The sequence below is a fragment of the Poecilia reticulata genome, chromosome 6, assembly GCF_904066995.2.
Source record: "Poecilia reticulata chromosome 6, P_reticulata-male-v2, whole genome shotgun sequence".
Taxonomy (NCBI): Eukaryota; Metazoa; Chordata; class Actinopteri; order Cyprinodontiformes; family Poeciliidae; genus Poecilia; species Poecilia reticulata.
Window position 1 is genome coordinate 12,167,678 of NC_088835.1, and position 59,335 is coordinate 12,227,012.

Consider the following 59,335-nt stretch of genomic DNA (forward strand, 5'->3'; position numbering starts at 1 on the left):
CACACACACACACACACACACACACACACACACATTTTACTATACAATATTGGCAGTCGTTTTTTTCAGTGTCATCAAGTTTCATTTTGTCGCTATCACATTATTCAACAAATCAATCTTTAACTAACGTAGATTTTCATGTAGAATTCAACCTTAATTTTTGGAAGTGATGTGCTGAATATTCACTCTTGGCCAATGGTGTCTAGCCACGATTTTCGGTCATCGACTTATGTTGAGGGATCTGATTGGACCGCATATGCCATATGCTTGGCAGTGATTGGTCCAATGTTGTGCGTGGTGCGCAGCCATTGGTCGATGGTGGTGGGTTTAACGGACTGGGCACGCTCACTCAGTCGAAGAAGTAGCCGCACGGCAACTGCTGTAAAGACAGAGCTTCCTACGCTGTTTCCCCTGCCTTTTGTCTCAGGAGCTGAGCACTCACAGCATCAGTAGAGCTTTATTTCAAAATGAAACGAGTTTGGGTGGTAGGGCTGCTTTTCGCACTTCTAGCCTTCGGTGAGTAGCTGGAATTTTTTTTTTGTCATTGTGGCTCACTTGCTCTTCATAATTTTTTTCAGCTACTTTAGCTACAGCAAGGCTAATAGAAACTTGTCTTTGTGCTTTTCCACCTCGTGCTCATTCATAACAATTCTTATATTTTATTTATGCATAAATATGAGTATTAAACCTTCAAAACGACTTGTATTGATAGCTCGGAGCAGCTTCAATGTTCTTTATTTCTTGACGCCTTTCCAGAAGTTTCTGGTTGTGGGAATTAAAACCGCACGTTGGCTGCTATGGAGACTGAAATCCTAGGGCAGATATGCTTTAATTTTTCTTCATTTGTCACAATAAAAACTTGTGATTCGTAACGGATTTTCTATAAGTTTCTAATGAGCAACACAATTCATGTCACAGAAAGAATCCATGCTATCGCAGTCAATCGGACTTTCAAGCTAATTTTGTCTTTTAAATGATCGGTGTCAACCGTTACAACCGACGCAGATGTATGGTACGACATATGTGACAAAAATGTAACCATATCTGTTCCGTGGCAGCTGCTGTAAGGGCTGAGGATGAAGTGGATGTGGATGGCATGGTTGAGGACGACCTGGGAAAGAGCAGAGATGGCTCCAGAACAGATGATGAGGTGGTGCAGAGGTAGGTGCAGCTTTTTTGCTGGATAAATTAAAAATAAGCCTTCAGAATACGTTCAAATTTGTTTTTTTCCACTATTGATGTTTAGAACATCAGCACTGACGAGAATATTTGAAAATCAATTATGGGCAGTTTGGTGTTGCAGTCATTGATTCATGTATGCTTTGTATATCTTGTCTTAGAGTTGCAGAAAATGTCTTGCATGGCCATCAAGAAACATTACTGCCATGTTAAGAAGTTTTAACTGCCAATACAGCTCTTGTAGCTGGATGGGAAGTCTACAATAAAATTGTTTAAATGTGTGTTTAGTGTATGAGATGTTTACAATCTAAGCAGAAGTGTCCAAAAAAAATAAACGCAATATATCTTCTTTATCACAGAATATTGTGACTTTACACATTTTTCTGAATTACTGCAAATATAAAGCTGACACAAATTTATTCATTTTTGGTCACACTGACAATCACCCAAATTCAAGGTCAGCTCCACCAAGCTTATGCACACAGATCATCAGGGCAGACATGTGAGCAGTGAAAGTGTCCTCTTGCTTCGAGCTGCTGATGTCTACATAGCTGTAGATTCTCAGTCCTCGAGAACATGACCATCACAAGCAACTCTAAAACAAGGAGTCCAATTGCTTTCTGTTTATGGACATTTTAAATCTGCATGCTCTGTTTTGTTTCACTTGCGTTTCTGTATTCGTCTACTTTCAGGGAGGAGGAGGCTATCCAGCTGGACGGTTTGAATGCTTCTCAGATTAAGGAACTCAGGGAAAAGTCTGAAAAACATGCTTTTCAGGCAGAAGTCAATCGTATGATGAAGCTCATTATCAACTCTCTCTACAAGAACAAGGAGGTTAGTAGTAGGAGGAGGGGGGAGTGGAAAAAAAACCCCTGTTTGGGTTACTGCCTGAGGGATGCTCACCTGTTCATGTCTTTCAGATCTTCCTCAGGGAGTTGATCTCTAATGCCTCGGATGCTCTGGATAAGATCCGGCTGTTGTCGCTTACTGATGAGTCGGCGTTGACGGCAAATGAAGAGCTCACCATCAAAATTAAAGTAAGCAGTGAGATAAATGGTATTCAAAGATGTTTAAAATTGCTAAAATGTTCAATTCAGTCTCCTCAAATGTGATGGCATGAAGAGTGCCGGAGTGAATTTTATACATTTCTCCCTCCTCAGATTGAAGCAGGAAAATGCTACTCTGTCCTACCTGAGTGTATTAAAATAAAATAAAAAATAGTACTTTGATATTGTCCCCTTGCTTAAAATAAAGACAAATTAGGTTAAAATAAAAAGGTGCTGTATGTTTCTGATTTCTAAAGTTTTTTTAATAAGATTTTCAAAGCCTCTGTTGGAATAATGCAAATAAAAGTAATTTGATAATTTTACACCATTTCGGTTTGAACATTATATGTAAAAACCATAAAACCTAAGCATCTTTACTTTAATATCAGAACTGTCACACTGTAAATATTTAAACCCGTAACATGTCTGTCTCCATTCTCGTTGACAGTCTGATAAGGAGAAGAACATGCTCCACATCACAGACACCGGTATCGGGATGACCAAAGACGAGTTGGTGAGAAACTTGGGCACCATCGCCAAGTCGGGCACCAGCGAGTTCCTCAACAAGATGACAGACATGCAGACTGAGGGACAGTCTACGTCCGAGCTGATTGGCCAGTTCGGAGTTGGTTTCTATTCTGCTTTCCTTGTCGCCGACAAGGTCATTGTGACATCCAAGCACAACAACGACACCCAGCACATCTGGGAGTCGGACTCCAACCAGTTCTCGGTCATCGAGGACCCCCGTGAGGACACACTGGGAAGGGGAACAACCATTACGTACGTTTATTGAGTATAATGACTGATGAATAACTCTGTAAACATTTTACTAGTTGCAGAGTCACTGCTTCAGTTCTCATTCTGCACTGGCCTTGAACTTGAGTGTTTTGCCTCTTAATTTTATTTTTTCCAAACTCAGGCTGGTCCTGAAGGAGGAGGCCTCAGACTTCCTTGAACTAGAAACCATCAAGAATCTTGTGAAGAAATACTCCCAGTTCATCAACTTCCCCATCTACGTTTGGGCTAGCAAGGTGATTATTTAATTTCAACACTCATACCTGCTATTATAAAGTTGATGGAGAATATGGAGGAGAGTAAGTGGTTTTTGTTGTGAACATGTAAGACTGAGACGGTTGAAGAGCCCATCGACGACGACGCTGAAGCAGAGGAAGCAGAGAAGGAGACTTCTGAAGATGAGGCTGAAGTAGAGGAAGAGGAAGAGGCTAAAGACAAGCCAAAGACCAAGAAGGTAAGGGCTTAAAGTGTATAATGGTTAAGCTGTACTTCTTCTAGTGTTTTTTTTTATTGTCTCTCCTAAAACACCCCAAAAGTTAGAGAAGTTTACTCCTTTAATAGAACTGCTGTAACTTTGCTCACCTGAAACTCTAATAATCAACTTATTAAAATATTTTTTTCTCTACAAAGCCCATTTAAAATAAAACTTAAAACTTAATTGGTAAAAGGCTCCAATTGAGTGTTCCCTGCTAACATAAACAAGTGTTCTCCTATCATTTGTATTTTTTTTTTTTGTTCAGTCTCCTCTGCAGTTTAACAAGATTTCACAATCTTTCATTATGGACTTGATTAGAGTCCATAATGGACTGTGGTAATAACTGCCACAGTTATTAACTAGCTGTACATGCCTGAAGTTCAGGTAGACCATTGGTTTTACAAGAGGTCTCCAACCTTTTGGGCTTCCTTAAAAAAATGTTTTCACATCCCAACAATGTCAACACTAAAGAGAACTGTACATACAGACTGCTGGCACTTAATTGGATATTTAGTTTCTAACCAAACAGTTCTCTTTTTTCTTTTTTTTTCTCGCCTGTTGATCTAGTCTTTTTTGCTGTCATAGTGGATTAAATGGTACCAAAAGTCAGTATTGCACCATTTCTTAAACTATCATTCACATCGTAGGTTGAGAAGACGGTTTGGGACTGGGAACTGATGAATGACATCAAGCCAATCTGGCAGAGACCGGCCAAGGAGGTAGAGGAGGACGAATACAAGGCCTTCTACAAGACCTTCTCGAAGGTATGAACGGTTTATATTAGTCAGGCAAGTGGGAAGCCTTTTCTATCTAAAGACCCGGTTAAATTCCAGTCACGTTTTTCTCTCCCACCAGGACAGTGACGACCCCCTGGCTCACATCCACTTCACTGCTGAAGGTGAAGTTACCTTCAAGTCCATCCTGTTCATCCCCACGTCGGCTCCACGTGGCCTCTTTGACGAGTACGGCTCAAAGAAGAACGACTACATCAAGGTTTGCAAGCAAAGCAGTTTAGTTTCAATAAAAGAGGGAGAGAAAACGTATGCAGGAGTTTGAGATTCATGTCGAAACTTTGTGTCGCACAGCTGTTTGTCAGGAGAGTTTTCATAACGGACGACTTCAACGACATGATGCCCAAATATCTGAACTTCATCAAGGGAGTGGTGAGTTGCTGATGGCTGGTTGGTTTATATGATTTGTATAACCGTCACTTCGTCTGAGACTAAATGTGGTCTCCTTTGCCAGGTTGACTCTGATGACCTTCCTCTGAATGTGTCCAGAGAAACTCTGCAGCAGCACAAACTGCTCAAGGTAATCTCTAAGTCCTTTGCAGTCTCTTTGGCCTTGAAATGAAAGGGTGAAAGAAGTTTGATTAAAAACCAATTTCTCCTGACCCTATAGGTCATCCGCAAGAAGCTGGTCCGCAAGACTTTGGATATGATCAAGAAGATTGCAGATGATCAGTACAATGAAAAGTTCTGGAAGGAGTTTGGAACCAATGTCAAACTGGGCGTCATCGAGGACCACTCCAACAGAACCCGTCTGGCCAAACTGCTCCGCTTCCAGACGTCCAACAGCGACACCGTCCTGTCCAGCCTGGAGCAGTACGTGGAGCGCATGAAGGAGAAGCAGGACAAGATTTACTTCATGGCAGGGACCACCAGGAATGAGGTGAGTAACAATGATGCAGAGTGGTGGTTTGGAGGGTGTTGAAGTGTTAGAAAACTCACTGAAGTAATCTGTCTTGACAGGCGGAGTCTTCTCCCTTCGTTGAGAGGCTGCTGAAGAAGGGCTACGAGGTCATTTACCTGACGGAGCCTGTGGACGAGTACTGCATCCAGGCACTGCCAGAGTTTGACGGAAAACGCTTCCAGAATGTGGCCAAAGAGGGGGTCAAGTTTGAGGAAAGTGAGAAGGTCAAGGAGAAGAGGGAGGCCCTGGAGAAGGAGTTTGAGCCTCTCACTACTTGGCTCAAGGACAAGGCCCTGAAGGACAAGGTTGGGGAATTTGCTGTGTTGTCGTTATTTCACAGACCAACAGAAATCATGGATTTGGCTCGTTTTTAATGTCGTATAGTCAAAATATTTGCCTCTTTTCTCGACAGATCGAAAAGGCCGTTCTCTCTCAGAGGTTGACCAACTCACCCTGCGCTCTGGTTGCCAGTCAGTACGGCTGGTCAGGAAACATGGAGAGGATCATGAAGGCTCAGGCTTACCAGACAGGAAAAGACATTTCAACAAAGTGAGTGTCAACACAGCTGCATGTCAGAAAATACAAGGATGTCAAACGCTTTTCAGTAATTCGACTGAAATCTCATGGATTCGTGGAAAGTGGAAGGATACTTAAAGTATGTATTTGATAAGTTAGGTGAAAAGTCTAAAATGTGTCTTAAAAAACTGACGAGACTTAAATTGTAGAAGGGATATTTAATGTGAAAATATGAAGTGGCCCAACCAATCACAGGGTAAGACCCCTAATATGATCGATGTACAACAGTCAGACTGATGCACTCAACATGGAGTTTAAATCTGTTTTTTTTTTTCATTGAAGTGTGCTGCATCCAAAAATGTTAATGGAAAGTTGAATGGAAGGACAAACTTTAGTAGGAAAAATGACATGGGTTACTGGGGATTCTAAAGCCCCATGAGCATTACCAACTCTCTTTGGGGAAAATTGAGATGGTATGGACTTCAGCTGGAGTTGGTTCCTAAAGGTCCAACACCATCTTGTCCATGACATGTCATACAACAATCTAATTCCCTGACAAAACATTAGAATCTATTCGTTGTTTAATTCCTACTTAAACTTTTCAGTTATTTTATTATGCATAAGTGCCTGTAAACCTGTTTTTTTTTTTTTGTCTTATTGCCACTTGAAGCTCACATGCATTGTCGTCTGTTCCTCAGTTATTATGCCAGCCAGAAGAAAACACTAGAAATCAACCCCAAACATCCCCTTGTCAAGCAGATGCTCAACAGAGTCAACGTAAGCTTCTACATACCCTTCTTACTGATGCGTTGTTGAATGTGGTAAACCGTTTTTAAGAAGGTTTTGACAAATATATCTGACTACTTTTGTTTGTTTCGCATTTGTAGGCTGACGCTGAGGACCAGACCGCATCAGATCTGGCAGTGGTTCTGTTTGAGACGGCAACTCTGCGCTCAGGATACCAGCTGGCCGACACAAAAGCTTACGGAGACAGAATAGAGCGCATGCTCCGGCTCAGCATGAATGTTCCTCTGGAGGAACAGGCACGTTCACTGGATTTTAATTTAATTTTGACTCCCATGCTTTAATAATTTAATGACTTGACTGTTAAAGTGCCCATTAAAAATGGCGTCTTCTCCGTAGGTTGAAGAAGAACCTGAGGAAGAGCCAGAGGAGCCAGCAGAGGAAGAGCCTGAAGATAAAGATGAAGAAGTTATAGATGACGACGACGACGATGACGAATCGGTGAGGCTTCTTTACGTCCTTTCACATCCTTTATATGCTCTCATGACTGAATGCCAAAGATTTCACATTTCTTTGTTTTACCTTGCAGGCAGAGCCAAAGGATGAACTGTGAAGCACTGTAAAGGACGATGTGACAATGGAACTGGAAATTGGAGTTCTTGTTCCATTGCCGCTGTGTTTAATGTTATCTTGAGTGGGGTCCTGGGGATGGGTTTTTTTTAAGACCATTGTTTGGGTTTTTGTGTCTTTTTTTTTTTCTTTTTTTTTTTTTTTTTTTTTTTACATTCCTCATGACTGTAAATTTGTTAATATTTAACTGAACTGTTTATGGAAAGATGCAATTCCGTCTATTGATCAAATAAATGTTACCACAAAAATCTAATGGTCTGCTTCGTTTTGGAAAATATGATTTAAAAATGTGTTTTCAATGCAGAAGTGAAACCTTGTGGTAAAGTACTACCAAACCATTTTGCGTAAAAGATGTCAAAATGTGACACAATATGGCATTTTCATGAAAATGCTTCCAGAATTTTTAGATTTGTCAAAACTGACTGTTGAACTATAGAGAAACTCGTGTTTATGAAATTGGAGGATCGTTTGTGTAGTTTTAAGGCATGCTGCAAATATTTGGTGCAGAGGTGGGTAGAACTGCTAAAGTGTTAAAAGTATTACTTTTACTGAAGTTAAAACGATAGGTATTGAGTTCTGCGTACTTTTGTTACATCTGGCTTAATCTGTGAAAATGATGATTTGTATGCAAATTCTAGTATTTTTACTGATTGACCATTTTAAAATCTTTCCGCTGTTTCACAGCATTACAGTTTGTGAAATTTTACCAGAGTACAGAACTTCATATTAATCAAATGGAAGAAAATATGGTGCAGTCATCTACCCACCTCTGGTTTGGAGGTGCTATATACGTTTTGTGATGTAACCATTGTTCTGGAGAAATGGATTTTGATCTGTCCATCCATTTCAGGACAGACAAACTGGAGGAGGAACGTTGTGGGGAAACGGGTTTTGGTACAAAATTTAGTTTAATTTTTGTAGAACGAACAGTCTGCCTATGGATGATGGAGCAGGACTTAAAGAGACGGGCCCAATTTCAAGGCATTAAATTACACAGTCAAGTTTCTTTAAAATCATATTTGATATACTGCATTTTTACAACAAATGGAGGCAACATGCATAGTTACTTAACTTGGTAATGCCATTTTATAGCACAACGTGGCTGGAAATCAGATACTGCTCCTTTAATACAGTGACAAGCTTTTGACCCCATAGCATTCACCTTCTGTATGCCTTAAAGCAATTTGATTAAAATTGGCAACAACTTAGTCATATTTTTATTATTTTGGAAAATATTAACTTTCTCTCACACTGTAGACGTTATCGCACTCTGTGAAGGGAAAACACGTTGTAGTATAATATTACGTCCTGCAGATGGCGCTATAAGACGGATGGGATTATGTCAGAAACTCGTTGACTCAAATTACTGTAACTCAGCAGGGTTGTACATTACACAGGATCTGGTACACTTTCCCACTGAAATATTTGTTGTTAAATATGGTATAGTTTACGATCTACATTTTAATACTTTAGATATTGTCTTTTAAAAAAATGATTTCACTTATGTAAATGCACATTTATTTAGCCAGCCCTAATGCTGTAATTATGTCTAGTCCTGATCAGCTTCAACATATATCGAAAATTCCTACATTTGTTCTGCTTTTTCACAGCAAATTTAATAGATGATAAATATCCTACTAGAAAAGAGACACGCAGAGCAGCTTTTATAAAAGATCAGAAAGTTAACAGGCAGACGAGCAGAAATAATTGAAAATCTTCGCCAGAGTGAGAAAATATCTTGCCTTCTAAATAAAAGGTGACAGATATAGGGCAAAGAAGGGGAGGGGCATCCCGTAAAGCCTGGGGGTGTAGAGGAAAACCTACACTTATAAAGCAAACTGATACTTGTAATATCAGCTGCACTGTCACAGCTTCACCTTATATTACTAAAAGCTTTTTGGTAGTATATTTATTATTATTATTATTTTTTTACTTCATTAAGCTCTTTGTAATGGAATACACGCCTCATCACCCTGTGAATTAGAAAGACAGGACATTTGTGCTACTTTTGATCACCGAGAATTAAGTGCCATCTTCAAGTCAGAATTTGTGTTTTGTGTGTGTGATTTGTGCACACCTCAGATTTTAATTTGCTGTATCAAAGCTCTAAAATCAGTGGATTCTTAAAATGCTTTTACTAGATAGTTTCAGCAAAGTTTACTCAGGCTTTTTGCTCTATAATAAAAGTCGTCGTTGGAATATAGTGTCTGCCACAAAGTCACAATGTTCTAAACGCTCCTGCAGTAGTTATTGCTTTTCCGCCCCTGTGATTCCAGAGACGGTCCCCAAACTCTCTGGCACTATGGCTTCATAACGAGATTTGCCTCTGTACTTATTTTTTTTCCCCTACATAATTAGCATCTAGGGGCAACATGCTAATTTAAAATTTTGTGTTAATCCTCCTGCACATTAGTTGCTTTTATTGTTTACTTGTTTGCTCTTAAACTCCAAATATAGATCATGTACCACTGCTGTAATAGCCCACAGAATTTTTGGATTTGACTGATTTCTTTGAATTTTTCTCAACGCAGAATACAAAAGGCAGGCTTTGTGTATTAACATAAAAGGGAAAAGAAATGCATACAAGCTTAAGTACATGTAATATTTTGGATACATATTTTTTAGTAGGTTCTACCAACCCTGACCACAGCCCTTATGTGGTCATCTGTGGACAGCATAGGTCCTCTCATCGAAACCAACCAGGTTAAATCCATGTCCAGTCCACCCATTTCTGATAAGAACAGTTCTCATATCCATCATAAGGCTCATAGTTAAGAAGCACTTTTCAGATGTGGGTGGAGTGGACAAGTATGTATAATTTCACTCTGCACGGATTAGACAAAACCCACAACTACTGCAAACTTCAGTCCGAATGACTTTTATTTTCCTCACATTCTTTGAGGGTGTGGTTTCATAATCTCACCTAACAAGAGTTAGCAGGCATAAAAAGTAAAACAAAACAGAAAAACAATAGATTTGAGCACCGATGCATTTGATCAACTCCCATATTATCAATTACACAATATTTAAAATCAGCATAACAGCTTAATTACCGATGTAAAGAGACACACACACACACACACAAAAAAAAATAAGAACATAAGCATGATGTGATGTCTAGTTCTGCCGGTAGGATCTGACCTCCAGTGAAAATCCATGTCTGACAGCACGTCGGCTTCTCTTTCCCATAATTTGTATTTTGCGACTGACTGCAGTTTCTGCGCCGCTGCTGCTCATGTACGCAATCCCTGGATAGGTGGTTACCATGGATTCCTGGGTCACATGCGTGGGTTTCCTATTGCCAGAAGCAGCAGAAGATGCTTGGACCAAAAATCCACAGCCATTTTCATTCAAGAAAAAGAGAGGATCCGCTGTGGACGGCTCGCTGACTGACTGACTGACTGACTTGTGGGGTGGCCAGACTATACACCCGGTTATCCTTAATTCCATTTGGAGGAGAGGAGGGAGCTGTGTTTTTGTCTCTTTTTCGTGTGTGTGTGTGTGTATATGTGTGTGTGTGATATTTTGTAGAATTCGCAGCAAACCGGTTTTGTCCACATCCAAAGACTGAAAACAGGAATGAGTATAGAAATCCCTGAGGGACTGACGGAGCTGTTACAGAGCTTTACCGTGGAAGTGTTGAGGAATCAGCCCCGGGATCTGCTCGAGTTTGCGTTACAGTACTTCACCCGGCTGAAGGACAGCGAGACCAAAGAGGCCTCCTTTGGCAATGACCAAAATTCGGCCCCGAGATCTGGGAAAGCGGTCAATTTCATTGACGAGGCCATGCAGATCGATTCGGAGAACGGGGAGGAGGACGACGACGACGACGACGAGGAATTCATAGGTAAGCCGCTGTGTTTTGTTTTTATTTAAATTTTTTTTATACACGAGCGCGTATGTGCATGTAGGTGATGTTGATGCATGTCGAGACATATGCATGCACGGTGGAGTGCACGACTGGGAGACGGCAGAAACAAGGCGCAGAGATGCTCGCCACCTTGCATCCACCACCGCGCTGTCATTTGCCAAATATGGTCAGAGAGGCTGAGAGACGTGCTAAACGTGCCCAGCGCTGCATCTCTGAATCAGGGTTTTATTTGGGTTAAGAATGCATTTCGATAGCAACAGCTGCAGAATGAAGAGATCTTTCCAGTGTTTTTTTTTTTTTTTTGTCGCCTCGGAAGGTGTCTCTTTAGTATTTTCAGGCCACGATACACCAGGCCTAGTTAACCTCATTAGCCAATGAGAGGGGAAAAATAGATGGAAAAACACGAGATCTAAGCAATGCGCAAAGGTGTGTGTCCTGAAGTGTGATTGTATTTCAAACATCTGGCTATGCAGAGATGCAAGCAGCAGCAACAGACATCAGAGACAGCATCAAAATGAGTGGTGGGGCTGAAAAGGTTCGGTTGCAGGGCCGGTCCCACCATAAATAGGGCCCTAAGCTGAATTTATTGTGGGCCTTGCATTTGCAAATAAAACCACCGACCAACAAGCACAATTTTTCTCCCTCCTTGGGTTTGGTTGTAGAAAAGTTTGGTTAAAGGTGCTAAATGAAGATGATTATTAATTATTACCGTTTGTCTCAGAAGTGAGAGATGAAAACTAAATGAGTTGAGTGCATTCTAGTTGCAAGTTGGAAAACAAGAGGAATTTGTTTCTTGGTTTGGTGCTGACTTAGTCATAAAAGTCCATCACAGTGTTCTGCTCTTAATGTGATCCAATTCACAAACTCAAGGAAAATGTTCTTAGATGGAGATTGTAGAGGGCTTGTTTTTTTTTAGGGACACAAAGTCATTAACAAATGTTTTACCTGAAGCTTTAATTATATTTTACACTACCTGGGGGTCTGAGTTATGACTGATATCGCCTGCTTTTCCAAACAACTATCCCAGGACATTCTCGTTGCATTTTCAACTGGGAATTCTGAAAACAATTCAACATCCAACAAAATGCGACTTAAACCAAAACCAAACCCCATGGTAGAATTTCAAAACTTTTACGTGTGCTGCAATGTTAAAACTTCTAAACTAAAACAAAACACCTGCTTTGATTCCTTTTTTCAGGTCTTTTATTTTTTTCTTTCTTAAAATATGGGATTCTCGTATTTGAAGGTAGTGCCAAGAGTAGATGATGGTTATTCAAAAAGGGGCACAATCAATAAAAAGCAAACAAACAAAAAAACATGCAGTTTGCAAAAAATTTGTCTTTAGGCTCAAGCAACAAAAACATATTTAACTACACTCGTTGCAAAAAATGCACAACTCCACTAACACTGTGTTAGTTGCTTAAAATCTTCAATGCTAAACAAAAAAAAATAATTCTAATCAACATTCGTAATTTTAAACATTTGCTATTTTGGGGAGCAACAGCTCAATTTAGTTGCAGCTTTAATCGACTGACCGGCTGTAGCGCCTACATGTGGGCAGGTGCGCCACGTTCATTTGTTAAATCGACGAGTTTTTGGGTCACGCTTGATGATCGTTCAGCCAGCTTTCCCTGGCCACTGCACGACTGGGAGGCTATCAATAGATGAGACTTCCTAATATACATTTCATGCTGATCTATTTTCCAGGAGCTTGGCACTTTTACACTGTTACATTTGAATGCTCTTTTTCTTTTTCACCCTCTCATTGAAATGATTCAAAGACCTAAATCCACTTCAAAGCAGCTGTCCTCATTCAGGTTTCACCGGGATGAATATGGATCCCTTAATGAGTTAGGCTCCACCGGGGGGGTATTAGCTGTGAAATCACAGCCACCTAAACCTCTTTTCAATAACAGCTTTCAGAGCAATTCAGCTTATGTTGGAACTGAACATGTGGCTTTTCATTGTTTACAGCGCCAGTGATAAACAGATTCATCAGAAGAGCATCGGGTGAGTTACAGTTTGCCGCTTGCTTAAGTTGGTTATTAACATCCTGTGGCTCTGGTCTGTGTCATTTCTCGGAGAATGGGCAGCTTCTCCGACAAATGAAAATCTTTTTTTTTTTTTGCCATCTGTCTTTTGTCATCGCCTCCCTCTTATTACAATAAGGTTGATTTGTAAGAGGCTGCGAAGCTGCTCTGTCTTGAACCTGGTTTATTATGTCAGTGAGTGACGTGGGTGAGGAAATCAGGACAAGTGATGCTTATAATTATCTCTCACTCGCAATAGTGGGGAAAGGTTGTGGCTCTGGTGGAAAGATGGCTGCAGTTTTGCTGATACGAAGCGTTCCAGTTGTACTTTGTTAAGCCATGAGCATTTCGGGTCGGCTAACGTTGAATATAGAAATGAAAACCATGAGCAAATGGACCTAAAAAAAACGATTTAATTAATTCCTTATCCTGAAAGTTGAAAGTTTTATCACAGGACTGTAAAAGAGCGTTTTAAACAAAATGTTGCTGTTTAATTCTGTTTGAAACATAGCACAAACACAATCCTCAATGTAAATAATGGCTTTCAAACATCCATTTGTAATTAAGTTACATAATGTGTTTCAATTAGTTGTAAAGTTTCATAAATAAATGGGCTCTTTGGGAACATTCAGTTTTTTTTTTTTGTCGTTTATTTTTATGGGTTTGCATTAATGTGTTGAAACGGCCCAGCCAAAGTCCAGACCTAAATCCAACAAGACTAGCCCACAAATGCTCTCTATCTAATCTGATTCAATGTGAGATGTTTTGCGTAAAAAGAGTAAGTCTTTAGATTTGCAAAGTGGGTTGAGACATCTGCAAAGGTGACGCGACTAAATTTGACTCATTTGGCTTATGACAGATGTATGCATTGCTTTCTGTTTGTAGAAAGGGATGAAAATCATACATAATTTCCTTTACACTTCATTATTATACACTCCTTTGTATTGGTCTGCAAAACAAAAAACAAAAAAAAAAACTGTGATGCTTATGGGTGTAATGGGACACAATCTGAAAACACTGAAGGGCTGTGAATACCTCTAGAAGCTACTGTATTGCATTCAGAGGCCTGACAACAAGACAAGGAACAAAGCTGTTTGTCTTTACTGTCTGCAGGGTTCTGTGCAAATATGATTAAATGCAGCTTGTAATATAGTAATATGTGCTTTGAGGTCGACAAAGCACAGCATAGATGTGACAATATTTTCTTTGTTGATACAGTGTGTGCAGAGGCGTTCAACCCTGACGAAGATGAAGACGATAAAGAGCCAAGGGTAAACTCCAGTCCACACAACAATCATACAGATGTAGCATTTCTCTTAGAATCGGAAGACATTTTGGTGAAGAATGTGATTTCTTTATGTAACCATCGTCCACTGTAAGGCAGTCCCACATGAAACGCGTTTCGCCTCGCAGGTTACCCATCCCAAAACCGACGAGCAGAGGCAGAGACTACAGGAAGCTTGCAGAGACATTCTTCTGTTCAAGAACTTAGATCCAGTGAGTACATGACCTGGTCCAGCAGGTTTACGATGCTTGTTTTTCCTCCCTGCATCAATTCAACCGGTGGTCAGCTGTTTAAATTGAAATATATAAAAAAAAAAAAAATGTTCAAACACAAAGAAATTGAAACAGCTTTATGTTTCTCTCCTTCTCAGGAGCAGATGTCTCAGGTTTTGGACGCCATGTTTGAAAAGTTCTGCACGGTGGGAGAGCACATCATTGATCAAGACGATGACGGGGACAACTTCTACGTCATCGAAAGGTGCTACACGCACTTACTTTTAAACGACTAATTGTGTCTGTCTCTCTCTCTATATATATTTTTAATCGTTTATTCCGTGGTTTTGCTTTCGGTCAGTGGGACGTTCAACATTTTCGTGAAGATTGAGGGCGCGGAGAAGCTGGTGGGCTCCTACGACAACAAGGGCAGCTTCGGAGAACTGGCGCTGATGTACAACACCCCCAGGGCGGCCACCATAATTGCAACCTCGCCTGGAGCCCTTTGGTGCCTGGTGAGTAAAACATTACGCACCCGTGCAGGAGCACAGCTGGCTGCTGCTTGCTCAGGTTTTAATGACACACGCTGTGAGGTCAGCTGGCACAGTTTAAATAAACACCCAGGCTGTTTGTGGTTGCGCTGCAGCGTGGTGCTACAGATGGAAATGGCACAGTCAAGATTGGGTAACACAACGTACAGTTGAAGCGTTAACTGACGCAGTCGCTGTTTCTTTCACACTGTTTGAAATGAAATCAGAAACTTTTTTTTTTTTTGACGTAGGTTATAGTTAGCATTAGCCAAACTGTTCCTGTTTGCTAAATCCTGTTCCTGTTTGTTGCAAGGGAAACATCCCACTTATTCATGACTCAGCAAGGTCTGTGTCCGTAAAGAGCAGCTAGCGGCTCTGTTATGTCATCTACGGGAGACGAGGGACGTTGGTGCTGAACCCTCTGCTGACCCAAGAGTCTTAGAGTGTGCAGCTTAAAGCTGTGGACGAGCAGGAGCTGCTTTCTTCACGACGCAGCCAGCTTTGTCTGGGGATGAGCAAGTGGTGCCAGAGAGTCTCTGAGCTAACGGAACATTACAGTGGACATGTTATTTGGCGTCTGACGTTCACTAGTAATTACCTCTTTATTAAGGCGTGTGGATCTCGAGCCTGTCACGGCGAGTCTCGGCTAGAGGAGGGCGCCCTCTGCAGCTGATGATGCTTCCTACATTGTAGTTCAATCGACACCTTATTCTTTGAGCAATATTTGACACGTTTAACCACTGGGACTGTATTGCGGACAGATGGCACAAGCAGGAGGAACGTTTGTGTGCCTTGTTTCTTTTTACTATTTGAATAAATGCTTTTATTGCAAAAAAAAAAAAAGAAATAAAAAAATAACAAGCTCATTTTCACACCTAATGCATATTGTGGTTTCATAAGAGTTGGTGTCTGAAAAATCAGCAGAAAAGTCTGGAGTTGTAATAATAAGAAGTGTAATGATACATTTATCTCATGAAATGACAGGCTGTTCTGGGCCCTTGGCACAATTTGATTTGGAGACTTGCCAGTCAAGCTGATTGTCCACCAGCCACAAACAATGTGTTTAAGTGTTTCTGCAATTCTACTTTTACAATTTTGTTTTCAAGCTAACCAATGGGTCAACAGTTGATGTGTATTTTACAAGTTATTTAAATCCTTTTATTGTCATAGTTTCATTTTCACATATTCCATCCTTCTGTCTGTTGTTTATACTCACTTATACGTGAAGGTGCACACCCTGCAGGTTCCTCCCTCCACAGCAAACCGTGCTGAGGACTCAAGAAATTGTTAGTTTTTCTGTATCGTTGGGTTGTTTCTCCGACGCTAGCACAGTTGCAGCACGCTGGCAGTCTTCAGCTTCAACAACTGTGCAAGCTGAATGGGGGAACAGTGGGAGCAGCACATACATGAGCATGATTGACGGTGTCAAGACCTTCCTCCTAGCTCTGATTGGTTGTTTCTAACAGGGAACAGTGTATTTCAACATTTAGCAGCTGGATCTCTGGGAGGAGCCAGAGAAGTTAGTTTTTTTTTAAAAATCTGTTCTTGTCAGGTCACTGTGACAATTTTAACAAATGTAAAAAAAAAAAAATACATTTTTAAATACAAACAAACAAAAAAAGAAAACAACACCTTTGTCTGTAGACATGAATAAAAGGTTGTTTTATTTCAAACTTTGTTTCAGGATCGTCTTACATTCCGGAGGATCATAGTGAAGAACAACGCCAAGAAGAGGAAGATGTACGAAGCGTTCATTGAAACTCTCCCCCTACTCACATCTTTAGAGGTCAGCTTTGCACCACAGCGTCAAACAAAGGGCGCCGCGGACTCGCGGTGAAAGTGTTGACAGCCTGATGTCTTTTCAGGTGTCGGAGAGAATGAAGGTAGTAGACGTGCTATCCACCAGGGTGTACAATGACTCACAGCAAATCATTGCTCAGGTAATTCGTCTCCGCGTCGAGTGTTTTTAGTGACTTTGTCCTCCGTTTTTCACTTGCAAAGTCTGAGTCTGCTTACCTGCATTGCTGTGTTGCAACAGGGTGACTTAGCGGATTGCTTTTACATCGTCGAGAGCGGCCAAGTTAGGATCACCATGAAGAGAAGCCGGGTAATTTTGGACGTTTTGAAACAATTTCCGTGTCCACTTTGCTTTTCAACCTCACAACTCGGAGCGTAAGCTCAAAAAGCGTGTGCTGGAAAGCGTGTTTTTCGGTTCTGCTTTCTTATCCTTGTGCCTTTTGTTTCTCACAAGACAAAAAAAGACGAGGAGGAGGAGGAGGAGGTCGATATTGCCACGTGCACGAGGGGCCAGTATTTTGGGGAGTTGGCTCTTGTCACAAACAAGCCCAGAGCTGCATCGGCATATGCTGTGGGGAGTGTCAAATGCTTGGGTACATTTTGTACACTTCTTTGATGTGCTGTGTTAGGGGTCGAGGCAGCCATTCATACTCACTCTGCTGCTATGTCTTTTTAAAACATCGCAGAAGAGTGTTTGTGCAGAATTACTCATAAGACAGGAGCTGTTGCTAAGAACACTCAGACACCAACAACACGGATGGCTGCAGCCACAGTTACTTGTGGAAGTTCATTTTTTAAAATACATGTTCTAACATCGCAACCAAAAAGTTCTGTATCTTATTCTGGTTTTATAAGCAAAACCAACACAAATCACTCCATAATTAATAAGTAAAAGGAAAATACTTTTTGAAAATTGAATCCATAAAGTGTGGCATGAAAATGTTTTCCCCTCCTGAGTGAATGAATATTTTGTGGAACTGCCTTTCACTGCAGATCTGTTGAGATTTGTTTCCATCAGCTTGTCTGAAAAACAATTTTTCAAGTCTTTCCACAGATTATTAACTAGATTTAGGTCTGAACTTTGACTAGGCCATTCTAATTAGACTTTGATTTAAACCATTCCATTGGCTAAAGGTTTGGGGGACCTTGTCTTGTTGCACAGTGAACCTCCACCCAAAACCATCCACTAATTTTTTATTAACTGATCAGCTTTTCATGTCTCTACCAAAGACAAAATTAATGTCTTTGGTAGAGACATTAAATTTAACTTAAATAGACACGTTTTAATAGTGTATTAGTGTATAAAGTATTTCTGAATTTGAATTTAAAGTTGACTTTAGATGCTCTGATTCTAGTAAAGGGAAAGGGCTGGATTTGTATTAATAAAAAAAACATGTGTCATTATTTTTCCACTAAACAAATGCACTACCATGCATTGGTTTATCCTACAAAATTTATTGAAGTACAAATGTAAGTGGAAGGAGCATGAATTTTTGCTATGTGTTCTGTGAGTAATTAATCAAAATGAACTTTATTTTCTCATCTTCTCTAAATAGGCAGTGCTTAATTAGCATTTTGCATTTGCCTTTACAACAATAAAAAATAAAAAATCTTTGAAATTTACTCAACATAAAGACGTAATGTTTTACATGACCTTCTATAATTCCCATAAAAATCAAAGCTGTCTTTTTGTCTTTTTTTTCAAAGTCCTGGACGTGAAAGCGTTTGAGAGACTCCTCGGCCCTTGCATGGACATCATGAAGAGGAATATCGCTAATTACGAGGAGCAGCTGGTGGCCTTGTTTGGAAGTAGCGCTGAGATTGAGCAACAGAGTGCATAAAGCGACTCCAATGAACCATGAAGGAGATGGCAGAAACAAAACAAAAAAAAATCTCACTGTGGATGTTTTCCACAACACTATTCAAAACAGAAGAAGAAATGTGAATATCCACTACACCACATTTGAGTGTCTTACAATTAAGACTAAGATATGGCCCGCGTTAGTAGAGCGTACGACAGAAAGTCGCAACCTGGGAAGTTGCTTAAAGCCTGTTTTATTACGTTAATCATGACTAATGTAATGAATATGTGTGTAAAGAATATGTGTGCATTTTACTTGTCAGTGTCAAGTGCTTGACTTTTTTTGAAAACCAAAACACTTTGTTATGCCTCACCCCCATTTTTATTTTGACAACGGTATTCTCATAAAAAAATTTTTTAAAAGTGTATTATTGCTTGTAAATTTCTAAATTTTACCAGTCGTAAATTGACGCCAAAGCTGATTTGTGTTTGGATAATCATGAGCAATTTTGGCGCACTACCTTTCGCAGTAGAAGTCCACATGAACTACAATGGCACGAAAAAGTATTTGCCTCCTTATGGACTTCTGCTTATTTTGCTTCTTTTCGTCGGACGCAAATGTTTTAGATATTGAAGCAAATTTTTATATCGTGCAACGATAGCCTGAGTGAATCCAAATTGCAGTTTTCAAATGGCGATTTTATTTACTTAGAGAAAAACCTCTCCAAGCTAACTACTCAAATAAAAAAGTAACTGCTTCCCTTGTTATGCCTGCATTAGCTATAATTAACCAGGTTTTCTTTGAAAGTACCTAACTGTGACTTTACTACTACCAGAGGTTAGAAAGTCACAAGAAATCGTGTCTGATGAGACATCAGGCTTAGCACACAAACAGAGAAAACTTTGAACAATTGGGAACTTTCAACATGTCTACCAAAATTGCTCTAAAACTGCATTGAGATTTTCCTCCAGCCCTTAACTGATGCCTCTCTTCCCTCAGTTAATTTCAATGTTCATCACTCAACCATAAGAAAGAGACAGGGCAAAAATGTCATCCTTGAAGGTTTCCAAGGCCAAAGCCCCGTCTCTCATTTGCCAAAAGTATCTTAATGAAGCCTAAGACTTTCGGGAAAATGTTTTATGGACTGGTGAGAGGAGAGCAGGACAATTTGGAGGGTGTGTGTTCTGTTAGATGTGACATAAAACTGGCACAGCATTTTGGAAAGATCAAACATGGTGTCAGAAGTGTGATGCTCTGGGGTTCGCTTTGCTTCTTTAAAACCAAGATTGCATCCCTTTCTCAATGGAAACGTGAATTCTGCGAAACCTTTTAATGTGGTTAAATTAAAAGGACTCTGCAAAAGCCAACCAAAATTGTACTACAGAAATGGTGTGACAGCAGCGGTTGTCCCAAAGGGCGGAACAAGCAGTTTATTAGGGTTTATGGGGGAATTACTTTTTCCCATGAAGCCATGTCATTTTTTGACAGTTTTTTTTTTCTTTTTTCGTAAACACATCATTTGAAATCTGCCATTTGCATTTTACTCACGGTATCTCTGGCCTATTTTAAGATTTGTTAATCTGAAACATTTAGGCGTGATAAAAAAAGAAAGCAACAGAAGAAGAAATGTGTGAAGGAGGTGAATACCTTCTCACCGTGCTGCATTTCTAAATCTTTCACACTGAGTTCACATTTATACTCAAGTACATCTTTGTTTATCAGCAGATTATAACTCTTTGATCTGATAAACAGTATTCTATTCTTCATAAGTGTTAGTGGCTCTTTGCCGAAATTCTCTGCTTTTACAAGGAAGCCGATGTCAGAGGGAGAGATAGCTGATAGTTTTGTAAGAATATACAACACATTGCTGTACTATTTTGAAACTGAGTGTTATTATACGGTGTAGGCCCACTTTTCATTTCAGACATTTCTCCACTGGATCGTAGTCATTGTAGGCAGTGTCTTGAGACAGTTTCCTTTGCTGTGTTTTAATGTGAGATTTAGCCCATATTTTTTTGGTGTAGGTAAAATATACATTATTGCTGTCTACCTCTGCCAATGACAATTTTTGCATAAACCTGCCGAACAGGAATCAAAAAGGGGTCATTTTCTTCCCCAACTAATCTCTCTTGTTTTTTCTTTTGTTTTCTGTAACAATGTTCTTCTGGGTTTTTTTTTCGTCTGCAGCTGAGTTTACATTTTAAAATGTTGATCTCCAACCCTTTTAGTAGCACTTTTATTTTTTAAGGCAAGACCACAACATTAGCCAGAAAAGAAACCCAACAAAACAAAACAATTACATGTCTCACTTTTCATGTCATTAAAGAACATTTTATATTTCTGTGTGACACCAGATTATTTGTTGTTACCCATAAATTCAGGGCCTATGTCATCTCAACACTGGTGTTTCTGGGGCGTGGGTCACCCTTGTTGTTCCTGTGGTTTTAAACATAGACAAAAAATAAAACATTTCTAAATGTAAAATGCAAAAGTTTTCAGTTCAGCAAGATAAAAAAAGGTCGTATTTGTTTATTTAAATCTATCTTATCCTTAATATTAATGACTGTGTCAAGCATGAGTCATTCTGATATGACTCATCTGAGAAATTAACATACAGGAATTAGTACTTCAATATACTTGCAGTCAGGCCAATGATTTGTTAGCTTCAAATGTGCTTGAAGATTATAAAGTTGAAATTATTTTTTTAACTACTTAACACAGAGTATATTTTGTGGTAAAATAAAAATGAATAAAAGACTTAAATACAGTTTAAATAGATTAAAGCACTGGTACATCTCAGTAATAGAATATCATGAAAAATTTTATTTATTCCAGTAAATCAGTTCAGAAAGTGACACATACAGATTTATCACACTCAGAGGGAATGTATTTCATTTTTTAATTTCTTTTAGATTTGCCTGCAGTAAAAATCTGAAATTTTATTTACATAAATACCAATAGCTTTTTAATAGTGTTATGACCTACACTCATGTGGAAGATAGGCATTGGTCACTTTCATTAAAAATTCAAAGTGCAAAATGTTGTTGCTAACAACGATTGCTACGGCTAAAGATAAGAATGGAAAGTTGAGTGGAAGAAAAAAAGTGTGACAGAGTCTGAGGTGTGGATTGGGGAAAGACACAGCATCTGAATCATCCTACATAAAAAGAAGAAAAAAACCTGGACTATTGCTGTACGACATACAGCTCACTTATACTCAGTGGTCCAAATGTCCGCTATTCGGAAGAAAGTAAAGTCTGAATCTCATTTGGAAATCAAAGCACCGGAGTCGGGAGGAACAGAAAACAAGTATGAAGTTTTTACAATTAGAGAAGATTTTGGTAACCATTTCATCTGCTAGTTTTAGTTGACTGTGTTCTTTAGTGCAGTCATTTAGCAGGAGATCTTATGGAGCTTTAACCTTTCTTCTGCTGTCAAGCTTTTTTGCAGATGAAAATGTTCTTCTTCAGCAGAAGCTGCCCACTCTTCCAAAAAAAAAGCACCAATACGTACTACTAACACTGCCTTCATGACCTATAATCCATGATAATCTAAATGAACAGAAATAAACACTTAAGTCTCTGTGCATTGACTCTTGAGTTTCATGTTTTGAATTGAATTGCTAAAATAGAATGGAAAGGAAATATAATTGTACAAAAAAATGCACAAAAATTATATTCTGATGTATTGAAATTCACTTTCATTTGCTAGATCTTGCAACAACAACAAAAAAATCGCCTGTAGGAACATACCATCGCACTGTAGTGGAAAATTGTAATGCGCAGCATTGTAGTGAAAAACTACCCGTGTATTGTTCATGTTATTGCCAATCAGCTGTTACTGGGCAGTAACAAGCATATACTTTCAGCCAATCAGAAAATGATCAACAATCTCAGCTCCGCCTTCTTTGCGCTGCACAGTTGTATCAGCCAATAGAATGGCCTCTTTCATGATACTGATACTCTCAAAGGCCAATAGGAGGCGTCCTCTGGAAGCCCTCGTTCCCACCCCTCGACTGAAAGCCACAGAGTTTCTTGATGGCGATAGAAAGAAATGGTAAGTGGGAAGTTGAGTACTTATTTTCGAAGAAATAACGGTTCAAACTAAGTTTTGACCTGAGTTTTATGCCACCTACGTTTTCGCAGCCTTGATACAGTGTTTCGGTTGGGTTGTCACGGCTTTATTTGACGGTAAATGATAGCTTGAGATCGACTATTTTTTTTTTTTTTTTTTTTTTTCGTTGTGACGCTCGCTGTGTTGCTGATAAGAACCCCATCCGACAGATGCTTTGTGAAATAAAGCAAACGATTGAATTGACAAGAAGTTCGCATTAGCCGAGTAAAAGTGTGTTTTGGGTTTTAGTCGATGTTTTTGTGTCATTCATTTTGACCGCAGCAGAGGTTGCGTCATGTCTCAACTTGTTGACATTCTTTTGTTTACTGTGTTAGACCCGACAGGCTTCAGGGTCTCAGTGGATGTGCTTTATTTCTGCCTTCATGTAAAGAGGACTCCAGAGGCCTCTCGGTAACCTCGTCGTTTTCAACATTTTAATGCGCCCAAAGCGTTTATTTAGCAATCTGCTATCAATGAATCCGCGTTCATGAAAGCGAAGTCTGGGTTTTTCCTCTGCGCTCGTCCTGTGCTGCTTTTGCGAGCTGATTCATTTTTGGCGTAAGCAGCTTCCTTTGTAATAAAGACGGTTTTGCTTTTGCTGCAGCGCTAATGGAGAAGGCCTAATTATTTATTTGAATTTATAAAACAACTCGTGTTGTCGTCAGTAGCAGTTTCCTTGCTCTGCTTTCGAGTTTCAAAGTTTCGTTAAACCGTTTTTAAGACGATTTTCTGTTATTTAACTCTTCAGCTGCGTAGTCATGAATGAATGAGCTCTGATGCGCATGCGCCAACCCCCTCTAAGTTTATAAACAAGGCCTCCACGCAGCGGGTCACATGACCAATCACAGAGACAAAGGATTCCCTAAAGACTGCCCACACGTTCCTTGATTGAAATGACATTCGTGGCTTTCAGACAGTCTGGAGCAGTTTTTCAACATGTCGTTGACATCTTGATGTGTAAAATGTATAAATTCAGAAACATTTCAAACAGAGTTGGGTGTAATCATTCAGACTTTGATTGTGTTGTATTTGACCAAATTAAAACCCAGCAAGCAGGATTTTAATTGTGTTTTTATAACATATCCTGAATAGCGGCATAATTGACATTTCACACAAACATTACACTGTAATATCAGCTATGAGCATGATTAGTGTGGTTAGTCTCACTGAAGCAGCAGAGTTTAACATGCATTTCCTTGAGGATTCCTCAACGTATCATTTTTAGATGTCTCAAAGTTCGGAACATTTCCAAATCTGGTTCAAGGAGGTCGAAAGCTGTTCTATGTAAAGCTTTCCTGTTATTTGCTGATAAGTCTCGCTCTCAGTGGCTGAATGAAACACAGACATGTCTTGACATGTCATAGAAAATGTCTATACTACCTTTTTACTTCATCTTAATGCCACTTCATTGGTGTTGAAAATTAGATTTTTGAGTTTCCAAGCTAGTAGTTAATTAGCAGTTAATTTGAAAATCGTCTGATTCCAGTGACCAGCCAGTTTCAATAGACCCAGTTTAGTCCAAAGAATCCCTGTCATTTATTAGGATTCAGATCCAGTACATTCTATTTCAATCCATATTATAAATGAAATACATAGATTCAGTTGATTACTTCATGGCAATTATTAAAAAAACAAAAACATTTACCAGCAGAAATCCAGCTGATTGCATCGCTTTATCGACTTTAATTAAGTGCTTGTTATTTCTCTCTCTTTTTTAATCCCAACCAGCTGATGTTGCTAAACATGGAAGCTAAGTAAGTTCCTTCACAATCTTTGCTGGAAAACAAGAGGAAACGACTCGCACAAGAATGGACGAGTCGTTTGATCCACTCAAGTGTAACGAGGACCTGCCTTCCTCACCTGGTTGCCACATGGAATACGGTGAAATGCTGAAACAGCAAGATTACATTTATTCCTCTCCTCCTCCCCTTTCCTGCCGTATTTGGGCTGAATCTCATTGTAATCTTTTCTTCAGACGACATGCCTGAACTGCAGGAGGTGGAGGAAGACCAGAGGTCTCAGGGCTTATTTCAGGTCGGAGCCGTGTCCCACCAGGAGCTCGGCTGCTCCCCTAACACCAACTGGCTTGCCGAGTTAGCCAACATCGCCACCAGTCCCCAGAGCCCGCTGCTGAAGGATGTGCCACACAAGAGGTTCAGATAAATTTGCTCTAACTTGAAAATCAGATCCACTTAGGTGACTCAAGCCTGCTGATACACTAATAATGAATGATACTCCAGTACACCCACAGGGGAGTTTTTAGAAAGCAGGACTGGCAGGTTTGCAGAGTACTTTTGAGGAGTTTTTGTATCTGAGCACTTCTGTTCTTTTTTCAAATTAATGTTTCACTTTAAAGCTATAGTGTCACTTACACAGTCTGTGTAGTTTTGGTATTGTGTAAACAAAAACAAAACCAAAAAAAATGACACTGTATATTAAGCATGAAAAACATTTACATTTATCTCAATATCAATTCCAGATCATCTCCAGTTCACATCTTTGGCAACAGTAACAGTTTACATTCCTATGCCCGGCCTCCGTTAGCCAGCAGCGCGCCCAGCCCTTCCAGAGGCCACCTCAGGGAGCGCAGACGCGTCAGGGTAACCTCTCCGCACAAATGATTTCCTGCAAATCCCTTAATATCTACACTGTTTATTTATTCCTAATTATTTGAGAATGACCCTGCTTACCCACGACAGGCCAGCAGTGAATCAGAGTCCGGGGTTTTCTCCATGTCCTCGTCATTTTCTGATGACGAAGACATGGCGTGGTCTCATTCCTGGCCGTCCACAGCCTGGCACTGCTTCCTAAAAGGTGAATGCATTTGCACGCATGTTTGCAACGCCTTACAAAAGTACTCATACTTCCTCAACTTACGTTTTAGCATTTTATCGTTTTGCAGCAGCAAGCTGTAATGTATTTTACTGGGACTTGATGTGATAAATCAACGCAAATTATTTGGGAGAGGTAGAAAACGTATGAATGGGCGTTATGGTTGGTTTTCAAAAATAATCTAAAAAAATACAGCATTCAAATACGAATCAAGTTGGAATTTTGAATTTGTGAAATAAATCTGTGCTTTTCCTTCTAGAGAGAGTGGAAAGCAATAAACTCATATTTATTCACACAATAAAATCATATGAAACTAAAACATCAACTGAAACAAGTCATTTTATTTGAAAAAAATGCCTCGTTAGGTTTGAGTAAGACTCTTTATGGCCAAGCAGCACTGATTAGGCAAAGTTTTACTCCACACTCTGACTGGAGTATTTTTGGAAGAAGTAGATTTGTTAAGCCTCTCCAACCTCTAGTGTTCAAACATCAGTACTGCATCTATTTACATGGATTCTGTTTGCTGTGGTCTTTTCATCTGGTTACCTTGTGCTGATGATTCAGGAACCCGCCTGCGCTTCCACCGAGGTCCGAACGTGGAATGGCAAGAAGCTGATGAGCTGGGGGATTCAGATGATGACTCTGACGATGAAAACATGTCACAGTCCTCATTCTCAACCAAAGTAAGGCAGTGCACACCTCAAGGATTGAGACGTTTCTGAATTTTCTAACTTTCCCTGGACTGGCCACAAGATGGCAGACAAGTTGCCTAGGAAAAATGCAGTAGTTCAGTAAATGAAACCAAAATGATTTGCGTTGATAATCCCTTGACATTAAACAGGAACACATGATTCAGGAAACACGACGCCAAGTTGTTTCTACACCAGTTTGCTCATTCTGCTGGTAAATAACTCTCTTATTGGCTATTTCCTTCATTTTCAGAGATTTGGTACAGATGGGCTTAAACTCGTAAACCATGAAGATACAGTATCCTTCGGCCAAACTGCTCTCAAGCTAACCTTTGACCCCGGCTCCCCAGAAAAAGGTCTCCTCACAGCCGAGTGCAGATTGGATCACCCGTTTTTTGTCAAGAACAAAGGTACCGTTGAACATTTTCTACAGTATTTGATAGCCAATAATAAAAATGAATTAGCATTTCAGTCTTTTCCACATTGTGTATTAATGGGCCCTTAAACAGTTTTGCATTTTATCACACTACAAATGCAAACTTCTGTGTATTTTATTAGGATTTTATGGGATCAACATGAAGGAGCTTATTTTTTATTATTTATTTATTTATTTATTTATTTATTTATTTATTTATTTATTTTTTTTTACCAAAATCAATGCTGCCATTTCAGTATTCTACCATTTTGCATCTCTAGTTTAGATTGCAGCACATTCATCTGTTTTACTGGCCTAGTCAAGGCCTAAATTTAAATCTATTTGAAAATGAGTGGAAAGACATTTCACAGAAAATCTCTGCATCTAGTCTGATCGACCTTGAGCTGTTTTACAGAGTGATGATGCTTAGGTTATAGATTTTACAAGGAGTGATGACTCATAAGCTGTAGATTTTACAGTGATGACGCTTAGGCTGTACATTTTACAAGAAGTAATGACTCAGACTGTAGATTTTACAAAGAGTGATGACTCATAGTCTGTAGATTTTACAGTGATGACGCTTAGGCTGTACATTTTACAAGGAGTAATGACTCAGACTGTAGATTTTACAAAGAGTGATGACTCATAGTCTGTAGATTTTACAAACAGTGATGACTCAGACTGTAGATTTTACAAAGAGTGATGACTCAGTCTGTAGATTTTACAAACAGTAATGACTCATAGGCTACAGTAATGACTCGTAGGTTGTAGATTTTACAAAGAGTTATGTCTCATAGGCTGTAGATTTTACAAAGAGTGATGATGCTTAGGCTGTAGATTTTACAAAGAGTGATGACGCTTAGGCTGTAGATTTTACAAGGAGTTATGACGCTTAGGCTCTAGATTTTACGAGGAATTATGACTCGGATGTAGATTTTACAAAGAGTGAAGACTGATAGGCTGTAGATCTTACAAAGAGTTATGACTCAGGCTGTAGATTTTACAAAGAGTTATGACTCAGGCTGTAGATTTTACAAAGAGTTATGACTCATAGGCTGTAGATTTTACAGGGAGTGATGCCTCATAGGCTGTAGATTTTACAGGGAGTGATGACTCATAGTCTGTAGATTTTACAGGGAGTGATGACTCATAGGCTCTAGATTTTACAAGGAGTGATGACTCAGTCTGTAGATTTTACAAACAATGATGACTCTTAGGCTGTAGATTTTACAAAGAGTTATGACTCAGGATGTAGATTTTACAAGGAGTTATGACTCAGGATGTAGATTTTACAAGGAGTTATGACTGAGGCTGTATATTTTACAAAGAGTGATGACTCAGGATGTACATTTTACAAGGAGTTATGACTGAGGTTGTATATTTTACAAAGAGTGATGACTCATAGGCTGTAGATTTTACAAAGAGGTATGTCTCATAGGCTGTAGATTTTACAGAGTGATGACTCATAGCTGTAGATTTTACAAAGAGTGATGACTCATAGCTGTAGATTTTACAAAGAGTGATGACTCATAGCTGTAGATTTTACAAAGAGTTATGACTCAGGATGTAGATTTTACAAGGAGTTATGACTCAGGATGTAGATTTTACAAGGAGTTATGACTGAGGCTGTATATTTTACAAAGAGTGATGACTCAGGATGTACATTTTACAAGGAGTTATGACTGAGGTTGTATATTTTACAAAGAGTGATGACTCATAGGCTGTAGATTTTACAAAGAGGTATGTCTCATAGGCTGTAGATTTTACAGAGTGATGACTCATAGCTGTAGATTTTACAAAGAGTGATGACTCATAGCTGTAGATTTTACAAAGAGTGATGACTCATAGCTGTAGATTTTACAAAGAGTGATGACTCAGGTTGTAGATTGTACAAGGAGTGATGACTCATAGGATGTAGATTTTACAGAGTTATGACTCATAGGCTGTAGATTTTATAAAGAGTTATGACTCATAGGCTGTAGATTTTCTAAAGAGTTATGACTCATAGGCTGTAGATTTTATAAAGAGTTATGACTCATAGGCTGTAGATTTTACAAGGCATTATGACTCAGGATGTAGATTTTACAAGGAGTTATGACTCATAAGATATAGATTTGACAGAGTTATGACTCATAGGCTGTAGATTTTACAAACAGTGATGACTCTTAGGCTGTAGACTTTACAAGGAGTGATGAATCAGGATGTAGATTTTACAAAGAGTTATGACTCAGGGTGTATATTCTACAAAGAGTGATGACTCAGGTTGTATTTTCTACAAAGAGTGATGACTCATATGATGTAGATTTTACAGAGTGATGACTCAGGCTGTAGATTTTACAAACAGTGATGACTCATAGTTATGACTCAGGCTGTATATTTTACAAAGAGTGATGACTCATAGGCTGTAGATTTTACAAAGAGTTATGACTCAGGCTGTAGATTTTACAAGGAGTGATGACTCATATGATGTAGATTTTACAAAGAGTTATGACTCAGGCTGTAGATGTTACAAAGAGCTATTACTCATAGGCTGTAGATACTACAAGGAGTGATGACTCATAGGCTGTAGATTTTACAAAGAGTTATGACTCATAGGATATAGATTTGACAGTGATGACTCAGGCTTTATATTTTACAAAGAGTTATGACTCTTAGGTTGTAGATTTTACAAAGAGTTATGACTCATTGGCTGTAGATTTTACAAAGAGGTATGTCTCATAGGCTGTAGATTTTACAAAGAGTGATGACTCATAGGATATAGATTTGACAGAGTGATGACTCAGGCTTTATATTTTACAAAGAGTTATGACTCTTAGGTTGTAGATTTTACAAAGAGTTATGACTCATTGGCTGTAGATTTTACAAAGAGGTATGTCTCATAGGCTGTAGATTTTACAAAGAGTGATGACTCATAGCTGTAGATTTTACAAACAGTGATGACTCTTAGGCTGTAGATTTTACAAGGAGTTATGACTCAGGATGTAGATTTTACTAGGAGTTATGATTCAGGCTGTATATTTTACAAAGAGTTATGACTCATATGCTGTAGATTTTACGAGTTATGACTCAGGTTGTATTTTCTACAAAGAGTGATGACTCATATGATGTAGATTTTACAGAGTGATGACTCAGGCTGTAGATTTTACAAAGAGTTATGACTCAGGGTGTATATTCTACAAAGAGTGATGACTCAGGGTGTATATTCTACAAAGAGTGATGACTCATAGGCTGTAGATTTTACAAAGAGTTATGACTCATAGGATATAGATTTGACAGAGTTATGACTCAGGCTGTAGATTTTACAAGGAGTTATGACTCATATGCTGTAGATTTTACAAAGAGTTATGACTCAGGTTGTATATTCTACAAAGAGTGATGACTCATAGGATATAGATTTGAAAAAGAGTTATGACTCATAGGCTGTAGATTTTACAAAGAGTTATGACTCATAGGCTGTAGATTTTACAAAGAGTTATGACTCAGGGTGTATATTCTACAAAGAGTGATGACTCATAGGCTGTAGATTTTACAAAGAAGTATGTCTCAGGTTTTAGATTTTACAAAGAGTGATGACACATAGACTGTAGATTTTACAAACAGTAATGACTCATACGCTGCAGTGATGACTCATAGGTTGTAGATTGTACAAAGAGGTATATCTCATAGGCTGTAGATTTTACAAGGAGTTATAACTCATAGGCTGTAGATTTTCCAATGAGTTATGACTCTTAGTCTGTAGATTTTATGAGGAGTTATGACTCAGGATGTCGTTTTTAAAAAAAGGGTGATGACTGATAGGCTGTAGATTTTACAAAGAGTTATGACTCACGCAGTAGATTTCACAAAGAGTTATGACTCTTAGGCTGTAGATTTTACAAAGAGTGATGATTCTTAGGCTGTAGATTTTACAATGAGTTATGACTCAGGATGTAGATTTTACAGAGTGGTGACTCTTAAGATCTAGATTTTACAAGGAGTTATGACTGAGGCTGTATATTTTATCAAGAGTGATGACTCATATGCTGTAGATTTTACAAAGAGTTATGACTCAGGTTGTATATTCTACAAAGAGTGATGACTCATAGGATATAGATTTGACAAAGAGTTATGACTCATAGGCTGTAGATTTTACAAAGAGTTCTAACTCATAAGCTGTAGATTTTACGAGTTATGACTCATAGGCTGTAGGTTTTACAAGGAGTAATGACTCATATGATGTAGATTTTACAGATTGATGACTCAGGCTGTAGATTTTACAAAGAGTTATGACTCAGGGTGTATATTCTACAAAGAGTGATGACTCAGGCTGTAGATTTTACAAAGAAGTATGTCTCAGGTTGTAGATTTTACAAGGAGTGATGGCACATAGACTATAGATTTTACAAACAGTAATGACTCATACGCTACAGTGATGACTCATAGGTTGTAGATTGTACAAAGAGTTATATCTCATAGGCTGTAGATTTTACAAGGCGTTATAACTCATAGGCTGTAGATTTTACAATGAGTTATGACTCTTAGGCTCTAGATTTTACGAGGAGTTATGACTCAGGATGTAGATTTTACAAAGAGTGATGACTGATAGGCTGTAGATTTTACAAAGAGTTATGACTCACGCTGTAGATTTCACAAAGAGTTATGACTCAGGCTGTAGATTTTACAAAGAGTTACGACTCAGGCTGTAGATTTTACAAAGTTGTGACTCTTAGGCTGTAGATTTTACAAGGAGTTATGACTTAGGATGTAGATTTTACAGAGTGACGACTCAAGCTCTAGATTTTACAAGGAGTTATGACTCAGGCTGTATATTTTACAATGAGTGATGACTCATACCTGTAGATTTTACAAAGAGTGATGACTCAGGCTGTAGATTTTACAAAGATTTATGACTCATAGGCTGTAGATTTTACAAAGAGTTATGACTCATAGGCTGTAGATTTTACAAGGAGTGATAACTCATATGTAGATTTTACAGAGTGATGACTCAGGCTGTAGATTTTACAAAGAGTTATGACTCATAGGCTGTAGATTTTACAGAGTTATGACTCATAGGCTGTAGATTTTTCAAGGAGTGATGACTCATATGATGTAGATTTTACAGAGTGATGACTCAGGCTGTAGATTTTACAAAGAGTTATGACTCAGGGTGTATATTCTACAAAGAGTGATGACTCATAGGATATAGATTTGACAAAGAGTTATGACTCAGGCTGTAGTTTTTACAAAGTTATGACTCATAGGCTGTAGATTTTACAAATAATTATGACTCATAGGCTGTAAATTTTACAAGGAGTGATGACTCATGATGTAGATTTTACAGAGTGATGACTCAGGCTGTAGATTTTACAAAGAGTTATGACTCAGGGTGTATATTCTACAAAGAGTGATGACTCATAGGCTGTAGATTTTACAAAGTAGTATGTCTCAGGTTGTAGATTTTACAAAGAGTGATGAAACGTAGACTGTAGATTTTACAAAGAGTGATGACTCAGTTTGTAGATTTTACAGTGATGACTCATAGTCTGTAGATTTTACAAGGAGTGATGACTCATATGACGTAGATTTTCCAGAGTGATGACTCATACCTGTAGATTTTACAAAGAGTGATGACTCAGGCTGTAGATTTTACAAGGAGTGATGACTTATAGGATGTAGATTTTACAGTAATGACTCAGGCTGTAGATTTTACAAAGAGTTATGACTCAAAGGATGTAGATTTTACAGAGTGGTGATTCAGGCTGTAGATTTTACAAAGAGTTATGACTCATAGGCTGTAGATTTTACAGAGAGTTATCACTCAGACTGTAGATTTTACAAGGGGTGATGACTCATAGGCTGCAGATTTTACAAGGAGTGATGACTCATTGGATGTAGATTTTACAGTGTGATGACTCATAGTATGTAGATTTTACAAAGAGTTATGACTCATAGGCTGTAGATTTTACAAGGAGTGATGACTCATAGAATGCAGATTTTACAGTGTTGCCTTTTAGACACTAGATTTTACAAAGAGTGATGACTCATAGGCTGTAGATTTTACAAAGAGTGATGACTCTTAGGCCATAGATTTTACAAGCAGTTATGATGCTTAGGCTGTAGATTAGATTTTACAAGGAGCTATGACTCATAGGCTGTAGATTTTACAAAGAGTTATGACTGATAGGCTGCAGATTTTACAAAGACTGATTATTCTTAGGTTGTAGATTTGTAAAGGTTTGGAGGTCTAATTACAGTCTCTCTCTCACAATCTCTAAAAGTTACAGAACTAGTGAGGTATAATACACATGTACACCACACTTTTTGGATTGTTTTGCTAAAACAAAGCATATGATCACCTATCTTTGCCCTCCCCATTTAAATATTCCCTTCTATTCGTGTGCAATATAAAACACATTGAAATTTGTTGTTGTGATATCACTGAGTTCTGATGTCTGACAAAATACTATTTGCTGCCTGTAGACTTATTGTCAGGGTTGTTTTGTTTGAAAGAGCTTTAAATTCCTGCATCATCTGTTTCTGTCAGGGTGGTCTTCCTTTTACCCAAGCCTTACCGTGGTGCATCATGGGATTCCTTGCTACGAGATGCAGCTGGGGGATGTGTGCCTGCCACCAAACCACCCAGATGCTATCAACTGTGACGACTCAGTTGTCTTTGATACCTTTAGAAGGTATGCAGTTTACATTCTTATTTTCATTTCTATAAGTCGACACCTGCTCTGCTTTTATGGTTATACATGTGTAGCGTTTCGAGCTTGAAAAATGACCTCAATGAGGTTTATTTTGAATTACTGTTACATTTTATTTCAATATAAATGCCATTTTTTAAGACTTTAATTTAAATGTACATGCACTGGAAAAAAAAACTGTTAAAAATTAGATTCGCACAATGCTAAAATGTCTCCAATGTCTTTGTTTTTCTTTTTCTTTTTTTTTTTTGCAGCTATGACTTCACCCCACTAGATTCCTCAGCAGTCTACGTTCTCAGCAGCATGGCCCGTCAGCGCAGAGCCTCCCTGTCCAGCGGGGGTGCCGTCAGTCCAGACTGCGATAAGCTGGAGCGCTCCTGCTCCCCACAATCTTCCAGTAGCAAATCCCACCGGAGCCACCTCTCAGGGACAGCCAGCGGTGCCACGCCTACGAAATGCAAGCGGCCAATGAACGCCTTCATGCTCTTTGCCAAGAAGTACAGAGTGGAGTACACGCAGATGTATCCCGGAAAGGACAACAGGTGAACTTTGACCCATAGGGTCCAAATCTCTCTCTGTGCGTGTTTGACACCGAAGAAGTCTTCACCTTCATCCATTTCAGCAGTCCCTCATTTACCTCATTCTCCACTCCCTTAGGGTTCTGTTTCTGAATGAAATTAATTAAATAAGTGATTAAAGAATAACTTTAAATAAGTTATTACTGTCTAAAGCTACTCTGTATATTGAATCACAGCCCCTATTGCAGTATTAATGTGTGCAATTTCACGTTTCCTTAGAATGTGAAATTGCAATATTTAGTAGGTTATCATATTTCAAGTGGGATGGATCCACATTCTGTATGTCGGGATTATATAAGGTCTTTAGGGTGAACCTTAAGGCCTCGTCCTGTCCACGCCTGATAGAAAATTTACTGCGAAAGATGCTGAAGCTCATGGAGAGTGGTGATGACATAATGATGGCATGAAAAGATGAGAAAAATCTGGATTAATAACAACTATTATCGGAAATTAACCAGCAACTTTATGGTTGACCTAATTTGTGCGGCCTTATCACACTGTAGACAAATCTGGGTTTTCCCAGACATAAAATTTCTTGCTGTTTGGAATATTTCTGTTGGACGCAAGGACGCACACTAGATTTTAACCGTTAAAACGTGGCAGGAAAACGGTGGACTGGTAATGGGGACAAACCTTTTTTTGGTTTTTATACATTAAAAAAATCTCTCCTTTTAATTATAGGTCATAAAAAAATATATTGGAGTGTTTTTATATCTGCACGTTCCCAGCTTTAAAGCTGGGAAGTGCAAAGATGTTCCTTTTGGCTGTGATTGGTTGTTTCTAACCTAATGGACTTTTTCTGCAGATGGCAGTAGGACCACAGATTATCTGTCTCATATTCTGCTGTCAAAACGTATTGGGGGTTTTAACAAATATTTAAACATTTTCTAAATAAAAGTTACCTATTCAAGCTTTAAAAGTAGAGTTGGAAACCTAGAGAATCAACACTCTGAACAATACAGTAACTGATTCAGCTTATGTCAGCATTAGATTGAAATCACTTTTAAGAATCCAAAGAATAAATATACCTATCACCATTATTATTTTTACGCTTTTGAAGAATTGCACAAGTTCCCAATTTCTGTTCTCTTTGTTTTAAATTCTTAAGTTTCTAGTTCATTTAAAAGAAAAAAACAAAACTGCTACATCTTTAGTTTTAGATCCGAAATGCGCTTTTTGCATTATTTCGACATTGAGAAAAAGAGAAAACAAAAAGCAGGAAATGATGGCAAGTCCAAAACCCTTCTGCTTCTGTTTGAACCTCTGAACCCCAGAGCCATCAGTGTCATCCTGGGTGACAAATGGAAGAAGATGAAGAACGAGGAAAGGAGGATGTACACCATGGAGGCCAAGGCTTTGGCCGAGGAGCAGAAGAGACTCAATCCAGACTGCTGGAAGCGGAAACGAACCAACTCGGTAAGAAACACAGCAAAAAAAAAAAAAGAAGTAATTCAGGTCTTTTAATAATAACCTTCTTAGAAGGTTCACCTGCATCTCCTGTTGTCCTCCTGCAGGGTTCCCAGCAGACCTAGACCATCCTCCGCCCGACGCCTCTTCGCTCTCCTGCATCCTCGAGACTCAACTGTGATGCTGAATTCACTCACTTTTGTAACCTCGACACATTTATAGTGACAAAACAGAACTATGAAATGTATACAGAACATGTAATCTAGTCACTAACAGCTTATATATTTTCATATACCTTTTTAAAGATGTCTTATTCTCTTGGAGGGAAAAAACCCCCAACAAGAGTGTGAAACTTCTCACCTACTTCAGGTCATTTCTTATCCAGCTGCGAAAAACCGAAACAAAAAAAATTGCACAGAAAAAGCCGCGAGCGTTAATAAAATTGTACAAAAAAAGAAAAGGGCAATATTAGCAAACTTTTATACCTGTTTGTATTCGTTTTTGTATGCTAATGCACAGATTGGTAACTCGGTTTGTATTACAGTGTATATTCTAGCGCTGAACGATGGCCAACAGTTTATATGAATCCCTATCATGCCACCAGTCAACTTTCTGCACTTTATATAAATAATGTAATCTGAATCTATACAACTAATGTATACAGATAAAAAAAAAAAAAGTTTGTATATTGAAACTAGTATCTTAGTAGTTAGCCATTTAACACAGCCATGACCCAGCGAGTCAGGCTCTGCTTTCAGGTTGGATTTTAAGTGCTTTGTTGATAATGTACAGGTTTCACTGCACCAACGACCCCTGTTGCACAGAATATTCTTGTATCATATTATAAATAATTTTTTTTTTAAACTTCTCAACCATGTGTCGGTCTGTTATTTCATATGTGCATTTAACTCCTTAGTTTCGCACGTGTGGAAGTAAGTCGGTGAATTTGAACAATTTTACGACGTTCCGATTCGAGATTTCCAGATGACCTTCGTTTCAATATCTGCTGGCCAAAACGGCGAACATTGTGCGCAAATGGTATCGAGGAGTCAAAAACACGGGGAGGGGAGAAACCCTCCTCCCCGACATTTTCTGTTGGCTGAGTGCGGGAAAACATCAAAGGTTTTTACTGAATCGTATACACGCTGGAACCTTGGAGAGTCTCAAAGGAAATGTAAATGAGAGAAAATGTTTTAATTGCAGACGGTGGTTTCGAGGCAAACTTGTATTTTCCCTGGAGAAAGCCTCCTTTGATGTGGAACATTGTGAATTTGTGGCTAAACGCTGCTTCCAAAGACTTAAAGATGCATCGAAGACAAGCAGTTACAACAAAAAAAAAAAGAGGGAAAAAGTCAAGGAAATAAAGCTGCAGATGGGTTTGTTGGTTCCCTTTCACAAACCCCCCCCAAAGAAATCATCACATCTCATTTGGTTTGCTTCATATTTTAAATATCAGGCAAACATAGGCAGTATGTTAGGTAGGCAGTAGATAGGTACCTACTGCCTACCTAACATAGGCAGTAGGTATTGATGTTAATAAAGAGACAAGTATCTGAAGTGAAGCTCTGTTTAGTGGCACGTTTTTACATTACATTTTATTAAAAAGCTAAACTGAAATTTATAGTTACATTTGAAAAATAAGTCAAACCACAGTGCTGTGATAAACATTGTTTTCCCCTTTACAATTGTCTTGCTTTTGCTTTTTTTGTCACGCCAAAATATTCCAAATCATCAAACAAAGCAATGCCACTTCCTGACTTTCTAATGTCCAGACAGACATTTAAATAAAACGTTTAGTGTCTGCTTTGAATTTGGACTCTACAGCCACATTCATCACTGATGGGTGAAAGACTCCTGCCATTCCTGAAGTAACAAGAAACTAACTTTATTGAAAGTCTCTTTTGCAGAGGCTCATGCGACTGCCCAGACAGCTCCATTTTGTCTGATTACTCCGAAGGATTTTCTCCCAGAAACTCTGGGCGTCGTGAACACTCATTTTGGCAATGCGCAGTCTGTCTAGTATGCTTTTTTCTGTCAATAGTCGAGCCCTCCTGGGTTTTCTTCCATGGCGCCCATGATGACTCAAAATGTGGCAGATGGTGTGGTTAGAAGGTGACGTACCTTGACCTTGGAGCTCAGCTTGAATGGTTTTGGATGTTCTTCTTGGCACTTTTTCTACCATCTGCACTTTCTGCCTGACCGCCCTGGAGCTGCTTTTCCATCCACATCCTGAGAGTTTGGCTACAGCCCCGTGATTTACATACTTTTTAATAAATTTGGAAAGCGTGGTCACAGGAATATGGTGCTGCTTGCAGATGGTCTTACAGCTTTTACCTCCGATACCGACAACTATAGACGCCTTTCTGAGCTCGTCAAACAGCTCCGTCTTTCACCTTCTCTGGTTATCGTCTTGTTCGTTATGGCACACATCATTGCCTAAAATTAGCAATACAGTAGAATATTTGTTCCGCCAAACCAGATTAAGTGAGATCAAATACTAAGATTAAGAAAATACAATTCTTTTTAGGGGCATCCACACATGTTTCCATACAATTTCAGCATAACTTTGTAAAATATACAGCTTTAGAAAAAAATTAAGAGACCACTTAAAATGATCTGCTTCTCTGATTTTACTTTCTATAGGTCTATGTTCGAGTAAAATGAACTTTGTTCTTTTATTCTGTGAACTACTGACATGTTTCTGAAGTTCCAAGCAAAAATGTTGTATTTATCTGCAGAAAATGAGAAATGGTCAAAAATAACAAAAAGATGAAGAGCTTTCAAACTTCAAATAATGCAAAGAAAACAAGTTCATGTTCATTTAGAAACAATGATACTGATGTTTTAACTCGGGAAGAGTTCAGAAATATGCTGAATGGGGTTCAATGCAGAGGTCTCTAAATTTTTTTCCAGATCTGTGTATCAAATTATTTCTTACATCATTCCGTTTCAGCCTGTACATGTTGTTGTCACCAGAGGGCGCTATTAATCCACTTTCTTTCAATGAAATCTCTTTTTCTCCCTGTAAAATGTGATTTATGGAAAAAGTCTGCATATATGCCATATAGGTAGCCTACATCATTATTTCAGTAATTCAATCAAAGCTTAAAACTTATAGTTATTCAAAGGATGTTTTTGTCTGTTATATTTTGATGGTGTCCAAAAATTTAGTCTCTTCAGAAAATTGATCAGGACTCCTGAATAAGTAGAGTAAGGTGTAGAGGTATTCAGCTTGTGGTTCTGCCCAGGTTGGGTTAATATTCACTTGTCTGCATTGCTGTGTCTCTCAGCTCTCTTTTGTCACTGATCTTGTAGAGCCTCTATTGGATTTGGGTCAGGCTAGTTTGCAGTTCAGACAACTTCAGCCATCGCACGGTCATTACAGCAGGCATTGGTACTGTTAACACAGTGCACGGTGGTCAAATCCTGCTGGAAATCTCCATGAAACATGGCGGCAAAGGGAGGCGTGAGGTACCCTGAAACTTCTGAACTTGAGAAAAGCCAGCAGACCAACACCATAAGACAACACAGCTCCAAAGATCCTGACTGACTACAGAACCTTCTCTCTGGACATCAAGCCATGTGGATCCTGTGTCTCTTCACTGTTCCTCCACACTCTTGATCCCCAAATGAAACACAGAGTTTTTGTCGCCCATGCTCAGGAAACGTCTGTTTGTGATTCCAGTCACAAAACACAATTTGCGAACATCCCCTAAAACTCTTGGGTCGGTTCTGCCTTACAGTCTTGTTAAGCCTGCAGCTGTCCCTGCTGTTGTGCAATTTTTTCTACCACTCAACTTTATTTTATTATGACTGAATACAGCCGGCCTCTTTAGCAATGATATATTGTGTCAGTGACCGTATGCGAAACAACCATCTAGTCAGCAGTTCCAGTGACTGCGCATACAAGAACATGGCTTTGCATAGCATAACTGTATGTGGTATTACACAATATTCTAAAGAGAAATTGTTTTTATTAGCAGCCAGAATTACCAGAACGTCAATATTCAATATAGAACAACAGCTGACCAAAAAGTCTTTAAGAAAAGACATTTCTTAGTGAATTAATGAATTAGACAAGGAGAAATCTTGACTGTGAGTAATAAATTCAGATGCTGTTGCCTTTACTGTACTTGTTTTTTTTTTTTGTTTTATTAAAAAAGACACTGATCAAGAACCCACTTACTTTTCAGCACAGGGATCTAATTAAAACCCATCCATAACAGGCTTTTCCAACAGGAATACAAGTCTAACTCTGATGTACTTGAGTGGTACACGAGAAGCTGAGTGCGATGCGCTCCTGGCTGCACATCGCTTCAAATTTACAAGGAAGACTAAAGAATATCATTACAGTGCTTGGGAATTAAAAGCATTTTTCAAACATTGTCACACTTTTGGAAATTAAAACAATGTGTCACTGTCAGAGAGCGAAAGCCAAATTCTATTATTTATGAACCCGACCGCGTGGACACGGAAGAAATGTGGTACATCTCGCAGCAAAAAACACACTTAATGTCGTTTAACAGGCGGGCAGAAAGCTCCGTTCTACTCTAAACAACATTATTCAAATTGGTAGGAGCCGCGCGCCAGAATAGAAGCACGTATTAGGGATTCAAAAATGTGCAAGTGATACATTCATTTGAGGTCACCGGGTTGCAAATTAGTCCACAACAGGAAGCGGTGCAGCAGGAGCGAAGAGGCAAACCGACTGCGCGGATGCATGGAGTCGCGTGAAAGAGCACATAAAGAAGACGTGAACGCTGAGATGAACGGTCTGAATGGTGGAGAAATGCAGCAGGCATCATCGTTCCTGGCTTCCTCATAAATCAGAGGCTGCACCTCAATCATGGCTGTCTAATTAGGGGCAATTAGCTTAAGTAATTCACTGAGAGAGAGCAGACATCCAGTGTCTTTGTTAGAGCAAGTGCTTTTGTCTAGAAGGAATGTCTGAGAGGTATTTTAATACAGATGTATGATCTTATCTTTCTTAGGCAGCAGTTAATATAATTTATCCAATCACACACGTGGAAAAGACTGCAAAAGACACATCTCCTGCCTTCCTCTTGGCGTCTGTGCTTTATGAATCATATGTGACGCCCGACTTTGTAAGACACAGGGACAATTTCTAACGAAAAGGAGCTGGCACCGGAGAGAAGAGGCAGCAGGTAAAGGACAGGATGGATTTCTCACTTACTTTCTCAGCCATCTCGGTTTCCACAAGAGCCTAATATTTCTGCCGGCTTGTAATCTTGTCAGTGATGACAAGGGAGGAGGTATGAAACTAAAGGAGGGGACGGGGTTTGGTCTCAGACTTTTCGATCCACGTGTTTAAACTCTTTCGATGCTGGGAAAGAGAGATTCATCCTGGCATGTTGATCTGGGACCATTTCAGCCAATCATTTATCCACATCTCAAAAACATTTTTTTTTTTTTTTTGTATACGTAGACATTTCAGATAATTATTCTGTATTTTAGCAAGTTGTAAAAAAAACCCCGCAAATTCGTTTCGCAGCCATTGACAAATTCCTCCTCTGATTGAAGTTGAAGATAGTAGAGTTCAGTCGTAACTTAGAGAAAGTCCTCCATCTTCATGTGCAAGTCATTAGCTGCATTAACAAGAAGAGGCCCTCGGTATGACGCTGCCTCCACCATGCCTCACACTTGATTCTGTCTTTTTAGGCTTGGAAGCTTCACCTCGACTCTTCCAAGCATTTTTTTTTGTCTTTGAGGCTTAAAAGTTCAAGTCAAACCCAAAACTTGACTTGTTGTTCAAATGAACATGGACACTGGCGCTTTAGCATTTTTAAGATACCAATGGGTAATTCCTGAGCAATGTAATCAATTTTCTTTCATTTCAAGTTGACGGATCCAACAGGAAAATGATCCCAAATATACATCAAAACCAATATTTGAAGGCTTAGATCAGTCTTCAAATATTGGCTTAGATGGCCCTTTTTCCTGTGAGGGCCACATAACGTTTCCCTTCTCTGGTGGGGGGCCGGAGTCAGTTTGTAACAGAAAAGGTGTGACGATTGCAGGAATGCCTAAATGTAAATATGTATTGTTTTCCAGAAAGCACAATCAAATAACCCTCTCTGGGTTCTTCACAGAAAAAATCCAGGAAGGATTATAGTCCGTATCTTCCGAACTATAAGCCACAACCCCAAAGTTGTTTTTTTTTTAAACCAGTAAACATGCACATACAGAAATCTCTTCCGCTCCAGGTTTCCAACAGCGATGCAGCTGCAGCAGCAGCAGAAGGTGGCGGACACCCAAAATTTGAGTCATAACAGGTCAATTGAATATCACATTTATTAGGGTTGAAAAAGAAAAAGTTGCCACGATTAGATTTAACTGAACTGGTTACGGTAGTTTCCGAACGGTAACTGTAACAGTAAAAGTGCTGATCCTTCGTGTCTGTTACTAGCATGTGCTAAATGAAAATGGGCGCTTTCCTCCTCTGCTGCTGCTTCTTTAAATTTCAGCAGCAGCTTCCATCCATTATTGTTGCACTACTGCCATCTACTGGATCCTAATATCTATACCTCAAATTCTCATAATGATCCCAATATTATTTAAAAAAAAAACGAAAAATCTTCTTTTTCCCCTCAATTTTATTTAACTGATCAACAACATTCTCAAATTTTAATTCCCTATTAAAACCTAATTCCGTTTTAATGGGCGCTTTCTTCTTTTATTTCCAATTTTGGCTTCCAATGATTCACTTCCTGCTAAAGAGCCCCCTGGTGATTGAAGAAAAATCCACATATAAGCCATACCGGGCTACAATCCGCATGGTTCAAAGCTTAGGAAAAAAGTAGCGGCTTATAGTCCGGAAAATACGGTATATGAAAAAAAATCTGAATGCTCTCTGGTATTGTTCAGGGGGCCGGACCAAATGTGGATCCGGCCACTGGCTTAGATTGACTGTCCTGAATTACCTCTTGACCTTCAGACGGTAGAAAATATTTTAAAGCGTCTATAAACCTGACAGTATTTTGAACTTTGTGTTGCGACGTATTCGTCACTTTGACTTTTATTTTTTCCATCCATTACAACTGATGGCGGAGTTATTTATTTATTTTAGTAATTCAGCGACTCTGCCTTTGAAAAAAATAAATATCTTTGATGCTTTCTGTGTCAGAAAATAAAAAGTGCAGCCACGCTGACCTCTGACCTCATCTAAAATAGTGCTATTTGGAGTTTTATGAAAACGGTGGAAAAAATGGACAGCTAAGTACTTAAACTGAAAAACAGCCAAAGCATCAGAGGCCAATGAAATCCCAGTGACTGCTACCTTGCTGGTCTTTATTAGTCAGTGATTTAAAGCTGACTGCAGAGAGCAAAGTACAAATGATTTTTTTCCCCCTCATAGTGGAAAGGCATAAACGCATCTCACAACCTGCAAAAAGTTAATATTTGTACTCAGTTTCAGATATTGCTGTGAAGAAATGAACAGAAAAGACATACAGTATATGTGAAGAACATAAATACATGCATAAATCACCATATGTTCTGCTTAATTTGTGTCCTTTTCTCTGTGTGTGTGTCCTGTAACCTGTCACACTACTCTCGCTCTTTTGTCCTTTTATAATATCCACAGCTCTGCCTGCATGCCTCCCCTGAGCCTCCCTCTAATTGGTTGGTGTGTGAACACTGTGAAATGGGGGGAAAATCATTCCATTATCTTGGTCCGCAGGTTTCAGACGAGGGAGAAGTAGACCTGAATTTACTCGTGGTGATACAATTTGCTCTTTGTTCTGACAGTCCAACAACTGAGAGGCTGAAAGGACAGAAATCACATGAGAGTCAAACAGAGCTCTATTAAAAAAAAAAGTTGCCGCTTTCTTTCGCGTTTCGCCATCTTGCAAGTGAAATCTTCAGTTTGTTTTATTGGGATTTTATGGGATAAACGAACTCAAAGTTGGGCAAAGATGTAAAATGGACATTTATTTTAGGGTCTTTACTTTGGGGTTTTTGCAAACAAAATTCTGAAAAGTGTAGCATGCAGGTCTGTCTCAACAATCAATATCGTTACATTAGTTGAAAACGGTCTCAAAACAACAATGTTATTGTATATCGCAATAACTTTTGGGACAATTTATTGTCCAGCTAAATTTGTTACTGTGACAGGCCAACATTTATGTTCTCCCTTCTCAGTCTGACACATCATTACATTTGTATATTTCTATGCACTACCAGAATAAATCTGTAAATTCACACATAAAAAAAAAAAAAAATTAAATCAACCTATTTTTTTTTTTTTTTCATTTTTGAGTTAATTGGCTAAATGAATGACTCATTTCACCGTTTTAAAATCAACTCCATCTCTTCTTGATTCGGAAGCGATGTGCCACGAACGCACAAGCGTCTTGTTCATGCATTAGCGCGTTAGTATTTTCTCTGGAATTGGACTCAAAGCTCAGATGGTCACGTGAATTTTCCATTTACTGAAAACAGTAAACACAGCCAGCCTCACATCCTCATTTCCTGTGCTTCCTATGTCGAAGGATGCAAGTCATGCTCTGATAACGCAATTAGCGTCTCCTGGAGATCAATAGCCCCAGAGCTCACAGATAATTAGACATCGAGACATGGCAGAGAGAGAAAAACTGAGACAAATGGACTCATTTGACTTCTTTCTTAATGTGTTTCTGTGATCTGCTGCAAGTCAACGGGAGCTCACTGTATTATTACTTTTACTTTCAGGGTGTCAGAAACAAGTGAGATGTTGTTGCAGTAGGTTAAATGTTGAATGCTTTCCATTTTTATTTTACTTCATTTTAATTTGATCAAAATTCTTTATAAGTAAACTAAAATAGTTGTCCGTGACTCAACTTTGTTTTACACCTGACGCCATTTTGGGGCATTTTTAAAATTTTTTATTAAGTTTTTATAATATATTTAACAACAGTTAAATCATTTCTGACTGGTGGTGTTTTTATTTATTTATTTTTTTTAATCTCCTTTATCTGGTGAGGTTGTGCTCCACCATGCTGGAAATGTTACCAGTATGGTTGCCTTTAAAGATGTAGACACCAGTCTTTCTTCATCACAATTATCCACCACTCTGTGTTGTTCAATCAAGTTCAAATCCAATATAATTCTACAAATACTCGTGAAACCACATTAAAATTTGAGGTGATATCATGACAAAATGTGACAAAAGGTCAAGCAGGATTGATTCTGAATACACCTGTTGACAAACTTCTTCCTGACAACAGAAAATGTGATCCAGAGAGAGAGCTTGGTTAACATCTTTATGGCTTAAAATGATCTTTTCATCCCTTTCATGCATAGTGGTCACTACAGTGGACAGCTGTCTAAAAGTAATTTTCTTGTGCTTCTTGTGGATTTTTATGTCATACATGCACACAGACCACGGAAGTGGACACTAATGCATCATAAAATACACTATCAACTACTGGCCATCAGCTGCAAATGCAAGAAATTATTTTTGTTAAATCCAATATGGCTGACAGACAAAAAAGCACACGACAGACAAAAAAAGCACACCGACCGACCCAGTCCCTCCTTCTGCTGTAGACGACTCTAGCAGGTAAAAAAAAAGATATTGTGACACCAGATAACCCCTAAAGAACAATACTACTGATGTATTTTTCAAATAACAACTTTGTATTTGGAGAAAATTACAATTGATCACCTAAAAAAGAAATAATAAAAAAAAAAGTAATCATTTTCCCTACCTTTTTATATACCTTAAGAAAAAAAATGTGGAAAAATATCCTGAAACAAAGGATCATAATTCATGCATAAAAGGGTTAAGATTTGCGGTTTTATCATGACAAAATGAGACAAAAGGATTGATTTTGAATACGCCTACTCAATCCAGTTGACAAACTTCTTCCTGACAACAGAAAATATGATCCAGAGAGAGAGAGAGAGAGAGCTTAGTTAACATCTTTACGCCTTAAAATGATTGTTTTATGCTTAAGGACAAAAAAGACGGCTGCGAATGTGTTCTGTCTGCGTGTTAGCGCTCTACAACAACAACCAGTGATTCAGTAATACTGTTGCTTTGACACCTTTGCTTCCTACTCCCAAAAGTGCTGTACACACGAGAAAAAAAATCTCATTATCATCTCTGAATGTTCACCTCTTTAATTTCATTATTTTAATCCTGACCTTATCCATGCAATTTACATATGAATTAAAAAGGATAATGTCAGTGGTTATGGACTGAAAGCAGTGGCAGCTCACATTTGCATACTTTTGAAGGGAACCAGCGAACTGTTTTTAAAATATGAACAGAGTGAGCGTTGAGCAGTATTCTCTGCTAAATGTCCTGCTAAGCGTCAACATGCAGGAAATAATCGAACCCATTAAAATGTGTGTTTAACAAGCAGAAAATATGAACGGAAGACAAAAAGCTGCTAGATCAAATCCTGGAGAGGACAAGTTTACAATTCGGTCGGATGGAAATGGGGAAAAAATACATTTGCTGGCCATGTAGTTTCAGAGTTTGAGTTACTGCAGATGTTGCAATATTTTTCTGGCAGGTGAAATTCTGCCTGCAGGATTTTAGTGTGTTTACATCATGTATCAATCACTCAATCGGACCTCATCTAACCGCTGGAGGGAGGTCTGAGCTCTATTGTCTTGAGTTTGACGTTACACCTCAACCGCACGGTACTTTCAAAAACCACTGACCAGCTACACATGAAAGGAGAACAGACAGTCCTAAAATGATGCAGCTGCTTAAAAATACTTCATCTGCATAAAGAAAACCTTCTTATCGATAATTGTAGAGGAGGGATACATACACATTTCTTTTTTTTTTGGTGATGATGATCTACAAATTTTGACATAGGAGGAGTCCACAGACAAATGATAAAACAAAGCATTGCATAACCAGCCTTTGGAAAAGGATCAACCTTTCTCTCACGCTCCCAATGTGCCTCGGCAGTCGACCTGTGCTTCAGAACATAAATTTGGCAGCGCGACTCAGTCCGTTTCAAGGACAAACATGAAACGAGGCGAGTGGTGCTTTGTATTTGGTCCGTCTTATCTTTTCCTGAATCTCTAGAGACTTCTAACCTAATAAAGCCTAGTATCTGCTATCCCATCTCATGTACCACATCCAATATTGATTGGCCTTACAAGTCACTTGTCACAGGTTGTTCATAGGGAAATATATCAGAGGGCTTGAAGAAGATTGGATTGGGATTTTTTAAAAACACATTTTACCTTATAAGATGTAATGCAGAGAGCTGTTTTAATTATGTAATCTTGGTGTCCACCAGAGAGCGCAGTGGACCAAGCAGGCTGAGACCCGGAGGGTGGAGCCAGCAGGTGTTTCTATTGCACACCTGCATGTCGTCAGCCATCAGACTTGGGTTTACTTTTAACTTCACCAACAATGGAGTAAAGCTCAGCCAGAGTCCAACCTTGAGTCAAAGCAATCTGCTGCTTGAATCTAAAATAGTCTGTATTTAATTTTCACTAAAGGACAACGAAGCGCACTGCTTTCCGGAAGATTTATCTCCATTCTCAGTATAGACTGAATTCACTGACAGACCAGTCTTCTACCATCTGAGCTGGATTTAAAGACAACGTTCTGGAGACACATCGATACTTTCGAATCGTTTAAAAATGTTCAAAGATAACCAGACTGACTGAATGTTAACATGTCTGCCTACTTTCTCTCTCTGTCTCTCTGTCTCTCTCTCTTTCTCTCTCATTCTGCACTTCATCTTCACTGTATTAACGGGACAGCGGGTGATTTAGCATAGCTCAGGCATCATCACTCAAATGTCATCTCCTTAAGCAATCACCTTATTATTCTGTCATACCTCCACTCTAGAACATTAATAGCTGCTATCCTTTGTTATTAAATGTTAAATATTCCTCACGAACTGTATTTGGATTTTATTGCTGAATCTGTCACGAACAGTGACACAGAGAAAGAGGAAAGGCAGTCGTGTTCATTTTAATGTGACACAGTGTTGCAGATTGGGAAAGATGGTTCAAATAGCTTCTGCTTGCTAACGGAGACCACACATTAATGGCAAAATGGAAAAGGAAAGCGGCAGGAGTCTATTTGTCTGGACTTCAGGAAGGCTTTTAAAGTAAGTAGGACAAGCCTGAGCCTCCTTTGACATGGTTGAAAAACAAGAATTTTTGTACGTAGAAGAAGAGATGGATGGCACGGGAGACATGAGGCTGGAACGGGCGTGGTTTAGACGAGACGTGTCTTGCCTTGGCTGAATAAGCCTTGTTTCTAGATGAAAGCAGTAGAGTATGGAGGGAACAATGAATGGGCACAAAATCTCTTGTTTGAAGTCCCGGGTGATGTCTTTAGAGGGGACCAATCATGCAGATAAATAACCAACATCGAGTATTTGATGCCTGGGCTCAATTACTTGACATCAGTGCAACCTACCCAATACTACCCAATACTGTCACTTTGAACCAAAGCAGACACCGGCAACTCTAGGCTAAAATGATCCATCCTTAACCCTTGTAACCGACCCCACACACGTAAAACTTGCATCATTTGCCATAGTCCTCTACGTTTGCCTCAGCCCTCGCAGGCACAAGGGATAAAAGTTGCAATGGGTATCTTTTACAAAAAAAATATGTTCTTTGCGTATTTGCTGAAACTGTCCTCATGTTGTGATAGGACAATATTAGACAGATAATCTGTGAAAAACACATCGAGCTTTTCTGCCTCGTCCATGTCACTCCTTTCTCTCTGCTGCGCTACGGCTCCATTTTTCTTCACATATTATCTGCATTGACCAGGTGACAGTACTGCAACATGAACATTCAAAATACCACGAAGAACATTTTTCATAAAGCAAGTCACATGAACCATAAAAAAAACACTTTCACAGGCACAAAGCCAAATGGCGCAAACCACATGTTGATGAGAAAACTCTCACCTGGCCTCTGCTGTCTCATTGGGAACAGGAATGTCATGTGCAGCCACATGAGTTTGCAGCAGCCTGTTGTGGGCAGAAGCTGTCACAACAGAAACTCTGGAGATGAATGACAGCTGAGACTCTGCAGCAGCTGCTCTCACCTGCAGGCCGCAGCCCACTAAACAGCATCTGTAACCCGATCTGACCATGATGGATTAGGGTGTCCGCTCGGCAGAAACCACCTGCCTCGAGTCGTAACACACAAAAACGTTCGCATGAGAGAAAACACTCTACCGAAGGGTTGTTAATTGATCAGCCGTCTGTACGTAAGATGAGTGTCTTGTGTGTCATGCAGGGTAATGCTTAACGAGACGGGGAAGTTCAGAGCACCAGCGAAGCCAGGGGGAAGCTCAGATGTCATAACCATGCCTCTAAAAATAGTGGCATCAATAAATGAATGAGTTTGAATAGCGCCCAGCATCAAATATTAAATCAGAAATTATTGTTATAAATAGAGCACTCTCTCACACTGAGGCTGGCCCGGTGTGCTATTCTTACCTCATCAGCGGTGTTTTTCTTTCAAGGAGCCTTCTGACAGAGAAACATGAGCCAATTTTAAGAAATGTGACCAGGATAGTGAACTTCAAAACCTTTTACGCCTTTAATGTGCCATATGCCTTACCCAATTTAATGGCTATAATGCAAAAAAAAACAAAAAAACACATTTGCAAGTTTGAAATCATTAACACGCTCTCATATATTTACGTTGCAAAGTAGATTTTGAGCTTTTCCATGTTCTTTATGTTCAAAATGAATCCAATTGTTTTAGTGAGAAAATGGTTTCTCTGAAAAGTTAGACAAAGATGTTAGATAGACTGACAAAAAAAAGGAGCCTGAAGGAGCCATAACCCTCTTTTCAAAAATCAGATTTATAAGACACGGAAAACGAAAGGGGAAAAAATGTTCCACACGTTGCCAGGATGTAGGGAAACGCAGGCAGGTGGTGGCTATCGAGAAAATAAGAGTGAGAAAGTGGAGAAACATGCAGAGCTGTCATGGCAACATTCTAAAAATGGCAAAATAGCAGCTAATTACCACTTCCACCCACAGGTATGATACATACTGTACATAATGGTGAAGGTGACAGGACACCTGCTAAAAAAACCTCACCTGGTTATCAGCTGCAGGTTGAGGGCACTCAACGCGTCAAGAGACTACCTCAGATTCTCTGCCCCTCTTCAGCTGCTTTCTTCTCTGCAGGCAAAACGTGTGAAGTAAATACCTGGAGAGCTGCAGGATGTGCAAACCAGCAAAGGTTGCTGCTGGTTGTACTACCGTCACAGTCTGGGTGTTCATTTTCGGCTCGCTGATTGTACCGGTGTTCCGAGGACGATTTGAATGAGTTTATGTGGAGTTGCAAGTGCAAAAAGTGTTTCCTCCAGGGAACAGTTTTACATGGATGTTATCCACTCAGAAAGCTGCGTCTGTAACGTCTGTCTGACAGCAGGTCTTTCGAATGGAGTCAAGTTAATTTATGTGAAGGAGTGAACAATTTGACCCATTTGAAACAGGGATAGTTCAGCTGGTAGCACTTTGACTGGGTGTGCATAAGACTGACGTGACACGGTCATAAACATGACGTAACACCTGTTATGAACGTGAATGTTTATTCACTCCGCTGTCATGAAGTGTCGTGACGCTTTCAATACAATTATGCATTAAAACTTACATTAAAAATCAATTAAAAGAGCCGACTTTGCATTAAAAGTGTCATTATTTACCAAATGACGCTTCAAGCAAACAGTCGTAGATATTCATAAAGACTCGTTCATGTTCATGACAGGTTTTATGTCATGTTTATGACAGTGTCATGTCAGTCTTATGCACACCCCTTCCAATAAAGTGCTGCTGTTCGTGAGCAATGAGTGTCGTAACTAAAGCGGCTTCAGAAAAAGCATGCAGAATTTCTAAAAAGTCAAACTAAGAACTCCTTACATCACCGTTTCCCAAACCTGCTCTTCAAGGTGCACTACTGCTGCTGCACTACACAAAAAGAGTCACCAAATATTTAACTGGCACATAAAGCCTAAATGAACAAATATATATAAATATCTACTTTTTATTGCAGTCCAAGTGATTCTATGTTATACTGATATTGTGCGTTATAAATGTGCAATATAGTGCGCATATTACTTAATACTCAATAATAACATCACTTATCACAACATTATGCCACTCTATGCAAAAGATCTTTTCATGTAATTTTACTTGCACGCACACATTAACTCTCTCCTTAAGAGAAGACTTCAAAAGGTTGGGATTATCGACCATTAAACCTTCACCCTGTGTCTTCAGATTGAGGTTATCCTAAATGCTTCCTACCGCAGATAAGATATTGAGTTGTCATCAAGACTTCACACAATTCAGCTTCAAAATATTCAGAGTAAAAATAAGAGGCCTGAATCTGTTTGACATTATTACAGTTTTTTTATTTATTTTTTTATTTTACTGTAGCACAACTTAACGAGTAATCTAATCTTGTTTATTTTATCCTTGTTTTGCTCTTGTGTTAGCAGGATGTCGGCGTTGTAGAAAAGGAGCTCTGGGTGATTTGTCACATTATAAATGCAACCAAGCTCAGTCACTTCTGAGGTCACAATGAACTCTCTGACGCTCACTTCTGAGGAATATTAATTCTTCTTATAAATCCTGCACTGTAGATATTTTTAGATATTTTTTCCTCCCTCATATCAGGTCACTTTAAAGTGAAATTTTCCTACATCGTTTTCAGGCCAGTGCCAGTGTTTTGATGTTTAATATTAATTCCACATGAAATTAATGTCTTTTTTTTTCTTTAGATAAGGAAGTCGTGGTGAAAAATTTACACCAGTAATAAATGCAAATGTACCAGTTCGCTTCAGTTCTCTCACTTTTCTGGTGAATTTATTTATTAATTTTTTCATTTATGCAAACGTCGGTCGGAGAGTGTTATGGCCGCGTCTGTTGGACTGTTCTAGTCAATTCAGCCAGCAACAGAGAGAAAAAAAAGGAAGTGAATAAATGATGACTGGAAAATCTACATGAAAAATCAAGGATGATGAAAAAGAGAACATTTCTTCTAAAAAACGAAAATAAATTAAATGAAAATTTATTTTAATTTAATTTAATTTAAATGTATTTTTTAAACAGTATTTAAAGAATACTGTTGATTCTTTAAATCAACAGTATTGATTTAAAGATACTGTTGATTCTTTAAATCAACAGTATTGATTTAAAGAATACTGTTACTGCAGATCATCCATAGTTATCACAGTAATCATCCTCGTGTGTAACTCAGACAGATATCGAATCTCTGAAAGGTCCTGTTCAGAGCTGCAGAGATGGGGAAAGTAAGATGAACCACCAGCATAAGCTTTATTTAGGGGATATAAGATCCTCAGGTCTAAACTGAGCCAGCTCCATGATAAGCAATTAAACTCCTGGTTTAAAAAAAAATCACTGGAAAGAAAGAAGGATCAGAGACAATTGAGAGAAATGTCTTGGCGCCTGTGCATGTTATCTGATTCTTACCATTAAAATGATCCCTAATAAAAATAGGTTATTTGTAGAGGCAAAGATTTGTCAGGAGATTAGATGACTGTTTCTCAAACTCCAGTACTCTGAGTTCTTCCAGTTTACAGTCTGATACGTTTGGAGGCTTCACCATTGCACACACACACGGCTTTCTGCCCGGCTCCGCCGTGTCACTGATGAGCTCTGTAGCACAAGCTAATAATCAGCGTTCCCCGCTGACAGATGGCACTGCATGTCTGGACTTTCGCACTTATAAAAGGTGACAGTTTGGAGAAGTGGCTCTTCAAAAACTCTGGCTTTTCCAAGTGTTTGCTCTGTAAGGAGAACAGAGTCAAAAGCGGGCAGCTCTCATGTGAACCGCAGAGGAAGTCCACCCAGATGCGTCTACTTCAGAAGTTAATTTGTAAAGACAACAAAAAGAGCATCTGGAATGAGTTCTGTGGGGTTTTTTTAATTAAGAGGTGAAAAGAGGGCAAAATGTTCCATCTTTGCATGATTTTACGTTAAATCCACCGACTCTGCTTGGCCAAGAGATTTTGTGTTTCAGAACCTGCAATGTTCTTACAGACAGCTAAAAATTCTTTAAATTATGATACTCAAAAAATATACAGACATACAATATAAAGGTTGGCTGGTTGTAGATGCTTTCAGCCACATAACAGTAAGATATTTTTGTCACTGTTGACCTTGAACTGGGTCAGACTTTCTTGATGCAAACTGTATTTAAAAACCAGAAACTTACCCACTCATGTCAGAGTGGACAGAAGTCACATGTGGAGAACCCCAAGGTTTTATCCTCAGACTCTTCCTGTTTAATATCTACATGCTGCCAACAGTTCAGGTTAAGAGAAGTAGATTATCTATCATAACTACTCACATGACACACAGTTCTACATCACAATGTCACCAGGTGATGCCAAACCCATCCAATCACTGAACAGATGCTTAAACAAATCCATGTGCGGATTATTTATCTCTTTCATTTATACGACTGCAGGACTAACGTCCCAACAAGATCTGGAGAAACTCATCAATTTTTGGTTGCCTTGGTTACTGCAACTGTATCGACTCAGATCTGCCTAAAAAGTCAACCAGCTGATCCAGAAGCCTGCCGCTGAATTCACCCAAAAGATAGGAGATATCTGCACCAATCTTTAGCATCAGAGTCATAGAGGTAAATCTGAGCTAAAGTGAAACTGCTGAGCAGTTTCAAAGCAAGAGGGGAATTTCTTTTCACATTGGGGCCAAGTTGCATTGGGCCACCTAATAATTAAAATCAAAATTTGACATTTGTTTAATGATCTGAAGCATTTCAACATGACCAAAAACAAAAATAAATGCATAACGGAAAATACTTCTTCATGTGCATTTAAAAAAAACCCAAAAAAGCACATAATTTGGTTTTATACACCATAAAACCAAAGGTGTAAATAAATCAATGCGGAATGCCACATTCTGTTAAAAACAGTGTGAGCACCCATCATGTGTGATTGTAAAGAACACACCAAGGAGTCCCGGCAGCGGGACTCGAAACACTGTTAATTATGGAGCCGCTTTGTGCCAAATTGCTTTGTTACCGAGGTTTCCAGTCACCCTGTTGGCAGAGGGCACATGCTCTTGATTAGTGGAAAGATAACTGTCAGCTTCATTTAGATTACTGGTAGACCTGAGCAAACGCACAGCTAATAACATTAGAAAAACAGACTGCATCCTTTAATATGGAGGAATGAGTAGCAGCATAAACAAATGGAGTGTCACAGTGAGCTTACAGTTCACCTTCATTTCCTACAAGCAGCGTTTTGTGCACCTCACTCTGTGGCCTCCACACACACACACACACACACACACACACACACACACACGCGCACGCACGCACGCACGCACACACACACGCACACACACACGCACACACACACACACACACACCCACACCCACACACACACACACACACACGCCTTGGATAGATGCGTAAGTACACACCTACACACACAGCTCGTTCATTGCTTCGTTAGCAGTAATTAATCGCCGGCATGCGTGAGAGTAACTGACTGCGGTACGTATGTGACACAAAATTTATTCCCTGCGAATTTATGCAGAACTGAAAGTTTGTGCCCTGCACAATGTTTGTGATTTGTACTGAACGCCGGCGCTGCTGAATAAGTTTGGAGGAAATATCATTTAACTGATCCAGGAAAGAACGCAACGGAGCATCCACGCACATTTACTGAGATTAGTGACAAAAATAATATATGTTGTGGATTATGTGTGTCGGAGGTTCACAAAATGACTAAATAAGACTTATTCTTATTTAGTTTTGTGTTCCGCTTGCTGTAACTTCGCAGGAAAGCCTCGTTTGCCTCGATACAAGCTCATCTGGTTTAAACTATATTGCGATAAAAATTCATTATGATAGATCGTAGTTTTCTCAAAGCATAAATCAATAGTTTGCTACAAATGCTATCCATCAGAAAACAGTAAAAAATTCCAAAACCAGTAATTAACTTTTGTGTTTGTGCCACAGCAGGTGTTAATGAAGACACTGAGAATGTCTGCTCATTAGCTTTTGCTACAACAAAGTTATTAATTACACTAGTAGCTAATGTTATGGTGATCATATTTAGCCTTAGTAGAGCGTAGGAAGAGCAAATAAAATAATAATAATAATAAAAAACCCTGGTCATTCAGCTAGCTTCTGGTATTTGTGGTTTCCAGTAGGTAAACAGATTTCACTGTCTGCTGACAAATTTGCCAGGAAGATATAATAATAAAAAGCACTTTACACACATTTTGGTTTTTCTTTGGCTAGAACAAATGCCACAAAGCAAATTTTTAATATTATTTTCAGCACCAGGTGTGAAGCAGAGTTAGTAAAGCTTGACAGATTGTTTGAGACATATCCTGAATCATAACAGGATGTACTTTACTTAGTGAGTGTTTTTTTATTTATTTCGATTTTACTTTCTTTCTTGCACAGTGACAACTATAGGAATTGTTATTTTCTGTCTTCCCGTCGTGGTCACAGATTCGGTTATTGAAAAGATGTTGCCAAGCAATCCAACAACACTGGATCAAAAAAGCATCGACGACGTCTCCAATCGAACGCCTGATATTTTTGGATGCGTGACAGAAGAAAGTAAAGGAAAACTCGATGACGATAAAGCCCAAATGACTGAGCGCTGTAACAAAATCAGGACTAATAAAACGAGAATTAGCATGTTGTTCTTAAATCTTAACCGATTTGATCGTCTTAAGAAGTGAACTGGACCTGGATAATGTAGCAGAAAAAAAAAACATTATTAAAACAGGATGAAATTATATTATATTTGTGCTTTATTGGCATTAGACAAACACTTATTAGACAAACACTAATACATGTAGCCTACTTGTCAAACCCTGCATTGAAATATACCACAGACTCATATAATTAACAGTATGAGACCTGAACCCTATCACCCTACTACTACTGGTTCTCCTAAGAATAATGCTAATCTCATCTGGTCCAGGTTGTGTGAACACATTAGTGTGAATCTTCTCATCTCTTTTGAGTGCATCCATATTCATATCTCTAAAATCAAGTAGTTTCTCCTCTTGTTTCCTTCTTCTTTGGCACTTTTGTGCAGAATGAATAAAATGAACTGCGGCGCGCTGTGAAAAAAAAGCTCTGAAGTGATTCAGGCTCTCACTCTGACCTTCTTTCTGAGACTGTAGGTGGTTTAGCTGTTTGTTGGCACCCATACAAAGTCCTGCCTATTTCTGCAGCCGAGGCCGGTAATGAGAGCTGTAGACCACTGTATCACAACATAGAGCTACGACAGAGGTGTGTGTGCGCCTAGTGGCAAAAATTAATGACGACAACAACTTCAAACCCGAGGCAAAGTACGACCATAATATTAGCTTCATGAAAAATAGGGCATGAAGGAGCTGCTTTTGGATTCTGCACTTCAACAACACATAGCCTTCTGAACACATCAAATCTTATTTGGTAAGCTGTAGAATGCAGCTAATGTATTTACATTGGCCACTCAATATAAAAAAAAAAAGAGCGTGGTGTACAGAGATGAAGAAAGGGATTCAGTGTAAAAGTAAAATATCTGGAGTAAAATAAAAAAACAGAGCTTATGTCGCATTTGAGCTACACAGTTAGCTGGATGCTTTCACAGTGTGAATAGTCGGTCGTCTCTTTGCACCGGGAGCCTCAGCAGCTGCAGACAGACCCTGCTTTATAATTTGACATGGCCTACCACTTTGTACCTGCTTCGCTGTAACACCTCTATCAATGGGCCGTGGAATATATAAGAAATGTCACAAATGAGGCGACATGTTGTTCAGGCAGTCGGGTCAAGCTGTGCTGTTTTCCTCACACATGATCTTTCTCACCCTCTGCAGAATATCTCAAGCACAACCCAGTGATTTAGGGATTTTAGTCAAGAAGCAAAACATTCAGAGGCTCTCCAAACGTTATCTTACACATAAAAATCTGAATGGTGTGGTGTGCATTTGTATTCAGCCCCCCTTTACCTTGATACCTCTAAAAAAAAAAAAACATCTAGTGGAATCAACTACCAAAAACATTAGCAGCATTAGCATCAAAAACATTAGTGGTTCTGCAATTGCTAAGAAGTCTGACAACAAATGTACATAATACTTATCAGATTTTTCATTGTAAAACATTTTTAAAACTATGTATCATTTCAAAATTATGCATTTGTAAAGTGACAAAATGTGAAAAGGAGAAGGGGCATAACTGCTTTTATAAGTCGCTGCATTGTACAAGCGTTACCTGATAACTCTCTAATGAAAACATCTAACCTCCAGCTCATTGGCTCAAACAGAATCCTTCCCTTCAAAAGCAGCCGTGATTTACAGCGCGCCGTCATTTTTCTGTTCATTCAGCTTAAATTCAGGCATTCGGGAGCCGTGCTTAAACAGCGATGTGCGTGCTGTGTTGTTCGTAAAGTGTGTGTGGAACACTTCTGGGAATTATTTCAAATTCAGAAAGTCAGAAGGAAAAGGCGCTCTGAGCAGTGCTGTTTTTTTTTTTCTTTTTTTTCCACCAACATTTCATATTATGTAACATGGATACAAGTGTTTCTGCCTCAGCGCTTTATTTCTGCACTATGAATATCATAGTGAAGTACCCGTAGTGTATTTCTACCTTAGTTGTGATACAGCTCTCTGCTTTTTTAGTCCTGTATGATTTTGTTTTAGTGTGCAATATTTCAGCATGTCAGACAGATTAACAATGATTCTTCTGAAAACATAAAATGTGTGAAGAATTACTTTAGATATTCTTGAAGACAGAGGTTCACTCTGTACAGTTGCTCCATTGCCTTCTTCTTGGACAGATGGGTGACTCGACAAGATGGTGAGAGATCTGGTTGGAGAATATCTGCAGCTTTTCTACTGCATTATTGATTTGCTCTTCCTCTGTAATCCAACATCTCCACCACCATAAAGTGGTGTTAGTAGTTTGACACAATGTGATAAGTGGCCCAACAGCTTCACCATTTTATTACCAGTTTTGGAATAAAACACTTAAATATATTGCTGAGACAGTAACATATAATGGTAAGTTTAACAGCCAGCTCTGCAAGTTTTTCTTTTTTATGCATGTTTGGATTTGTAGGTCATAATATGTAGTTGTCATGTATTCATTCATTCATGTCTGAAAAAGGAATGTACTCCTACATCCCCCAAATACCATGTAATCAGAATAGCTGACATAAAATTAGAGACTGCACAAGACTTACTTTTTCTTGCACAATTAGTACATGTTCTACTTCTGAGTTTATTAAAACTGCATTGTAGAAAATGTATCTCTTCAAACAACTCTTAAACTCTGTTGGCATCGAGTTTTCTTTAACATTTAACCCATTAAAAATTCAAATGCGGTGGATGGAGGGGAAGTTAAATCACAGACATTTAAAATCGATGCAGTCAAATTCTCTGTTTCATTTGGCTCAGGCTTAAAGAAAAAAGTCACACCTGAATCTAAAAGTACTGTAGAAAAATATACTGAAAGAACATCATCTTAAAAACACTATGACACGCAAATCAAATTCTACCTTATTGTGCTGAGAAATGATGAAAGTCAAAAAATTCATCAGAAGAAGCAATAACATGCCTGTTTTTATTTTTTTTTTAAGAATTTCATTCAGTAATGGCCGATCCAGCTCACAGTTTTGAAAATGTTCAAAATGCTCCTCACTGCTTTTCAACACAACAGCAATACTTTTAAAAGAGGGTATTTCAAGCTTCCACACAAAGAGGAGAAAACCCTTTGGATAGAGAGCCCAGTAATGGATTTTACAATCGAAGAGACGCATCGATAAAGACTCTTCATAAAGATATTAAAAACTCAAGCAGGACAAAACAAACAAACCAAAAACGTATATTTGAGTTTTGAATCTGTGGGGCATAACTGCAATGCCTCTTGTTTTGTTTTTTTATACAGGAGCTGTCATCTTTTTCCACAAAGCAGTGAACCAGAAGACAACAAAAAGGAGGCCACTACAAAGACTGCACAGAAAGGCTGCCAGACATACCAATAGATTCACAGACTAGCCGGCTGCTTGAATCAAAAACTGTTTATTTTTAGCGAGCGCACAAATAAATCACATCTAAAGAGGTCAGGCCAGCATCGCTGGAAATCATCGTTTAGAAATCACCAACAGTATGGAAGCAAAATATAGTTCAACATCTGGAGTAGAACTCCAAAAACCTTCCACACTGCATGTTGAACCTGAGAAAATAACGTATAAAACAGATATTGGGTCATGCAACGTGTGCATCGGAAATAATTCAAGATGTTACTTAGTGGAGCATTTAGATGAAGAGGATTTTGATCCACTTTTAACAATTTATGTCTAAGGAGAAAAAAATCGTCGAGATTAATGAGTAGCAATACCACTGAATCGACACCAACGGTGTAAAACAACAGGGGTAAAATATGCTAATGCGTGGTTTGTTTACAAAATGAATTAGCATACTCACATATACTACGAAATGAAAAACACTATGGAGAAATAAACAATATTTGTCCAGGAAAGCCGATTCAACGAAAAGTCAGAAGATTCTCTTTAGATTGAGAGATGTATAACCAGTTTTAAAGTGATTTTGTATTAAAACATACAGAAAAAAAACAAGTATTACATTAATATAGCGTAAAATATTAATTTAGCAAAAATCCATTCAAATATTGGAGAATCTAAAGTTCATTTTTTTTTCTTTTTAATTTGTTGACTTGTATTCAAATTATAAGAAAAAACCCAATGCCCTCATTGCTCCCATTTCAATCTGTGCCACTCGTACATTGAATTGCACTCCAGCTGTTCCTGTTCTCACAGTCCAAAGAGACGTGTTCCCGTTCAGAGATGCACCAAACCAAAATCTGGAGCACAATAAGTGGCGACAGTTTCTCTGTTTGAATCTGGCTCTTATTTCAAATTAAAATGCAGCGCAGCAACAGAAATGTCAAAAGTTGCTCAGTCAGTCAGGCCAGCAGCTCTTCCTCGTGTTCAACAGCCTCGCTCTGCATACCAGCAACCCGCCAG

At 38.9% G+C, this 59,335-nt stretch overlaps 3 protein-coding genes across 3 annotated transcripts; all 3 read left to right on the plus strand.

Annotated features, from left to right (window-relative positions):
• The first annotated feature begins 326 nt into the window (after positions 1–326).
• Positions 327–7,330, plus strand: hsp90b1 (heat shock protein 90, beta (grp94), member 1). Its single transcript, XM_081607930.1, has 18 exons — positions 327–516; positions 1,059–1,161; positions 1,872–2,013; positions 2,100–2,216; positions 2,674–3,005; positions 3,145–3,256; positions 3,349–3,474; positions 4,143–4,259; positions 4,351–4,488; positions 4,581–4,658; positions 4,741–4,806; positions 4,897–5,166; positions 5,247–5,492; positions 5,600–5,736; positions 6,402–6,480; positions 6,591–6,746; positions 6,847–6,948; positions 7,037–7,330. Exons 1-18 carry the CDS (start codon positions 468–470, stop codon positions 7,058–7,060), a joined length of 2,394 nt encoding a protein of 797 aa, XP_081464056.1. The 5' UTR covers positions 327–467; the 3' UTR covers positions 7,061–7,330.
• A 2,669-nt stretch (positions 7,331–9,999) lies between these two features.
• On the plus strand, positions 10,000–20,945 carry prkar2b (protein kinase cAMP-dependent type II regulatory subunit beta). Its single transcript, XM_008411829.3, has 11 exons — positions 10,000–10,924; positions 12,923–12,958; positions 14,197–14,249; positions 14,392–14,475; positions 14,634–14,740; positions 14,837–14,990; positions 16,690–16,791; positions 16,871–16,945; positions 17,044–17,112; positions 17,257–17,395; positions 18,510–20,945. Exons 1-11 carry the CDS (start codon positions 10,657–10,659, stop codon positions 18,641–18,643), a joined length of 1,221 nt encoding a protein of 406 aa, XP_008410051.2. The 5' UTR covers positions 10,000–10,656; the 3' UTR covers positions 18,644–20,945.
• Positions 20,946–22,558: 1,613 nt separating this feature from the next.
• hbp1 (HMG-box transcription factor 1) lies at positions 22,559–36,196 on the plus strand. Its single transcript, XM_008411828.2, has 11 exons — positions 22,559–22,660; positions 24,446–24,598; positions 24,693–24,870; positions 25,197–25,317; positions 25,417–25,531; positions 26,114–26,232; positions 26,492–26,648; positions 33,177–33,321; positions 33,594–33,881; positions 35,192–35,333; positions 35,432–36,196. Exons 2-11 carry the CDS (start codon positions 24,526–24,528, stop codon positions 35,447–35,449), a joined length of 1,356 nt encoding a protein of 451 aa, XP_008410050.1. The 5' UTR covers positions 22,559–22,660; positions 24,446–24,525; the 3' UTR covers positions 35,450–36,196.
• Positions 36,197–59,335: the final 23,139 nt, after the last annotated feature.

What these genes read in the sequence shown, in the direction of transcription:
- hsp90b1 (XM_081607930.1), top strand. Translation starts at nt 468, where the DNA reads ATGAAACGAGTTTGGGTGGTAGGGCTGCTTTTCGCACTTCTAGCCTTC. An exon ending in TGAACTTCATCAAGGGAGTG is followed by an intron (nt 4,659 to 4,740) that starts GTGAGTTGCTGA and finishes CTCCTTTGCCAG; the next exon opens with GTTGACTCTGATGACCTTCC. An exon ending in CAGGGACCACCAGGAATGAG is followed by an intron (nt 5,167 to 5,246) that starts GTGAGTAACAAT and finishes CTGTCTTGACAG; the next exon opens with GCGGAGTCTTCTCCCTTCGT.
- prkar2b (XM_008411829.3), top strand. Translation starts at nt 10,657, where the DNA reads ATGAGTATAGAAATCCCTGAGGGACTGACGGAGCTGTTACAGAGCTTT. An exon ending in CGACGACGAGGAATTCATAG is followed by an intron (nt 10,925 to 12,922) that starts GTAAGCCGCTGT and finishes CATTGTTTACAG; the next exon opens with CGCCAGTGATAAACAGATTC. An exon ending in GGGGAGTGTCAAATGCTTGG is followed by an intron (nt 17,396 to 18,509) that starts GTACATTTTGTA and finishes TTTTTTTCAAAG; the next exon opens with TCCTGGACGTGAAAGCGTTT.
- hbp1 (XM_008411828.2), top strand. Translation starts at nt 24,526, where the DNA reads ATGGACGAGTCGTTTGATCCACTCAAGTGTAACGAGGACCTGCCTTCC. An exon ending in GGGAGCGCAGACGCGTCAGG is followed by an intron (nt 25,318 to 25,416) that starts GTAACCTCTCCG and finishes TACCCACGACAG; the next exon opens with GCCAGCAGTGAATCAGAGTC. An exon ending in TATCCCGGAAAGGACAACAG is followed by an intron (nt 33,882 to 35,191) that starts GTGAACTTTGAC and finishes TCTGAACCCCAG; the next exon opens with AGCCATCAGTGTCATCCTGG.